This window comes from Henckelia pumila, chromosome 2, assembly GCF_033568475.1.
Source record: "Henckelia pumila isolate YLH828 chromosome 2, ASM3356847v2, whole genome shotgun sequence".
Classification (NCBI taxonomy): domain Eukaryota; kingdom Viridiplantae; phylum Streptophyta; class Magnoliopsida; order Lamiales; family Gesneriaceae; genus Henckelia; species Henckelia pumila.
In genome coordinates, this window is record NC_133121.1 from 124,371,984 (window position 1) to 124,444,072 (window position 72,089).

The following is a 72,089-nucleotide window of genomic DNA, read 5'->3' on the forward strand; positions in this document are numbered from 1 at the left end:
ATAGTTGTACTGACATTAGATACAGTCAATACAAGTACAATAAACATCATAATTCATTGTATTTGATGTGTTGACGAAATTTTACTTAGTGAACAGAGAAAAAAGACTTGAAAACACAGTTAATCTGATAATTTGTAAAAAAAACTAATAGAATGGTATATATAAAGTGTATTATAATGAGCTAAAAACAATTATAATATATTATATAAGATATGATGAGTCAGATAATTTATGACATCTGTTGTGTTGTATTTTACACATTTGATGATAAGTTGATTGAGTCAACCATGATTATTGACAAATGTTACATTATAACTTTTCAATCATAAGTTTGAAACATGAGTCATCATGTAAGTATGTTGATTTGTGTCATATGTAACAATATAAAAATTAGAAAACTTGTATTTCATGCTGTAAAAAATACATAAAAAAACCTGGAAATATTATAAAAATAAATTTAGTATTTAAAAACATGCATGGAAATTTAGTATTTAAAAACATGCATGGAAAACTTTTAATTGTGACAAATATTTGTTATACATATAATTTATATGTTTTATTTTCTTTTGTCTATGTATTTTTAATATTCTAATATAATATAAATTTTTTAATAATATATTAATATTATTTAAGCAAAGAATATATTATTGTCATCGAAAAATAGTATATTAATTTTTTTGCAAAATACACAAATGCATATAGTAAAATTATATAGCATTTTGACAAATTTTCAAAAAAAATTTAAAGTAATAGATAGAAAGAAATTTAAAATTCCAAAATGATAAATGCTTATAGTAACAATATATAGCATTTTGATTGATTCTCAAATATTTAAAGTAAATAGACAAAAATTCAAAAATCTAAGATTTGTTTCAATTATTTATTATGATAATTTATTTCAAAGATCTATTATAAAGATAATTTAAATATTATATTAATAAAAAGTCTTCAAAAATAAATAAATTATTTTAGTAAAAATTATATGATGTTTTCAAAAATTTCAAATATTTAAAGTAAATAGACAAAAATGTAGAGGTAAAGTTATTTTATTGTGTATGTACATGCTTATCCTTTTATTCTATATAAATGATAAAATAATGAGGGTTATATTTGTAAATTTACAAAAAAAAAAAGACAGATGAAAAATACACAACACAATAATTTCACAAATAACTTTCATTTTAGTGCACTCTATTTAATTCTGTAACTTCTACTTTAGCTCTATCATAATATTTAATTATGTCAAATATTTGTCATACATAAAATTTATGTGCTCTTCCGATCCACTTTACTTCATTCTTACTATTAATTGTGTCAAATTTTTATACATAAATTTTATATGTTTGATGATGGTTTATCAAACCGGGGCCCGGGTTGTCAGGGTAGTGAAGTGGGCCTGACGTGATGACCGGACTAGTAGGTGTAAAATGTGGTTTGTCCCTCCTGGATCGGGATGATCTGCACACAAGGGAAAAGAATGAAAGCACGTTAGTGGGGCGCCGGAAGGTTTTTCGGCGGGGCCACTTCGATTCTTAAGTCAGACTTAGAAATAGAGTGGGCTTTTAGGAAAAATGAGTATAGTGCTTTGGGATTTTAGATGAACATACCTCTACAAATGCCTGTGGCCAGGTATTTATAGGCCTTGGAGTGAGAGAGTCACTCCGCATTTCTAGGGTAGTGGCCACGATCTGGATCGTGGGTGCAGGAGATACCCACGTTTACCTGTGACGCACGATGGAGCCGGAAGGCTCGGGATTATGGCAGTCGTGGGGATCATGCCCTTGAGACATGGGCTTTGTCTAAGTCATGCAGATCTGGTCTCCCGGGATCCTGAAGCTCCTAGCCTGCTTTAATACAGCCCTGACACCCCTGGCCTTTCCTGGCCCTGCCACTCCTGGCTTACCAGGGTATCACTACTCCTCCCAAAAATAGTCAGGCTAGAGTCTTACTCGCTGTCCTGACTAACAGCCCTGCTACCCTTGCTTTAATACAGCCCTGACACCCCTGACTCGGTATAGCTCTGTTCACTGCCCTGACTAGCATCCCTGATGTTTCTGCTTCTTTTTAGCCCTGATACCCCTGACTTCCAGGGATATCACCACCCCTCCCTAAAAATAGTCGGGCTAGAACCATGTTCGCTGCCCTGACTAGCATACCTGATGCTTCTGCTTCTCCTTAGCCCTGATACCCCTGACTTCCCGGGATATCACCACTCCTCCCTAAAAATAGTCGGGCTAGAACCCTGTTCGCTGTCATGACTAGCATCCTTGATGCTTCTGCTTCTTCTTAGCCCTGATACCCCTGACTTCCCGGGGTATCACCATTCCGTGGCGCTTTAAACAAATTGTGAAATTTTGTTAAATGTTGTAGGGCTGACGTCAGCCCTAGAATTTGAAGTGACGGGCAGGTGTCAGTGGACGTTACTTGTCCTTTCAACTGCCCGCATGATCATTACGCTGCCCGGTTCAACTTCCCAAGCTCATCCTTACCCTCCGATCATCTTTAAATCTACGGCCTGGATGTAAGTTCTTCACCTATAAATACTAAACCCCTTCCTTCATTTTTTACTTTCTCTGTTCACGCATTCCTTCCCTGCTTCTAAGTTTCTCCGGGTCCGGCGATTCTGCATTTCAAGATTATTTCTTACAGCCCTTGTTCGTGCTTCGTCCTTCTTCTGTAAGTTTTTACTCTACCTTATACTCAGTGTCCCCTTCTTTTACCTTGTCGTCTTCCCAAAAAATGTCGGAATCTGCCTCTTCTACATCTGGTGCCAATGCTCGTGGCTCTGCTAGTGTAGAGTCCACGGCCCTACGCCATGATTCTCCACCCCCTGTCACTTCCGGTGTCCAACCGAGATTAGCCCCTTCCTCCTCTCGTCCAAAGAAGGCCCAAACTGGGACTTCTAAGGATAAAGGCAAAGCTAAAGCTTCTACTTCTAACCCTCTTCTTCCTTTACCCAAACCAAACCCTGAAGGTCCCTGGTTCTCCCAATTTACCAGTACCCTACGCCCAGAATCCATAGAGGAGCTTCGAGTTATGGGTAACATCCCTTCTGCGTATTCTATTCTCATTCCCAGGCCCCTGGGCTGGGCTGACCAGCCGCCCGAGGGGTTTTATACCTTTTTCAGGGAACAGCTCAAGAACGGGCTTCGTTTTCCTGTTCATCCTTTCTACTATAAAATTGCTGCTTTTTACAAGGTTCCTCTGAACCAATTTCATCCAAATGCTTTTCGCATGATGGCTGCCACTTACGTCCTTTTCAAAGCAAACAATTTGGTCATCACCCCTCTCGTCTTTCACTATTATTATGCCTGCCGTTTGACTGAAATGGCCTTCTCTTTGAATGCCCGGCAAAATGCCCGCTTTCTAGATGACACCCCTTCCTCTTGGAAGGGATGGAAATAAAGGTTCTTTTATGTTCAGCTTCCTGGCGCCCGAACCAGACCTACCCAATTCTTGACAGCCATTCCTCTTCAGCCCGAACTCCCTAAGAATTATAAACTGGAAGAACCCTATCTCCGATCTCAAGAGCTAGTGGAAAACCAAAAGTTTCCTTCAGCCCCTTTTCCTGGAGGAGAAACGTTTGAATGATTACGGGTTGGGTCCCCGGGTAGGTGATCCGGTAGACCGGATTATTGATGAGTATGATGACTCGGCCCCGGTCTCTGGTATGCTTTACCGTTATCATGTACTTGCTTCTCTTACATGCTGTTTCTAATATTACAACTTTCTCCCTTGATGTTTTGTACAGCCGAACCAGCCCCGAAGAAGAAAAAATCCCGACTAATGAAGCAGGCTTTCGCTCAAAAACGGGCAGCCGAGAAGGCAGCTGCCCAAGAGAAAGAAGGGGCCCGGGCTGCGGATGCGGGTAGGAAAGCCAGAGTCCTTCAATTGGCGGAGGAACGCAGGGCCCAGCAAGCTCAGGGTCAGGAGATTTCTACTGCTGCTACCATCCCCGTAGCCTCCGCTACTTCACCCTCTGTTGATCCCTTTCTGGTCCCACCTGTGGAGACTGGGGTGGCGAATGATCAGGCCCTTTTTACTGCGGGTCCTTCCCGGATTTGGACAAGGCCATTGACTCTCTTCCTAGTGCCAAAGGAGCTGAAGATGCAGAGACGGCCCCGGCTAAAGGAGCTCTGACAACGGAAGAAGGGAGCCCTTCTGATAACCCCGCAGTTTGAAATATTTTTTGTAATTGGGCCGTAAGAGCCCCACCTCTTGTAATCCTTTATTATTAATGCTATTCACAACTTCTTCATTGTGTGATGTATTGAATATTTGAATCCTTCCCCACCATAACAGAACAAAGCTTGTCTTTCTTTGGGTTCCACTGGGTGCCAGGACCTGAAACCTCCCAGGCTTATATATGCCTTGGGCTAAAAATGGGTGCAGGGGCCTGGAACCTACCGGTCTTATATAATGTCAAGGGCTTATATATGCTTTGGGCTTAAGATGGGTGTGGGGCCCTGGAACCTCCCGAGCTTATATAATGCCAAGGGCTTATATATGCCTTGGGCTTAAGATGGGTGCCGGAGCCTGGAACTTCCCGGGCTTATATAATGCCAAGGGCTTATATATGCCTTGGGCTTAAGATGGGTGTCGGGGCCTGGAACCTCCCGGGCTTATATAATGCCAAGGGCTTAAGATGGGTGCCGGGGCCTGAAACCTCCCGGACTTATATAATGCCAAGGGGTTATATATGCCTTGGGCTTAAGATGGGTGCCGGGGTCTGGAACCTCCCGGGCTTAGATAATGCCAAGGGCCTATATATGCCTTGGGCGTTAAGATGGGTGCCGGGGTCTGGAACCTCCCGGGCTTATATAATGCCAAGGGCTTATATATGCCTTGGGCCTAAGATGGGTGTCGGGGTCTGGAACCTTCCGGGCTTAGATAATGCCAAGGGCTTATATATGCCTTGGGCTTTAAGATGGGTGTCGGGGTCTGGAACCTCCCGGGCTTATATAATGCCAAGAGCTTATATATTCCTTGGGCTTTAAGATGGGTGTCGGAGTCTGGAACCTCCCGGGCTTATATAATGCCAAGGGCTTATATATGCCTTGGGCTTAAGATGGGTGTCGGGGCCTGTGGTAGCGCTTATCGCGTACGCCCAAATTACCCGACTCAATCAGATAAACAAATAATGCAGTAGCGTGAGTAGGGATCGTTTCCACGAGAAAAGGTAAATTTAAAAGTGTTCTTTAAAATAAAAGGGGATTTTGGTTTGAGATTAACCACTATCAATTCAAAACTAATTTATAATAAAATTCTATAACTATCATGCAAGATTAAAAATTAACTGAGGAAATAAATAAGAAATAAGACTTGGTATCGGTCGACTACACCCTTGATATTTATTCATTCAATCATCGATTCACTAAAATAAAAATTAATCTCATCAAATATTCGTCATTGAAAATTTAATTTCAGTCTCATCTTAATTTTAGTTAACTAGACAACAGCAGTCTAAGTTAACCCTTACCCCATAAACTAACCCAATACCAGCGATCAGATTTAAATTCACGGTAGCATTCAAACTAGTAAAACTGACGAAACTAGACAACACAAACACCAGCGGTTGTATTTAGCCTAGTTAATTATTATCCCTACGAAATAAAAAATTCAACAGCAGAAAATATTACACGCAGTTGCTTCGCAAATTAGAGGTTTCAAACAATTACGGATTTGAATTCTAATTTAGCTTTTGTTTGTATAATGAAATCCTAAGATGGCCAATCTAAAAATCTCATACACAAGCATATCAATCAATTCAGAATAATTCTTGATACTTGATAAAAATCAAACATTGAAAATCAAAATCTCATGAATAAGTAAAATCAAGGGTTTTGTCTTCCTCAACCAAGTACTAAAGTTTAGCCAACAATACTCATGAATTTTCTACAAAAATTCATGAGAGAAAATAAAAATAAGAAAAGAAAGATGAAAACCTAGCCGTCCACAGAGAGTTCTTCCCGTTCTAAGCGTGTAGAATCATCTGATAATCTCCCTATAACCGACTTAAAAATCAAATAAAAGTCTAGAGCCTTAATTAAAAGAGTTTCCAAAATTACAACTTTTTCCCGCAATAGACTCGCACGCTCGATCCGAGAAAATGCTAGGATCGAGCGCACAAAACTAGGCAACCTTCTGCCTCGAAAATTCCTTCAGCTCGCTCGATCCGGGACTTCCACCCGATCGAGCGCGCGACCTTGAGCATCCTACTGCCTTCAGACTTCCTTGGTCGCGCTCAATCCTACAACTTTCCCGGATCGAGTGCATCACTTGTTGATGAAAATTTTGACTTCTCCTATTTCCTTCGACGCATGGACGCGTTCCAATTTCTTTAACCAACAAAATATCAATTCCTACACAATAAACCAATAAAACATTAGGAAGCTAAATGCACGACATAAAATAAAACTAGACTAAAACATAAATAATGACACAAAATGCATGCAAAACACTAATCAAAACGACACTAAAAATGCAAACAAAACACTACTATCAAATACTCCCACACTTAAACCTTGCTCGCCCTCGAGCAAGTTATGCTAAAACAAAATGAAACAGAACAAAAACATAAGCAAGGATGAATCACGCAAATCATAGCCTCAGAGAAAACCACTTTCATCTAAAAAAAATAATTTCATAGCGACTTTCAATCATCAATGATACACCTTCAGTCGAATGCGAACGTGTGTGTGTGTCATGTTACCCCAGTTACATGCAACTTCAAAATAACAAGGTTTCAAGACTGTTCGCCGACCTATAACAATTCGGTGCAAGCTACACCATCAAGAACTCTCCTCCCAACAATCATTGAACACAACACAACTTCCTTGAGAATAATTACGCACCTCCGGATTTGCACCCGGTATTGCTTTAGCCCCAATAATTACCCGCATACTTAGCTACAACTAAGACATGATTAGAATTTCAATCCCCTCGTCTATAGCCCGGATGGAGCATCAACCCCATTTTATCCGCATACTTAGCCTTGAATTTGATTTTTTTAGGATTAGGATTTCAATCCTTTTCAGGCCCGGATGGAGTTGTAAAATTTATTTATTTTTTTCTAGGTGCGCCCAAGATCATTTATGTCATATCAAAGAAATCATCAAGATTCAAACACTATCAAGTTTCACAAACACCTATTGTCGTGCAATGGTCCAACAGACATCCACGATATCTAATACATCGCTACACTTCACTGGTTAAAGATGCGTGCTTAAGAATATTTAACAAACAACCTACGGTTTCTCATATCCAATCAAGAGTTAATTTTTTTCAAAAATCCATTTTTCAACTATCTCATCATAGGCTAACAATTTCATCCTCAACTCATGCACACAAAACACTCATGAAATAATTTACGAACTATATGCAAGTACGCAACAAACACAATGCAAAACAAACAACAAAACATTGAATGCACCCCCCCACACTTAAACGAAGCATTGCCCTCAATGCTCGAGAACTAAACTAAACAACTAACAACAAAAAAAAAAATGAATGCAATGCAAAGAAATGAAAAGATAAAAAGAAAACTCCCCAGGTTTATGGATTGGCGTCCGCCCCGTCCTCATCATGCTCTGGCGGTGGTTTAAATTTTGTTCTTTTGTCCACCTTCACCCATTTAAAACATTTTCCAGAAAATTTGTTCCCAAGCATTTGTTGCGTCAATTTCTTGGAGGTGCTAGCTCCTTGACCCCGTTTCTCTTTTCTCATGGGCATCCTTTTCGCGTTATCAGGAGGATATTTTGTCGCAGTTTTTGGTGCCTGCATATCAGAGACAAAAATTTTAGCAGTGGAAATTTCAGCAGGCGTTGCAAGTATATTAACAACACTTTCACAAACAGGATTTTTCAGGGCATCAAAAATATTAAATTTGGCAATTTTCCCATCGAATTCCATAGTGAGAGTACCGTTATCAACATCTATTACAGACTTAGAAGTTTTCAAGAATGGTCTTCCTAATAAAATAGGATTATTCAATTCATTGTTTTTCATGTCAAGAATATAAAAATCAGCCGGGAAGACCAATTCGCCAACTTGCACTAGGACATCTTCTAATAAACCCCTCGGGAAAATAGTAGATCGATCAGCCATTTGGATAACAATATCAGTTTCATTCAAAGACCCAAGATTTAAGGAAGCATAAACAAAGTATTGCATGACATTAATCGACGCTCCTAAATCTAGCATGGCTGTATCAAGCTGAACATCTCCTATTTTACATGGAATCGAGAACATACCTGGGTCCTTACATTTTGTAGGTACCTTTCTTTGAATAACGGCAGAGACCTGTTCTCCCAATTCAACTTTCTTACAACCCTTCAATTTTTGTTCTCTTTTCGCAGTACATAATTCTTTCAAAAATTTAGCATAGCGAGGTACTTGCTTAATAGCATCTAACAGTGGAATGTTTACCTCGCATCTACGAAAAGTTTCATAGAGCTCCTTAATCCCCTCATTTTTCCTAGAGTCCTTTAAAGCTAAGGGAAAAGGGGCTACAGGTTTATACTCAGAAAAAGGAGGGAACTTACCTCTCGGTGCTTCTTTAGGAATGGGCTCATTCTCCTCCACCTTAGCTTCTTTGTCCCCTTCAATCTCTGCCGGTTCTTTGACCAATCCATCTTGAATCTGCAGCTCCTTTCCACTCCTCAAAGTAATAGCACTCACGTTCTCCTTCGGATTCACCACTGTTTGTGAAGGCAAACGGCTGGAATTTTGTGCTTCCAACTTGCTAATTGCTGCAGCGAGCTGGCCCATTTGGGTATTTAAGTTTTGGATGCTCGTCCGGGTGTCCTGTTGAAAAGCCAAAGTATTAGTGGCAAGATTCTGAACTATGTTTTCAAGAGACTCACCTGGCGTAGGAATCTGAGGGCGCTGTGGTGGAGGGTACGACGGCCTATAAGATTGATTGTGCTGTGGTGCTTGAGGTCCAGGTGGATTCGCTTGTGGATTTCCGTATCTGAGGTTCGGATGATCCCTCCAACCTGGATTGTACATGTTGGAGTAAGGATCATACTTCTGTTGAGGTGGTCCTGGAAATCCTCCAACTGCATTGACTTGTTCTGCATATCCCTCTTGAAGAGTGGGACACATGTCAGTTGCATGTCCCACTTGAGTACAAATTCCACATACCTTAGCAATTTGTCCATTCCCTACAGCCATATGACGCACAAGAGACGTCAGTTCGCTCAATTGTTGTTCAAGGGAAGAAACATTTACCTCGTTACTTTTCCTGGGTGCAGGATCACTTCTGTTGGTGCCAAATCGCTGAGAATTGGCAGCCATATTCTCTATTAAATTTCTTGCTTGAACCGGAGTTTTGTCCACAAAAACTCCTCCACTAGCCGCATCCAGCATACTCCTGTCATGAGACAACAATCCTTCATAACAGTATTGAATTAGTAAATTTTCACTTATCTGGTGCTGCGGACAGCTGGCGCAAAGTTTCTTGAAGCGCTCCCAATACTCGTGCAGTGACTCTCCCATCTGCTGTTTGCACCCATAAATTTCTTTCTGGATGTTTGCTGCTCTAGAAGCTGGAAAGTACTTCTCTAAAAATATCCTCTTTATCTCAGTCCAGGTGGTGATGGATCCAGAAGGTAGGTAGTACAGCCAATCCTTAGCAGAACTCTTTAAAGAGAAAGGAAAGGCTCTGAGCTGAATCTGCTCCTCTGTCACTCCATGCGGTTTCATGCTTGAACACACCACGTGGAATTCCATCAGATGCTTGTGTGGATCCTCACCTGCAAGATCATTAAAAGCAGGCAGTAAGTGTATCAGTCCAGATTTCAATTCAAAATTAGCATTATTTTCTAGAGTGGGAAAAGTAATGCATAAGGGTTGTTGGTTAGGATCAGGAGTGCCCAATTGTCTCAAACTCAGATTGGCGTTAGCAGCCATCTCTTCTTCTGGGAATGCAACTCGAGCAGCTTCCTCTTGTTGTTTCCCACGAACTTCTCTCCTTCGCGTATGCAAGGTCCTTTCTATTTCCGAGTCGTAGAGAAAATCTTCTTCAGCAGAATCACTTGGAAGCATGAACAAACCCGAGAAGCATTGGGGAAAGAATAGAATAAAATAATAAAAATAAATAAAAGAAAAATAAGAACACAAAAAAAATTTAAACACCGTTCCCCGGCAACGGCGCCAAAATTTGGTAGCGCTTATCGCGTACGCCCAAATTACCCGACTCAATCAGATAAACAAATAATGCAGTAGCGTGAGTAGGGATCGTTCCCACTAGGAAAGGTAAATTTAAAAGTGTTCTTTAAAATAAAAGGGGATTTTGGTTTGAGATTAACCACTATCAATTCAAAACTAATTTATAATAAAATTCTATAACTATCATGCAAGATTAAAAATTAACTGAGGAAATCAATAAGAAATAAGACTTGGTATCGGTCGACTACACCCTTGATATTCATTCATTCAATCATCGATTCACTAAAATAAAAATTAATCTCATCAAATATTCGTCATTGAAAATTTAATTCCAGTCTCTTCTTAATTTTAGTTAACTAGACAACAGCAGTCTAAGTTAACCCTTACCCCATAAACTAACCCAATACCAGCGATCAGATTTAAATTCACGGTAGCATTCAAACTAGTAAAACTGACAAAACTAGACAACACAAACACCAGCGGTTGTATTTAGCCTAGTCAATTATTATCCCTACGAAATAATAAATTCAACAGCAGAAAATATTACACGCAGTTGCTTCGCAAATTAGAGGTTTCAAACAATTACGGATTTGAATTCTAATTTAGCTTTTGTTTGTATAATGAAATCCTAAGATGGCCAATCTAAAAATCTCATACACAAGCATATCAATCAATTCAGAATAATTCTTGATACTTGATAAAAATCAAACATTGAAAATCAAAATCTCATGAATAAGTAAAATCAAGGGTTTTGTCTTCCTCAACCAAGTACTAAAGTTTAGCCAACAATACTCATGAATTTTCTACAAAAATTCATGAGAGAAAATAAAAATAAGAAAAGAAAGATGAAAACCTAGCCGTCCACAGAGAGTTCTTCCCGTTCTAAGCGTGTAGAATCATCTGATAATCTCCCTATAACCGACTTAAAAATCAAATAAAAGTCTAGAGCCTTAATTAAAAGAGTTTCCAAAATTACAACTTTTTTCCGCAATAGACTCGCACGCTCGATACGAGAAAATGCTAGGATCGAGCGCGCAAAACTGGGCAACCTTCTGCCTCGAAAATTCCTTCAGTTCGCTCGATCCGGGACTTCCACCCGATCGAGCGCGCGACCTTGAGCATCCTACTGCCTTCAGACTTCCTTGGCCGCGCTCGATCCTACAACTTTCCCGGATCGAGCGCATCACTTGTTGATGAAAATTTTGACTTCTCCTATTTCCTTCGACGCATGGACGCGTTCCAATTTCTTTAACCAACAAAATATCAATTCCTACACAATAAACCAATAAAACATTAGGAAGCTAAATGCACAACATAAAATAAAACTAGACTAAAACATAAATAATGACACAAAATGCATGCAAAAAACTAATCAAAACGACACTAAAAATGCAAACAAAACACTACTATCAGCCTGGAACCTTCCGGGCTTATATAATGCCAATGGCTTATATATGCCTTGGGCTTAAGATGGGTGCCGGGGCCTGAAACCTCCCGGGCTTATATAATGCCAAGGGCTTATATATGCCTTGGGCTTAATATGGGTGCCGGGGCTTGGAACCTCCCGGACTTATATAATGTCAGGGGCTTATATATGCCTTGGGCTTTTAGGGTGCCGGGGCGTGGAACCTCCCGGGCTTATATAATGCCAAGGGCTTATATATGCCTTGGGCTTGAATGGATGCCGGGGCCGAGAACCTCCTGGGCTTATATAATGCCAAGGGCTTATATATGCATTGGGCTTGAATGGATGCCGGGGCCGAGAACCTCCCGGGCTTATATAATGCCAAGGGCTTATATATGCCTTGGGCTTGAATGGATGCCGGGGCCTGGAACCTCCCGGGCTTATATAATGCCAAGGGCTTATATATGCCTTGGGCTTGAATGAGTGCCGGGGCCTGGAACCTCCCGGGCTTATATATTCCTTGGGCTTGAATGAGTGTCGGGGCCTGGAACCTCCCGGGCTTATATAATGCCAAGGGCTTATATATGCTTGGGCTTGAATGGATGCCGGGGCCGAGAACCTCCCGGGCTTATATAATGCCAAGGGCTTATATATGCCTTGGGCTTGAATGGATGTCGGGGCCGAGAACCTCCCGGGCTTATATAATGCCAAGGGCTTATATATGCCTTGGGCTTGAATGAGTGCCGAGGCCTGGAACCTTCCGGGCTTATATAATGTCAAGGGCTTATATATGCCTTGGGCTTGAATGGATGCCGAGGCCTGGAACCTCCCGGGCTTATATAATGCCAAGGGCTTATATATGCCTTGGGCTTGAATGGATGTCGGGACCTGGAACCTCCCGGACTTATAAATAAAAATCTCAAGGCCTTACTGCTAGATTGCATGCCCGATAAATAAATCCTGGCGGGGCTTACTGCTAGATTGCATGCCCGATAAATAAATCCTGGCGGGGCTTACTGCTAGATTGCATGCCCGATAAATAAATCTGGCGGGGCTTACTGCGAGATTGCACGCTCGATAAATAAATCTGGCGGGGCTTACTGCTAGATTGCACGCCCGAGCTGTAGATTATGGCGGGGCTTACTGCTAGGTTGCATGCCCAATATCCGAAAATAGGGCCTTACTGCGAGATTGCATGCCCGAGCCCGGTATGCCTGCAAGAAAACATGAGACCCAAGAAGAAAGAATCTAAGATAATAGCATCTTTAATCTTGAATGCATAATGTAGGATGAGAAATCTTGCAAATACTCCCGAGTCCATGGAATTCGGCTTATAAATGAGAAATATAACAAATAAAATATCCACAGCTCGTGAGACTCATCACAATCACATCAATAAACTTTTGCAAAGTACTGCCTCTCCTTTCCATATTCGGACTAATTAAATTAGTGGACAAAGATGAGGCCATTATTAATTTATTCATGCATTCTTTATAAGAATCCATTATGGTTTTGTTACCGACAACAAATACCAATGTTTATGGTCTTTACTTGGCACAAATGAATGGTTGCCAATTAATGCACATATTAGTATGTCAATTTCTGATTGGGAAATTGAAAGTGCATATCATGATGACACACGGTGGCACACCAATTCACAAGGAATTCCACTAACATGAGCAAATCCAATCACATTGGTTTCTGATATGAAAAAATTAACAAGCTTTCATTCTTAGGCTAATTAAAGAAACCAATCGGCCACTAGATTTCGAAAGCTCGACCTTGCTAAATTTGCAAAAATACAGATCACATGCTTGATGTAGTATGTATTCCTCTACAAATCACATAATAGCCATAACACAATTAAGCAGTATAAAATCAATACTTATCTGTTGTAGCAACCAAGGATGAGCTGTTGAGAACAAAGATTATGACCTGAAAGTGATAACAACAAATAACAGATATCCACTTGTCGATGCTTGAAAACCGACCAAGATGTGATGGTCATCCATGGAATTTTGGTTTTGAGTTGAGCAGTCCATATAATCCATTTTAACAAACAGTTCATGTACATGCAAAAGTCGGTGAAAAAACGAGGAGTATTCAGCCGAGATCTCTGCCCGTGATATAACCCTTGAGGTGTAGCACCAAGCCCGCATATAAATTTTATTATGAGATGTCCTACATCCGATATTAATAAACTCCCAAGCATGTGAAGCATGTCACAATATGAGGCTATTTGGAGTCCAATATTTCGAGTTTGAGAAACTCAATTTCATGTATAGACAATAAAATAACATAAAAATCCTTGATAAAATTCGGACAAGCCATATTAAGCACCATAATCATTAACTACCCTCCATGAATATTCAAGCATGCTCGAAAAGGTGTTATAACAACTAACAAGAAGAGTTAGTGGAACTCCAATGACATGTGTACTCTGTACATTCAAATTCAATTTGCATGCATTTAATAATATCTTGTTTCAAATGTGAATATTTAAAGCCAATCGGCCACTAGCTTCAAAGAGCTTAATCTTGCTTATTAATATGCCAAACACACCGATCACATGCTTGATGTTCAAAATAAAATGAACACGAGTGGACCTTCGTGGCTATGTATTGACTTTCCTGAATTTTCCAGGTGTATTCACCTCGTGTTGGCTCGAGCTCTTTGCCAATGAGATCATGCTTCAGGTACAGTCCCTGCACTCTGAAGAAAATATTAAGCCAGAGATCACCATTATATTACTATATTCCTCGGGACAATGACGCACGCTGATTCCATGGATGCGCAATATAGCAGCCATGTAGAACCGTTGTTTACTGGGCAATTAAGGGAGCCCAAAGAAGCACTAGCTGCAATGTCCAGCTTATGTGGGTGCTGAGAGGCGTGAATATGCTGTGAAGAGACAACCAGCAACAGAGATTAAAGAAAATCCATATTAAGCAATACCTCAAACACGTAATATCATAAACAAGAGTGTCTTGACGCAAAGCAAGAGGGATGAACTCGCCCAATGTCACACATAATCAATACGGCATATGCATATAAACCAACATCAGAGTCCACCAATAAAAGAATCCTAGCAATAGCTCCAGTCAACCGATAGAATATATAGATAATTGAGAAATTTGTCAAATGCACACTGATCTTGGACAATATAAACGTAAGGATAGTAAATCAAAATTCGGTGCCCAGTGCGATCAATAACTGCTAATCTTGGATGAGATATTCTGTCGGCAAAGGTGAGCAAAGTGGTGGAGATGGTGTCTTGTACGAGCAGAATGGGCTCGGACTCAGCAAACTCAATCTTCTTCGCTCTATGATTTTTGTTCTCCTGTGCTTCTCGAGAAATTCTATTTTTATCGGGCCTAAGCCCACGGTAGAGATGATAGGTGGGATTAATTTTCGTTCCGCTCCAGCGAAAGATAAAGCAAAGAAAATTGATCAAAGTTACTGGTTAAAGAAGCCAAAGTCGAGATACCCAATCGAAGATCTCAAAGCTACATTCTTCTTTTTTTTTTTTTTTTTTTTTTGGGAATGGGGAGAGAAAGAGAGAAATTGAATCTACGTCTCAGACTCAATTTCCCACAAACGGCGCCAATGATGATGGTTTATCAAACCGGGGCCCGGGTTGTCAGGGTAATGAAGTGGGCCTGACGTGATGACGGGGCTAGTAGGTGTAAAATGTGGTTTGTCCCTCCTGGATCGGGATGATCTGCACACAATGGAAAAGAATGAAAGCACGTTAGTGGGGCGCCGGAAGGTTTTTCGGCGGGGCCACTCCGATGCTTAAGTCAGACTTGAAAATAGAGTGGGCTTTTAGAAAAAATGAGTATAGTGCTTTGGGATTTAGATGAACATACCTCTACAAATGCCTGTGGCCAGGTATTTATAGGCCTTGGAGTGAGAGAGTCACTCCGCATTTCCAGGGTAGTGGCCACGATCTGGATCGTGGGTGCAGGAGTTATCCACGTTTACCTGTGACGCACGATGGAGCCGGAAGGCTCGGGATTATGGTAGTCGTGGGGATCATGCCCTTGAGACATGGGCTTTGTCTAAGTCATGCAGATCTGGTCTCCCGGGATCCTGAAGCTCCTAGCCTGCTTTAATACAGCCCTAACACCCCTGGCCTTTCCTGGCCTTGCCACCCCTGGCTTACCAGGGTATCACTAATGTTATTATATAATTTTTTTCTTTTCGTCTATGCGTATTTGTAATATTCCAGTATAAATTTTGTAATAACATATTAATACTATTCAACAAAGAATAAATTATTGTAATCGATAAATAGTATGTTAAAAATTTTAGCAAAATAAAAATATATATAGTAAAATTATATTGAATTTTGACAAATTATCAAGAATTATTTAAAGTAATTAAATAGTAAAAAGTTCAAAATTCCAAAATAATAAATGCTTACAGTAAAAATATATAGCATTTTGACAGATTCTCATAAAATATTTAAAGTAAATAGACAAAAATTTAAAAATCCAAGATTTGTTTCAATTATTTATTATGATGATTTATTCAAAGATCTATGTTTTTAGTAATTCTATACTTATACTATTTGGTTCGATATTATAATATTAGTTTGTTTGATTCTAAAAAAATGGTTGTATCACTTCAAAGAAAAATATTGGGTATGTAAATTTATTATCGTATAACTTATAAATAAATGATTATTAATAATTCTTTACGAAATATACACTTTAATATAAATAAAATATCACGTATTTGAATGATTACTTTGACAACAAAATATTATATATGAATTGATACAAAAACAAAATATTAATAAAAACATAGTAAATTAGAATACTTTAATATATGTAAATTATTATGTATACTAAACTAATTTTTTGCGATGTAATTAACATCGTTATTATTCATTAAATATTATTTTGGTAAGGAGATTAATTTATGTTGAATTTTTTTATATTTTGTATTTTTGAATAAAAAATTATTTTGTCAAATAATTAATAAAATTTTATAATTAAAAAATATTATAAATTATATATCTTTCATTATACTTGATATGTTTAGTTATTAATTGGTGAAAGAGAAGAAAACAAAACGCTAATTAAATATGATAAATTTAGGATGAGAATTAAATTATTAATTAATATGAAATAATACTTAGTGAAATTATCTTTTTATATATAATAATATTTAAGAAAATTTTTATTTAAATAGATTAGATGATGATATAAACTATTAATTAATATAAAATATAAAAGACTAATTTAAATTAATAAATAATCATAATAATAATAAAAAGTGAGTGGATTAGTATTTTTGTTATTAATTCATTATTTTATCATGAAAAACATTTACTTATTTTTAAAAAATGACAACAACAACAATATTGAGTTTAGTGATATTTGTTAATATATCATTAATTTGTCATAAAAAACTTTTGTAGAAGGTGGTTTTTTTTATCATCATAGATATCATATTATTAATATATTGGATTTATTGATAATTATTTTTTAACTATTAGAAAAATGTTCGGTGTTTAGCGACTATTTTTACCCTACTTTTAAATTTGCGACGAATTAGCGATTAATTTTTAATTCGTCCTTATTTTCTTCGTCGTTAGTTGTTAACGACGAAATTTAAAAAACATCGGTATTAGCGAAGATCTTCATACACAATTGTGTCACTAATAGAGACGATCTTCATATAAAATTATGTCGCTAACTGCGATGCTAAGTGTCGCTAGTAACGACAAAATAAATTTTTTATTTCGTCGCTATTAGCGATGTTTTATAATAATTATTGTCGCTAATAATTATGTTTTATAATACTTGTCGTGAACGAATTTTGTTTCTAAATGTCGCTAATAGCGACAAACAAATTAACTTTTCATCGCTATTAGCGACACATTTTGTGCATCAACGTCGCTAAATGCCGAAAAATAATATTAAAAAATATGCTCTTCTTTTGTAATTCATTGTTTTTTTTAAATTTTATAGTCCTGTTGCATTTAGTAACTAGATATACAAAATGTTCGTTTACACATTAAATAATAAGGGATATTAGATACTAAAAGTTTAATTATTTTTCCACATCAGTTATTACAATTAACACACTACAAGTTTTTCCATTGCCATACACCAGGTAGTTTTCGTTGTCCTCGAAGATGGCCGGCCATACACCATCGTCATCCTCATGATTTCCATATGTGTTAAACATGTTAAAACACAACAAATATATTAAGCCATATTATATATATATATATAGTACATACCTACCAGTAGAAGGCGACAACGGAGGCGGCGGTGGTGGCAACAACCGTGGCAGCGACGAGAATTCAACTTAAAACACATTAATTTTTAATTTTCAAAATAAACAAATTTCATTTGCAATTTCATGTATATCTATATATATGATGACATCCCAAAAATTCCTTTGTCATTTTTGTGAATCTTCCGGCTGTTTTTGCCTGAAAATCATGAATAAATCGGTTAGGGGCGCTAGGATTTTTTCCGGCGTGACCCCTCCGATGCCTAAGTCAGGTAGAGAAACATGGGAGAAAAGATGAAAGAAACTGAGAGAAAACATCATGGGGAAGAAAGTTCCTCTTCCCACGTTCCCCTCTAATCAAGAAGAAAACAATATATATATAATAAAAACTTCCCTGTCCTTTAGATAGTTGAGAACGTGTGTTTATGAACGTGTGTCCATGTCAGCCCCCTGATGTCCATCCATAATTAAGAGGGCCAGGCCCATGATCTGATGGGATGCAGCCCATGATCCGATAATATTGTCAAGTCCAAGCTCGAGTGTAGATAGTGAATATTTGCGAGGCCCATATCCAATAATAATTACAAGACATCACTTACCACCAATAACCTGCTTGTTATCACAAATTCCAGTCTAAGTTCATATAAAAAAATAAATATATCCCGAGATATCACACGATATCTCGGGATATATCCCATGACATCACTACACCCCCCTTAAAAAGTCGGGCTAGAGTCACTACTCGCTGTCCCGATTTGTTCACTTCATCCATGAACTTAGACGGAAATGCGCCAATCACACTCCTGAAGTCGAATCGATCAGTCAGGTGAGAAGATTCCATGCATCCAAGGACGAGAGAATGACCATGGATTTGTGTTTGACGAGGGGTCGAATTAATGTAATAACTATTGAAGAACATAAAATCCTCGAGGTTGGATCGATATAGTCGTTGGTGAGTAAATGATAAAATAATCTCCCATGCCAAGTCAGTAGACTTGTAGTGCCGAATGCATCGGGCTTTGGTAGGTGCCGGGGCATGGAACCTCCCGGGCTTTGTAGGTGCCGGGGGCTTATGATGCCTTGGGCTTTAATATGTGCCGGGACGTGGAACCTCCCGGGCTTATATATGTCTTGGGCTTAAATGGGTGCCGGGGCATGGAACCTTCCGGGCTTATATAATGCCAAGGGCTTATATATGCCATGGGCTTAAATGGGTGCCGGGGCATGGAACCTCCCGGGCTTATATAATGTCAAGGGCTTATATATGTCTTGGGCTTAAATGGGTGCCGGGGCATGGAACCTTCCGGGCTTATATAATACCAAGGGCTTATATATGCCTTGGGCTTAAATGAGTTAAGAAATCCAACATATATCATAAGCAAACATCATCCTAGGTGATCGATGCATCTTATCCCTTGCGAAATCTTGCATTCTATGGTTAGATATATGAATGATACTCCTTTCAAATAATATTTGAATGAATTCATTTGATGCATAAAAACTTATCTTTCTGTGAATGCCAGAATTTGAGGCTGACAAGTGAAGCAAATAATCAAACATTTGGTGGGCATGAAATGAAGCCACGTTCAGAAGCAATATGGCATACAAAACCACACCAAAATCACTCCAAACAACTCCAAAACACTGCCCCAAATGATCACCAACTGCTTCCCGATCTTAGCAAATGCAGTAAAGCAGAAAATCACCCAAATGAAGCACTAAGACTTGCGCAGGCAGTGAACTATCCCAGCTCGAGTCGTAACAGTGTTCAAGCCTCAAACCCACATAAGAATCACTCCAAAACCCCCTCACAACCCATCAAGACCAGCGTTCAAGCAAAAGAACCCAACTCAGAGGCCTGCGCAGATCGCGAACAGGTCCCCTGCGCAAATTTAAATCACAGCAGCCACACGACCCCGTGGAAACTTAGCAACTCGAGAAGTCACTCCCCACTAGAAGTAGCAGATTTGAGTGCGTAGCAGCAGCTAAATCCAAGATAAAATCAGAAGAAATCGATCTAATATGCTTGAAAGAAGCAGCAAGAAGTCATGGAAGAAACCCGACATCTCAAAGTTACGCTTTTTCTTTTTAAGCGGAAGAAAAAGAGGAATTCTTTCCGCCCGGATGCTTTTTTAAGAGAGAGATTGAATCAACGCCTCAGACTCAATTTCCAACTCACGGTGCCAATGATGGCGCCAATGATGACATCCCAAAAATTCCTTTGTCATCTTTGTGAATCCTCCGGCTGTTCTTGCCTGAAAATCATGAATAAACCGGTTAGGGGCGCCAGGATTTCTCCCGGCGTGATCCCTCCGATGCCTAAGTCAGGCAGAGGACGGCGGCAGGAGGGGCAGGCGGCCGAAAGGAAGCAAAATTAAACACTACAAACTCATTTAAAACAAAAATTTTCAATAATATTCACATAAATTTGAAGATATATATATACACGCACAATATTTACGTACATAAATATATATATACCTTCTTCTACATCAGCGGCGGCGGTTAGGGGTGTGGGACGGCGACTGGCGGGCTTGGGCGGCGATTGGGGATGGGCGATGGGAGGGCGTGGGGAGAAAACTAAAAAATGGAAGAAGGAAATAGTGCGACGGCTAGGGTTTGAAGTGTTTATTATCTCAAGATTAGCGATGTATTTTTTAAGACCGTCGCTGTTGGGAACGTTTTGGGGAACGTTTTTGTATTAAAATAGTCGCTAATAGCGACACATAAACATTTATCGTCGTTAATAGTGACGGTTGATAATGGTTTAGACACTATTAGAGACGATATTTAAGACGTCGTTATTAGCGGCGCATAACAAATATTTCGTCGTAATTAGCGACGGAAAAAATATTTAGTCACAATTAGCTATGTTTTGTCATTAGTTAGTCTGTAATTTTAACAAGTATTTACGTGTGTCGTTATTAGCGACGAATTTTATGACATAGTCACTAATGTGGTTACGTACATTTTTAACGACGACCTATTTTTTTGAAGTTCGTACTAAATAGCAACGAACATCAATAATTAAATTCCTCGCCTTTTGTTTTAGTCGACTAAAATACAAAATTTGTCGCTGAATTTGAAAAAGTTGGAATTAGCGACGTAGTTTTAAAAATTTGTCGTTAATAGCGACGGTTTGTTAATTTTAGGAACAAATTTTCAAATTTCGTCGCTAATTGCCATGATTTCTTCAATATACATTTATTGTGAAAATTTAATTTGATATAATTTTAAAAGTTTTAGTGCAAATAAATGGAGTGATCGATAAATTAATAGTCAACATATTAAATATTAAAATTTGGGTTTAAGCGTACCTCTCCAACCCTTGGGCGGGAATAGGACCACTTCATTTCGAAATAAATTTGGCAAACAATTGACTGATTAATTAAACAAAGGTTTAAATGACACAAAATCGACAAATGTATATGTGTATATATGCATTTAAAAAAAGCTGAAAATGTTCGTTCTTGGATTTGAAAACTTATTGCGCACTCACCGTCACATGCTGGACTCTGGTTCTCTTGATTTAAGAAAAAGAACAACTTTTGTGTGCTTAAACAAAAAAAAAAAAATCTTTTTCTTCGATGACAGAAATTAATATGAGAGTTACCACCGAAAGTTATTGCAGATAGCCACTGATCTATGCACAGATTCAAATTTTATTCCGAAACTCGAAAGCCCAGAAGATAAATTTCAAACATGCATCTGTATAAGCTTCTCTGAGTAAAGAAAATGAGGATTTTTGCAGATTATTTCAGATGGGTCGCTTCAAGATTGGATCTTTTGAGTTGTTATCTATCGATCTTTTGCCTCGGGTGATATTTATGTTGCTAGTGACTGCTCTATTCATCTTACGTTCTTGTTCCCCCTGAAAGCTCGGTTTTTGTCTGGTCATTTCATTGTTGATTTTCTTCGAATAGTACCGATTTGACTATCAAGAATGATGTGATGTTGAAGGTTGTAATGTTTAGTTGCTGCTTCATTTTTACTTTGATTATCTGCTATTTTCCCTGCTTTTTCTTGAATCTTTAAATTCAACGAGGCCACTTAATTATAATAGAGCGAGGAAGCTTACAATATTATCAATATGACAAGAATATTTATATTTTTCATTCAGACCAATGCAAATAAATTATTTACAAGTATCTCACGCAATCAGCTCTACTCAATAAATCGAAGAGATTTTCTTTTTCGGTTATATGTGCGTTCATCTGTGTGTGGTCAGCTACAAAAATTTATTTTCCTCTTTTTTTCCCCAGTTGTTTTATCTCAAAGCGGTACTGTTTTGCAGTAATACACTTCATTAGGATTGTGAGCTTACTTGATTAACATTTTGGAATGGAAAAGAGGAAGTGGTTGTGGAAGAGTAAATCCTCTGAAAGAAGTTCTGGTGACGGTGAAAGCTCTGGATCAATTTCATCGTACTCTGACAGACACTCCGATGAACAGGTAAATCCAGCAGGGACATTTGCCTCTGTCGAATTTAAAATTTTGAAATTTTATGCATACTTTTCAAAGAATATAAGCTTTTTCCCAAAAATTCATCGAGTCATCCCATCTTCTGAAACTTTGTGCTTCGTCATGTTTATGCTGTGCTATCTCGAGTGCTTTCGATGAAGTTTTATTATTGAATATCTCCGCTTGGTTTTCATGGGGTTATTAATCAATCGTGTTATGCATTTGACACCTCATTTTTTTAATTCTTAATTGCTGTTTATGATTTCATGAAAGTTGTAGACATGTTGTAATAAAAAAAATGGTTGTAGACATGGATAAAATTCCTTTAAATCTCAACATTCTTAATGTTTTAATCTGAATCATTAACCTTGACATTGAATCTTCGTTGTTGAAAGCCTTTGATGAAGTAGTTCCATTAAGGGAAGGCAATCATACATGTTTGTTTTTTGCAGTCGATTGATTTGTGGACTGGGTGTCATTCGTTGTACCTAAAACTTTTACCAATGCTAACATTACAATGCAAGTATTTTAAATTATGCATCTGTCCATCCAAACTCCACATTTTGACCGTTGTGTCACATAAGCAGTCATTCAGGACAGCACGGGAATTATTGCTTTCCCGCAAACTTTGATTTGTCTCATTTTTTTAGCAGGATGCAATGAGAGAATCTCCAAATAATGGCACACAATCATCAGAAGTCACGTCTAATTTGACAATCATTGATGATGAAGTGAAAGAACATTTGAGGAGTTTGACAGAAAGGTTATCAGCTGCTCTAGTGAATGTTGGTGCCAAAGAAGATCTTGTTAAGCAGCACGCAAAAGTTGCTGAAGAAGCTGTTGCTGGTAAGTCTTGCATTTAGCAACACAAATTGTTAATCTTACTCCTGTCTGTGTATTGATTTTTCAGTATGTAGTCTTGGATTAGAGCCACAATAGATGCATGATTGAAACAAATAAAAGATCCTGGATAACTGACCTCCACCCCTCCTTCAGGTCTTCTATGTTACTTTGTCAAATTTTATTGACTATAATTTTCACAATGTATGATCAGATGTTTGTAATATATTTTATAAGTGGGGATGTGGAGAACTTACATGCCCGCTGCCCTTCTTTACTTCTATTGTTCAACAGAAAATGTTTGGGAAAACAGAAAACGACCTCCCGAGAGAAACAGTATTGTATGCAGTAAACTTGATTATCTTGCGACTTGTAAGGAACAATAAATATCAACCTTGTGGTGGAGTGAGAAAAGCTGTCGCCCATCCATGGAACCAAAATAAAAAGAAGGTTGAGTCTTGTATTTTTTTTCTAAATAATATAGGTTCACTTCTCCCAAAATACAGTTGTTAGTCACTCCTTAAATAAAAGTCAAATAACCACGTCGAACAATATATGAACATTGTTGGCAACATAAAAAAATGGAAGTGAACTAGTGCAGGCAGGCTGTTTTTCTGGTACACTGTTTTCTTCTTTTCGTTATTAAACATGATGAATCCACTGTTTTTGAATGCCTATTTTACCTGTTAGGCTGGGAAAAAGCAGAAAATGAGGTGGCTGTATTAAAACAACAGCTTGAGGTTGCAGTGCAGCAGAACTTGAAATTGGAAGTAAGAGTTAGCCATCTTGATGGTGCCCTGAAAGAATGTGTCAGACAGTTGAGACAAGCAAGAGATGAGCAGGAGCAAATAATCTCTGATGCTAGGGTTGAGAAAACTGGTGAGTGGGAGTTGACAAAGGCTGAACTCAATAAGCGAATCGTTGAGCTCCAGGAACAAGTAGAGGCTGCCAGAGCTGAGATTTCTACTTCTACTCTAGAGGTGATGCAGAAAGAAAACTCGTCCCTCAAGCAAGAGCTTGAGTTTCGATGCAAGGATTTGGAAATTATAATGATGGAAAGGGATTTCAGCACCCAAGCAGCCGAAACTGCCAGCAAGCAGCAGCTGGAGAGCATAAAAAAGATTGCTAAGCTCGAGGCCGAGTGCCGGAGACTTCAAGCTGCAGCCAGAAAATCATCTCTGGCCAATGATCACAAGTCTGTCGCAGCTTCTTCTTCTTATGCCGAGTCTGAGATAGATAGCCATTCAGATGGTGGGGAGATAATGATCACATTGGACCTTGATGACTACAACAGGAAGATAAATGGGTGTAAAGCAAGCAGGTCGGAGTCATGGTCATCTGTCTTAGTATCTGAGCTTGATCATTTCAACAATGAAAAGCCCAAGTCTAAAACTCTAGCAACCTGTGGTGTTGAAATTGATGTGATGGATGATTTTCTGGAGATGGAACGTCTTGCAGCTTTAGGTGACACCAAGATTAGCACACTATCTTATGAAACAGGAGCTGCTAATGGAGAATCCATTTCTGTGGATAATCCTCTTCAAGCCGATCTTGAAAGATCAATTGAACTTGCAAATGACATGGAAAAGAAGTTGGAAAAGATTGAAGCAGAGAAATCGAAACTAGAGAGAGCTTTAGATGTTAGTCATGTGGCTCTCAATGCATCGAAAGGAATGATGGTGGAGTCCGAGCTCCGGTTGGAGGAGCTGCAGAAGGAGTTGTCAGCAGTGACTGAAGCAAAAAAATCACTTGAATATCAGCTCATAAGTATTGAAGCTGAAGCAAGAACCATGTCTTCTTGTGTTGATTCATTAAAGGCAGAAAATGAAAAAGAAAGATCCATAGCAGCAGAATTCAAGGTCAAGTGTCAAGAATTGGAGACGGAACTTCAGCAGGCTAAAACCCAGGTCCGGTTGGAGGAGCTGCAGAAGGAGTTGGCAGCAGTGAATGAAACAAAAGAATCACTTGAATATCAGCTCATAACCATGGAAGCTGAAACAAGAACCATGTCTACTTGTGTTGATTCATTAAAGGCAGAAATTGGAAAAGAAAGATCCACAGCAGCTGAATTCAAGGTCAAGTGTCAAGAATTGGAGACGGAACTTCAGCAGGCTAAAACCCAGGTCCGGTTGGAGGAGCTGCATAAGGAATTGGCGGCAGTGAATGAAGCAAAAAAATCACTTGAATGTCAGCTCGTAAGTATGGAAGCTGAAGCAAGAGCCAGGTCTTCTTGTGTTGATTCATTAAAGGCAGAAAATGAAAAAGAAAGATCCATAGCAGCAGAATTCAAGGTCAAGTGTCAAGAATTGGATATGGAACTTCAGCTAACCGTGGTCCGGTTGGAGGAGCTGCAGAAGGAATTGGCAGCAGTGAATGAAGCAAAAGAATCACTAGAACATCAGCTCATAAGGATGGAGGCTGAAGCAAGAACCATGCCTTTTTGTGTTGATTCATTAAAGGCAGAAAATGAAAAAGAAAGATCCATAGCAGCAGAATTCAAGGTCAAGTGTCAAGAATTGGAGATGGAACTTCAGCAGACTACAACTTCTAATGGTGAACCAAAACTAAAAAAGGTCGGTCATTATTTCCATCGCGATTTAATTATTAGTCCTTTCTTGTGATGGCGTCGTTTCAACTTTCAAGTTTGTAGAAGATACGTATAGATATATATCAAATAGCATACCTTTTTGTTGCAGGAGGATTTAGTCGTAGCTGCTGATAAGCTCGCAGAATGTCAGAAAACAATTGCATCCCTTGGAAAACAGCTTCAATCTCTTGCAACATTGGAAAATTTCTTGATAGACACCTCCTACATGCCAGGGCTCTCCTCAAAAGCACTGCTTTCAGGCAATGGAGAGGTCCATTGGTCACCATATAATGATGTGAACGTGCCAAAAGATGGTTTGGATCCATCAAGAATATCGATGGGAAGTAGTAGCCGTCTTAAAAATGGGAAAAACGAGCCGCCATTCCCGTCTTCATCAACATCAGCCAGCACACAAAATCATCTGCCAAAAATTGCAGTGGATTTGGGAAGTTTTTCTTGCAAGGCAAGAGGGATATCGAAATCAACATTCTTCAACACTAATCAATGAGATTATTTATTTATTTTTATTATTATTTTTGCATTTGGTTAAAGAAAATGGAATTCTAAGATATTAAATTGTGTTGAGTTAATAATTTATTAGGATCATACCATCTGAAAATAGATTCGTTCCATACTAAGTACTCATTGAATATCTTGTTTAACGTTTTCATGTAAGAAGTTTAAAATATTAACTACAATTACAAAAACAAATGATATTTAGATGTTTTGTTTGTCCAATAGATAGATATATATATGTGATACTTGAGGTCAAACGTTTTGTATTTTTGTTTGCTCTTTATAAGTTATTTTAGAATATGGAAGTGTTATTTTTATTTTAAAAATATAAATAGTTTATAAGTTAATTTTCATTTCAAGTTCTTATTCTAATATAATCTATTCATGGACTAAATATCCCTATTAATTTCATAATATCTTATTCAAGTTGGATTTTTTTTTTCAAGTTTTTCAGATGTGTAATCCAATACAAGGAAAGAAACTAAAATAGGTTTCTTGTCACGTACTTGTACAAGGAGTAGAATCAATCCGATTTATATAGAGATCATAAAAATAATATTTTTTTTGTTGGTCAAATCGAGTAAAAAAATGTGTTTTACAAAATTAACTCGTTAAATAATCTCATAAAAAAATTATGAAAAAGTTAAATGTAACAGGATTATCTTTTTGCATGTGATATATGTATGTATATTATGTAAATAAATTATAGTAGGTAGTATAGATAATTATTATAGTAAATCATTATTTTTCCTTTTCCTTTATTTGTTTTCTATTTTTATCATCGTTCATTGGATTGTAATTTTCTTTCTTCTTCCTATTTTCCATCGTCCCAGCAAAAGTGATCCCATCCACAAAATACTTTTCTGTATTATCCATGTCAAGAAAATTCTGAATATATTCTCTCACTGAACACACTCCGAAACTAAATTACGTATTGTCTTAAATTTAGATCATGATTATGTGATTAAAATATTAAAATGTATTTGTTTCTTTGATGGTGGCATGGCATTAGCAGCATCATTGGTTTCTTGTTATAATAGTAGTTATAATTGCTTTTGCCATTTCAATATGAGCCGCACAGTTGTGTGGCGACCTTTTGGTTGCGGTTGTGCAAAGATTTCCGGACCCGGATTCGGGGTTTTGTTGCAGAAAACGAAGAAGAAGGCTTGGTTGGAACGGCGTCGTATTAATCTTGTAGTTCGCGCTCAACTCTCCAGCTCCTTGTCTGTGGACATTGGTTTGGACTCTCAGGTCAATTTAAGTAATTTACTATTTTTAAATTTTCTTTTTAGTCGATTACTGATTGCTAAACATAAAAAACCAATCTTTATATATGTGTGTGAGGTTTTGGAATTTTGGGTTCGTAATTTGGATCTTGAGTTGAAAATTTTTTGTTGGCTTACATAGATTGCCCATATCATTTTGCAATCTAAATTTCACAAAATGAATATTGTTGAAATATATCACCACATCCTGTCTCGGCCTATTGGGCAGCAGCTAAGTTTAGTTATATTATTATGTTGATGAGGAGTTGAAATTTGAATCTGTTCTAAGGTGAAGCATCTTGATTTGATTATTCTGTACAATAACTGACTTATCCTTCTTACCAATTTGATGAAGAGTGTTGGTTCGCGTGATCGTGATTCTTCACATCTGCCATGGGTTGGACCACTTCCCGGGGATATTGCAGAAGTCGAGGCTTATTGCCGGATCTTTAGAGCTGCAGAAAGGTTTCATAATGCTTTAATGGATGCCTTGTGCAACCCACTGACTGGGGAATGCAGTGTTTCATATGACATGCCATTGGAGGATAAACCGTTGTTGGAAGATAAAATCGTTTCGGTTCTTGGTTGCATGGTATGTCTTCTAAATAAAGGGAGGGAGGATGTCCTCTTGGGGCGTTCCTCGATAATCAATTCATTTCGGGATGTGGATAAAAGTTTGATGGACGATAGCCTTCCTCCACTCGCCAATTTTCGGTCTGAGATGAAAAGTTATTGTGAGAGTTTGCATGTTGCCCTTGAAAATTATTTGACACCTGGTGATACTCGGGCTTTAAATGTTTGGAGAAAACTACAAAGGCTGAAAAGTGCTTGTTACGATGTGGGATTTTCCCGAGAGGATGATCAACCTTGCCAGACATTGCTTGCGAATTGGGGACCCGTTTATTTGTCCACCTTGAAAGAAGAAAATCAACCAGAAAACTTGGAGGTTGCGTTCTGGAAGGGTAGCCAGGTGACGGAGGAAAGTTTAAAGTGGCTTCTAGATAATGGATTTAGAAAAATCATAGATCTTAGAGCAGAGATTGTGAAGGATAGTTTCTATGAAACAGTTTTGGAGGAAGCTATTTCTTCTGGGAAGATTGAACTGGTTAAACTTCCAGTTGAAGTTGGTACTATACCTTCGGTGGAGCAAGTTGTGAAGTTTGCTGCATTAGTTTCAGATTCAGGCAAAAAGCGCATATATGTCCATAGTAAAGAAGGGAGACGGAGGACCTCGTCTCTGATTTCTAGATGGAGGCAGTACATGGATCGAACCACCTCTTATAATCAACAAGTCATTAGCACCGACGTTCCATTCCAAGATACTCGAGGTGTTGAAGATTCTGAGGTTTCATTGAGCTACAAGGAAGGTGAATCTTCTGACGAGGGAACAGGGTCATATCCCGAAAAATCTGGGGAATCTTTTTTCCCCTCGGAAGTGTTGAACAGTCGAGACCCTCGAGCCTCAGATAATAAATTAAAGAGAAATAAAGGAGTCCATGATACCCCAGAAAATAATCAAGGCACATTAATACGAACTGTGAATGGTGAAACCGAATCATCAGTAAACTTCTATGTGAGCCCACTAGAGTCTCAATTACCTCCTTATGATATATTCTCCAAAACAGAGATGTCCAAATTTTTCAGGAATTGTAAAGTTTCACCTGGAATGTACTTCACTTACGAAAGGAAAAGATTGGATACACTTTCTGCATTACGATATAGATACAATGGGCCATTCTCAAAGACAGAAGCAAACTCTAGAACCAGTCTCAGCGAAGAAAACACCATGAACGGGTCACTTGGAAGCATGAAGTCATCTTTGAACCAACGGATGGTACCTTTTAGTAATGGTTCATATAATGATCTCAGCATCTTCACCTCTGCACCTTCTCCTGAAGGATCCAACGGGGATAAAGTGCATAGCTTGAGTAAAGATTATGATTCTAGAACACCTAGAATGGAACTGAGCAAGAGTGTAAGCTCTATGGTAGATACTGGAGAGCGTAGGGTTGAAAGTTACCTCTCTTCGGATGATGACAACTTGGATATGCTTGAAGGAAATATGTGTGCTTCAGCGACGGGGGTTGTGAGACTGCAGTCAAGAAAGAAAGCAGAGATGTTTTTGGTCCGAACAGATGGATTTTCTTGCACAAGGGAGAAAGTAACAGAATCTTCATTGGCATTCACTCATCCTAGCACACAGCAGCAAATGCTTTTGTGGAAATCTACTCCAAAGACTGTATTATTGTTAAAGAAACTTGGCCAAGAACTCATGGACGAAGCTAAAGAGGTAGCTAATCCTTTTGGCACTGAATTTTGCAATCAGTATAAGAGATTTTCTATTGATTAATTTATAACATGTCTTACATTCCATGAACAGGAGAAACATGTTCTTACGTTGACCTTTAATGATTATCTAAAAGAAAAAAATTTAAGACTGATTCTAATTAAGAATTTTAAATAATTCGTCTACTGAAGAGAAATTTGAGAACTTGCATGTTTATTGGAAAATGGATCACATGTATGCACGATTGATTGTTTTAAGTATGAGTTTGTGATGTGCAGACAGCAGATTAGAAGGAAAATGGGTAGGTGATTCTGATGGAGCAGGTGGGTTTAGAAAGTTGCCTAGTTGTACCTCGAATAATAACCATTTAGCTATAAAGAGAGACCTTGTTATAAGCTTCTGGATTTGATTGCATGTTTTATTGGCTGGACCATACAAATTTTCGTACCACGCTTTTTTGTGTGGACACATTATGTTATAATCTCATATACATTTTATTCTGATCCCATTTACCTGAGTTCTGTCTTTAAAATTTCTGGTAACATCTAATTTTGTGTTGGCTTTTTCTTTTTCATAGAATGCCATCATTTAGAGAATAAAATTTTAGTTTGAACTAATCACAATTTTGTCAAAAAGATTCAACCCATTGTTGATGAAAACAGCTAGCAAGATCTCATTTACTTTGATACAAGCCGAGCAAATGATCTTGTTTATGTTGTTTTATTTCTCAGGGGTTTTTCAATTTTTATGGCTTACATTCTTGGATACTCTTCATGTTCTCTCACTGCTAAGTCGTTAATTCCATTTCCAAAGGTTTCCAAATTTACTTTGTATTGACATGTTTTTACTCCAGGCTGCCTCTTTCTTGTATCACCAAGAGAAGATGAATGTTCTTGTTGAACCTGAAGTCCACGACGTCTTTGCCAGGATACCAGGTTTTGGCTTCGTTCAGACTTTTTACAGTCAAGATACGAGGTGCGCAAACTTTGGGCCGTTTCTTTAATTCTGGTTGGCTCCTTTTTTCATTAAAAAATATTGTTTCTGAAGAAAATTATTCATTTTTTTACTAAAGATATGTGATGATTTTCTCCATATTTCATATTGGCTACTGCAGCGACCTTCATGACAGGGTAGATTTAGTAGCTTGCTTGGGAGGCGATGGGGTCATACTACACGCGTCGAACTTATTTAGAGGTCCTGTTCCTCCAGTTGTTTCATTTAATCTTGGATCCCTGGGGTTTCTAACTTCCCATACTGTATGTCCCTTTCCTCCACCTTTGATTATATGGTGCAAAGCTACTTGCACAACCTTTTCTTGACCGTTTTTGTAATTTGTATCCACAGTTTGATGATTTTAAGAATGATTTGAGACAAGTTATCCATGGGAACAACACAGTTGATGGGGTTTATATAACTCTTAGATTGCGGCTCCACTGTGAAATATTTCGAAATGGGAAAGCAATGCCTGGAAAGGTATTTGATGTCCTCAATGAAATTGTGGTTGATCGTGGGTCTAATCCATACCTCTCAAAAATCGAGTGTTACGAACACGACCACCTCATAACTAAGGTAAAGTGATTAATATTTCCTACTTCCTAAGGTTTTTGGTCCTGCTCACTGTTATGTTATGCTAGCTTTCTGCCAAGGTTGAACTGTGGTGTGATGGACTGATTACAAACGTAAAGTTGGTGAATTAGGTCATTAAGCAGTATCATTGCTACAGATACTATTTATTTAATAAAAAAATACATCAACGGATTGTAAGACATTGATTCTTAGAAGGTACTTTTCAGCCTGACAAACTTTTATCATTTCCTGAACAGGTACAAGGCGATGGAGTTATAGTGGCCACCCCTACCGGAAGTACAGCTTATTCCACAGCTGCTGGAGGTTCTATGGTAAGTTTCCACGGGTGTGATGCAATGATTGAGAGATTCATGTGTGGCCGCTTCAAAATCATAGTAAATTAACGTGGATGGATAATTAAGTTACAATAAAAGCTGGATCCGCCAACTTGCTGCACTTCAAGCTTAAACTAAAATCTGAGACTATTGCTTTGGATTCTTAAATTTTGGTGAAAGAAAGTAAAAGTTCTGAAGCATGAAGTTCCTCTAAGAATTTCTCAGGACTAGGAAAATTACTAGCGTTAAAAAGATTTTATGATCCAAATATTGATGTTCAAGGAAAATCCTCTCTCTGTGTGTTCGCTCTTTAAGAACAGAATCATATAAAATCAAGTGGGTGACTTGGTGTATTTTGGGGCGATGACTTGTTCTTTAGAAAATTGGATATGAATTCAATACTTTGTTATTCCCTTGGTTGAAATTATTGAGGGAAAATAAATAGTGGTCTTAGTGCAGTTGATTTTGTCACATATGCGAGGAAAAATATGGTGGCTATCCCTTCATGCAGGTACATCCAAATGTTCCGTGCATGCTTTTTACACCAATTTGCCCACATTCTCTCTCATTCAGACCCGTCATCCTTCCAGATTCTGCTCGCCTTGAGTTGAAGGTATCCGTTTCTTCAATTACTAGACATTCCTTAGTTTATGTTATTCATGTGTTCTATGAAGGATTCTATATCATTTTCAGCAGTAAGTCCAAAATTTTATCATGTCTTTTATAAGTCGCACACTACATGTTAATCCCGGCTGAACTTAAGTATGTGTTGTTTCTATGAAGAATTATCTGGAAATAATCTGTTCACTGATGTCTGGATGAGGCCTCGGATGTTATGGTTCATAATTATCATTTGTCTTTCGCGGATGCAGATTCCGGAGGATGCACGAAGCAATGCTTGGGTATCGTTTGATGGGAAGAGAAGGCAACAACTATCAAGGGGAGATTCAGTTAGAATATCAATGAGCCAACATCCACTTCCTACCGTAAACAAGTCTGATCAAACAGGCGATTGGTTTCGAAGCTTAATTCGTTGCTTGAACTGGAACGAACGACTGGACCAAAAAGCTCTTTAAACAACATACGACACAATACACTGTACATTTCTGTGTGTTTATATTAGTGTACAGATCATAGTTAAAAAGGTTATAGAGAGCATTATGATTTTTTTTAATAGTTTGCTTAATCATAGTTAAAAAGGTTATATAGATTGCTCTCTTCTGAAAGAGCATTATGAATTTTTTTTTTAAATAGTTTGCCCGCAATGATTGACGCAGTCGTCTAGCCCAAAACATGCTGGCAACCCAAAGCCCTGGGATCAATACTGACAGGTTGAAACCTCGGCTCTTGTATACTTCCCACTCTAGATATATTGTTCCCAAACAGTTGTTCATCTCGCTGATGTGCATATATTATATTTTATTTTTTAAAACTGTTTTGAGTACACACACTGGATAATGTAGCAGTCAGCCACATTTCCATTTTCGAATGAAAAGTATCTCGCACGCTGTAAAAATTAATGTTACTCTCCAATATATATAGAAGTAAGCATAACTAGCATTGAGCCATAAAAACCAACAGCCATGGCAAAAGAATTCCACATAGATAAACCCGCCGTAAAAACTTACATTAGTGGTTGATCACTAAAAATTATCATTTAAGAAAGAGTACAGTACTACCAAAATGAAATCTAAGGTAGGAAAGACGAGCCTCAGTACTACCTCAAAATGCAGTATTCTATTTCAGTCAACCATGTCAATTCGGCTGCTCAAAGTTTGAAGCTGCAGCTAGTTGGAGGTTCGATTTAGCGGCCATTGGTTTGTGGTGTTTGTGTCTTTCCCCCGCCTGAGGCACCTTCTCAGGGTGGAGCTGACCTTCGACCACCTCCGAGTCGGGCTTTCTTTTTACTTTCTTTTTTGGTAATATGTCAGTTGGCCCAGAATCAACAGGATTTCTGCTGGAGTTGCCCTTTGCTTTTTCTTGTCTTGCTTTGTCCACGTCCGGTGGGTTTCCAGAGGAAACTGGTACTGGTGCACATGTAGCAGGGTGAGCTACAGCAGCATTGAGGTTTGATTTGCTTGTCGAAGTTGCAGAGTGGTCACGAGAATCTATTGACAAATTTTCTTGAAGATGAGATATCTTAGTAATGTTGGCACCTTCCCCTCGAGTGGCATCTTCTGTTTTTGGTGTCAAGACCTTTGCCTTCTTGATTTTCTCTGGATCCTAAGCAACGATGAGAGAAAGCACAAGCAAGGTGAGGAAAAAGAAAATAAAACAAGCAATGACATTACAGTAAAAAGTGAGATGATGAAAAGAAATATGGGGGCTGGGGCTCTGAACTCTTGAGACATTATGACATTTTAAACATCTATCAGTCACACCTTCAAGCACCACAAAGCACACTACACTTGCTGACTTGCATTGGCAATGAAAGCAAATTTTCGGAAAGAATAATTTATCAATGCAGTAGCTAGAAATGTGATGCATTTGAATAACGGGAACAAATTCACTCCCCTGGAACATTAGTGATATTCAAAATATGAGGTATGCAAATGTTTAAGTAAAACTATTTACATGAACTGCAATTATTTTGCACAACCTCAAAGTGACGTGAGATATTATAAGTATAGTTGACAATGCATTTAAGATAAACAAGAAAAAGAAACACATTCACTGCAGCAACGTACAAAATAAGTAACTATTGCAAAGGCCATTTCTCAGTAGTGATCTGACACCATATAAAAGGCATACCTTTCTCCTGTTGTTCAGCGCCCTCCTCCTATCCTTTGCTCTAGATATTGCACGTTTAACTCCCTCGGTGTCCATGACTCCACTAGGCCACAAAGCTGCAAGCTACAGTACATATATAAATATATTAGATTTTACAACCTTGGCATTTATGTTGGGAGATGAATGGTATTTGATCAACCAAGGAAACAAGTAACTTGCAAATAAATGGAAGAGAGCTAAAAGGGTACTTACAGGACCCAAAAGTAACTGACAGAAATTATCCATGTCAACTCTATCCAAGAACACTCACGAGCATAAAACAAGGCTGATCCACACACATAACAATGACAGAAATCCACAATTTTTTGTTATATTATATAATTCGTAAACTATCTACATCATGCGAGTACTGTCATCTAAAGTAAATCCTTTACTACAGATCTAAAATAAAATAGTGTGAAACAAAAGAATGAATTCGGTGATAAGGAAATATCAGTATCAAGTCAATACTCTCTCCCTTTCTCCGGAGAAACAAATACAGAGAATGGGTAGTCAATTCTTCCAGGTCATGTCGGCATCCTCATATGCGAACCAAGCATACTCATACACTCTAATTCTCACATGTAAGAAACTAGTACACCAAGGGAACAGATATGAAATCATAGAAAACAGGCCTACAATCATCTAGGGTACATTAATGGACATTTTTTCCCGCATCACATACAAATATTGTTCCAACGTAAGGTCTGCAGTACAAATTATCTCACTAAATAGTAAGATAATATAATGTAACAACTAGATCAATATTGTCCTGTTACCTCTTCATACAGCCTTCTGACTGGTGGACCCGATTCTTCTTCCAGTCTCTGAAATGAGAAAAAAATGGAAAACTAGTAACCCCACACAGAACTCCATTGGATAGGGAAAACGCGCTTCAGTGGAATAAGGGAAATCAGATGCATTACCTCGACATAAAGGTCATAAAGATCACAAATCTTATTTTCCAATGCATTGTCAATGCTGTATTTCCGTTTCAATGTTTCTCTATCTCCCCGACCAGCTTCCTGAAAATCATCTAAAGATGCATTTTGTTGCTCAACCTGTTCACATGAGTAAAATATCAAGTATAGAATAGAAATGAAAATATTCACCCACAAATTTCAGCACAAGCCTCACTGATGCTTGGAGGGTAAGATAAATACACAATGCGTCCCCAAAAGAAGCCATTTTGTAGTAAAAACATACTTTAGGTTTCATACTAATCCGCAGCTTGACCATATCCGCAACTTCTTGTTTTATCTTCTGCAATTGGTCATCCTTCTCTTGCTTCACTGACAATCCCATATTAGCCATAACTTTAAGATTTCTCTACCATAAAGAGACAATTTCTTGATCAGCTATCACTGGCATACGTCATGTTCACATCATGCAAACACATTGCATAAATAATTAAATGCCGAGACCAAAAGATTTTGTCAACCTTTTAAATCAAAGCAAAATGCAAGATCAATAGTACTAAATAAACCCTTGAGAATGACTCACGAAGCTATTTTAGCACCACATTCAATTCCTCGAGTAATCAATCAAAGTTTGACAATAGCTGCTCACTTGATATGCACTTCAAAAATGATAACAAGATCAATAGTATTCTGGATTGTCCATCAATTGATATGCACTTCAAAAATGATAACAATCATTCATTTGTCTGAGACATGAATCGAGCTAATACAATCAAATGCGATAAATTAGTTTTTTAGGGAATTTCGCCACAAAAAATGATCTGCCACTCATTTATGTAAAGTTCTGAGTTAGGTTAATATTTTCTAGTAAGATTTTAAACAGAGATCTGCCAATGGTCAGATCATTGTTAGCTACTCAGCCAATACACTCCTTTACACCCAATGAACCAAAATCTCAAGACATAAAAAATCAGCATGATTTCCGCATCAAAGTGCTAGTGAAATAAACCAGGAGACAAATGGAGTGAGTTTATAGAAGACAAAAGAAAACACAGGTAAAAATTTAATATCACAGGTGATTTCTCAATCAAAAATAGGAAAATACTTTTAGTGTCCGAAGTTGCATCAAGTGGCCGACAATGCTCATCAGTCTATTAATCACATCCTTTGGTATTTTTCCATAGTTGACCTGCTGCAGCCCAGAAACAAAATACAAATTTTAGATTTATCCTGAGCAGAGATTGAAGAAAACAAATAATTATAGGACCAAATTTGAGTAAATAAGCAATAAAAGAAAAATGAAATTAAACTCTTTAATTGCTCTATAAATACCGCCAATCGAGCAACTTTAGCCAGCTTTTGTTTTATTTCCGGCGGCAGTCTCCTTTTGATAGCTTGTGATGAATTATCGGGATCTTGAACTTCTCTAGATGGTGGTCTAGCTGTAGTTTCATCAATGAGAACAGAATAAGGTGCATGTTTAGAGCACAAGCTGTATGATAAGGAAGAAAAACTATAAAGTAGAGTGTAAACTTTATTAGTCATATACATTCTGCAACTATCTTCTCTAACTCTTTAATTGCCTTGTCAAGCATTGTACTTTTCGGTCTAACAGAAGAGCCTTCCTTTCTTTGCATGAGGGGAGCTTTCTGTACAACAGTATTAAAGATTCGTTAATAACATTAAGAATTAATAGACACATTGATTGTAAAAAAAAAGGAGAAAAGATGAAACCATCAGAAATAAGGATGAACTTGAAACAAAACTTTTAATATTTTCGCCAGCTTGAACTAAGAGTACAAGAACCGGGATGAGGTAAACAATGGAAAGTCGGAAATTTAAAGCAGATTCCAACATCAGTTACAATACCTTGGCACTTGTAAAAAAATGGATCAATTAACAGTGCTAACCCCTTTAAATATCAGTACTATGGCATATCCGTACGGAATCCCCCCAATCTCAATGTAGATTGGGAATTTTACGGACCTAACTCTACAAGCCACAAGATTTTATCTACTATCTCAAACTCCAAATCTCTGTGTTGTTGGATTATCCATATAACAATAGTTGGAAGAAAAAGTAAGAAAAATCCACAAGGTCATGGATGAATCCTACAAACACCATGGTCTTAATACTTCAGGCAACTGATTAGAGCTCAACTATGTTGAAAATCACATCACACATTTCAAGCATAACCAACTGTCGAAAATGTAGCAATGCTCACATAAGTTTGCAAGGAATCCTTGCTTGCAGGAACATTCAGGTCAAATCTTTCAGCAAGAGCAGCCTTTTCTTTTTGTTGCGCAGACTGATCTGACTCATCCGCATTACTTATTGCTTTTCCGGAGTGAGATTTGTTCTCATATGAACTTTTATCGATTGACCTCCGAATTGCAGTATCTTGAAGTTCACTACCCTCTTTCTGTTTGTTATTAGAGCTCTTTAATGGGAGAACTCCAGTTCTCTGCTGGTCAGCATCCTTGTCTGGACCCATGGGATCACCATTCGACATTCCTGAAGGATCCAATGTAATTTTGGAACCTGCAATTTAGCCATTCAATGAGACCTCAGGAACATTTTCTGGAGAAGCCAGAAATCATATGTTATTACCTTGTGCATTTGGTGCAACCACTCTATTTGACTGACTAACTAATTTTTTCTCAATTGCCGATGCTTTTCTACCTTTGTCCCCAATCTTCACAAGCTTACTTGGATGAAGTCCATCATCAAGTCCACCTTGTTCTTTAGCTAAATCTCTGCGTCTCCTCTTTTTTGGCTGCTGGTTTGCTGATATAGAAGGTTCTCTGAAATTGAAAATAAAGGTATATTACCATGCCACTAGTGCCTTGCGAGCAATTGATCGGCAAAATAGATAAGAATGAGTTGCCCACTGTACAGAAAAACTCACAAAGGAAGGCAATTGCAAATAGGTTAAATTGGCGTGAATTGAACTAATTTTCAGCACACTAGCGAAAATAAAGAATTGAAGCCTTTCCATATGATCACAAGAACCAACAGCTAGACCAGAGTATAATTCTTCCTATGAGTAAAACAACATCCGCTCAAGGATTTCGGCACAATGCCCTTTGAGAAAGAAAGTGGATTTAATCAAGGGATTAAGAATCGTGATTACATAATTGTTTTCCAGCTAAAATTTAATCAGCAGCACTCTTTAATCGCGTTACTGGCAATTAAACTTGCTCTCACTAGCCCACTATGCATTTGGAAGTTCATCTTTTCTTCAATATCATGTCTTGAATTTGAGCGTATGCAAATGTCTAAATGTCACCAACTACAATATTAAAAAGATATAATTATGTAGGCAGGTTTTTATCTCTAAAAAGTACCAAGTTACAATTTGAGTATATGCAAATGTCTAGAGAGTAACCATATATGATATTAAAATTGATTCCCTTCCAAATGCAGAATGCAAGTTATCCACTGTAATGCTATAAGCAAACAAAGTACAAACCCAAAATAATACTTCCTTAGTTTCAAACCCAAATTCCAAGAAGCCCAAAAAGGGGGTAAACTTCTCATGATGTCTTAACAAGAACAATGCTAACATGATTATTTGGTTACACGAAACACATTGCATCAATTTTCCCATATAAGTGTTTGGCATTCGGAAATGAGCAGAACTCTGCATCTTAAATATTGTTTTTTTCATGCAAAAAAAATCAATCAAATATTATAAAAGAACATCCAGAATAACTCACATGCGCTCCAGCTTTCCACGATTAACAAAAAATCCATCATGTTTTATCGCAGAGTTATCAACCTGGAAATAGTCGTCCTGCATAGAAGTAACCCTCATTTATATCTAACAATGCAAAAGCTGCAAATCAAGACCCTCAACAAACACCGCGACTTAGAAAACATAGAAGAAAAATAAAAAGTAGCACCCACCAATTCAGCATCATCTATGAATGAATCATCTGTATCATATTCATCATCATCAGGCACATCATCTAGGACAACATCCTCCTCATCGCTACTTCCATTACCCTTCAAATTCCACAAAAAGAAATCACGTTACAATCAATAATCACCACATTTAAAAGAGATATGACAATTAGATAGAGTATTCAGATTTAGCAAGAAACAACCATATAAGAGCGACAGAAACATCCTAATGGACGCCTTATGTAGAACACCAGACAATTCACTGCAACACTATCCATAAGTTTCACAATATGGGGAACCTATTCAAATGTTTGCTCCAGAAATTCACGATGAAAAACATAAAAACCAATTTAGATCTATGTGATTAACATTAAAAAAATCAACTTAAATCCATATACACACGGTAACATTAAATAAAACTCAAGCTGAGACGACAACTAACACTAAGAGGATTCAATGCAATTAACCAGCATTAAATATAACAGAACTGCTACATACCGCATACATGCGCTCGATTCTCTCTATCACATTGTTCAAACGATTGGAGCCAGCCTGCGCTTGCGAATCTTTGGCTTCATTATCGGCGACCGTACGCTTCGAAGAAGAAGCCTCTGAAGACGGCGGCAACGGTGCCTGTAAAGTTGGCTGCTGGGCCTCCGAAGACGGGCCCACGACTGGCAGGTTGGTCCCATTGGGCTGATTGGCAGTAGCCTCTTTAAGGAGTTTTTTCCACGAAACTATCGTGGTTTCACCCGGCCTCAATTCCACCCGGAAACGGAGGCGGCCTCCGGCGGATTCGAATGACGAAGCGGGTTTGGACCTGGAACCCGATTCGGATCCGGCCCCACCGCCTTCCACCATTGAAATTAGGTTTTGTAGGTTGTTTGGCGGAGGCTATAACGGGTATATCTATCAGTGAACTAAAGAATTTGGTTTCATGAATTGGGAATTTTGAAAAACCCTAGAGTGGAGCTGATTCTTGAGTGAAGGGAAAGGAAAAAGGGGAATTTTGCTTTATTTTTGCGCTTTCCAGTAACGGTTGTACCTATTATTGGTACGAGGAACTGTTTGGAGGACTGAAATGGATATTATTTATATTCCCTTTTTTATTTGTTTATATTATATATTCATATTTTACTATTATTATTTTATCGAAATTATACCATACCGTCCGTGAAACTAAGCAACAATTCACGTAACTGGTGTAATAAATAATTTATGTTATAAATAAAAATATAATTTTAATTAATCTGAACTGAAAATAAATATAGCATATGATCATTATAACTTGTAAGTAATAAACTTATTGATTAGAAACCGGGGTTGCCCCCAACGGTTTCACCTTTTCACCTAGTATTTCCCATGAAATGGCTAGGATTCGAGCCCTCCCACCCCCTTTTTTGAAAAAAAATAAAAATTAAAAATTATTGATTTAAGATAATAATTATAAAAGTTGGTGCATTATTAGAGCTATCATCTCCTTTGATTCATAACAGCATGCGATTTGATTGAAATAAAGCCTATCAAGATTTGTGGATGTATTCAATTAACATCTTTGTGTTCTTGACCGTCCGTCTTTTATTATTATTCGATAAATAAACGAATTACAGTTTAAACTAAATAATAATAATTATTATTATTATTATAATTATTATATATATATTTGAAATGAGGCAACGGTCAATGCGATTTCTGAAACTAAATTAAAATCAAAGAATAATCGAAACGAATACATCCGCAAACCATGCTGAACTCGTTAAACAGCTAAAAAATGGGGAAATTTTGATACATCTTGAATTTTGTGTGGAAAAAAGGGGAAACAATAAAATATTTATCTTTCTATACGTTGAGATTCCATTAACGAAACCTACAAAAATTGCAATGCGCCTGTAGAAAATACATGCATGCTGCTGCCCTCATGAGCTAAAAAAATCCCGCAACAAAAGTATTCATCTGGCAGGCAAGCTTGTGCTGGAAATCCATGGCAATGTATCAGGTGTATGTATCTATACACAATCCTAGTCGTCGGGGTCCATTTCCTCGTCCTGTTCCGATGTGAGGGTAGTGATGGGTTGGCTATTTTGATCGGATTCCACAAGTTCTAAATCCGTGTCATCTTCTGGCGTTTCAGACTCATCAGCACTGTCGTCTTGTGATTCAATGCTGTCAAGACCTTGATCCAATCCTTTGGGGCACTCGTCCTGCCCCTGATACAGAATTTGGAGATTACTGCCCTTTCTTGAACGAACAATCTCAGTATTCTTGAGAGTTGCACATGAGCATTCGGGGATGGGGTGAGAAAGGAAAGACATTGGTTTTGATAGAAGAAACTCCCGCATGATGCCATCTTCTGCTGTGCTTTTGTTTAGGTGTTCTCTGATGGAGAGTGTCCAATTGAGTCGGGGATGGTAAAGATTATCTCGAGTACTATTGATCAGTTCAGTGAGATACTTCCTGGGCAAATGAACAAAAATATGGAAAATGAAATTAGAGAGAGAGAGAGAAAAAACTGCTTAAAAAAACATGAAACAAAATTCAATTAGCGTGCAAGACTGCAAGTATAGCCCCTTGACAACTAAAAGGCAACTTTACGGTTTACCTGTCAGGTCTGTACGTTCTACTTGAAGCCATCTTATACAGGCGGTGTCCCATTATCAAGCCGGAAAAATCTGGCCTTCCACTGCCATCATTGTCAAAACCGGGAAAGAATGCATCAGCTTCTACGGAAACAATATAATCGATAGCATCCCAGAGCAAACGATGCGCTTGGTTTCTTAAATCGTTTGATGAAGGCTCAGGCTCAGAATCCTTCTCAGCAATCCAACCATACCAGCCTTCTTTTTCGTGCCGATAAATAGGTCGGTCAGGAGGTGGAGGAAGAGGCCTAGGACGAGGGCCAGCATTGTCCCATTCTTTTTTCAATTGTTTTGCACTCTGTGCTGGAGGAAACTCAAAAGGATCCAGAGGTACTGGGGTTTCTGGGCCAATGATTTTGGCCAGCTCTGTTTTACTGCACAAAGAAGTACGATCCACTAAGTTGGTGTACATGGCACGCAAAGGAATCAGAACTCTTTGACCACCAAACGTTTCAGAACCTGCCAAATATATTCTTGTTCTTGGAGGGTAACCCAAAGCTCGAAGGAGAAGTCCAACCTACATTATCATAAATAAAACCCAAGCTTTCACCTCAAATATAATCACAACATATTTTTGGTACAATAAAACATAAAAGGCAAATGCAACAAATTTGATCCCATGGTGAAGCAAATGGAAAGGGTTAGGGCTGACATACCGTACCAAAATACCGAATTATCGGCATACCGTACCGAAATTTTTTCGATATACAAACGTTTTTTCGGTATACCGATTATTTTTTTGGTATCTATAAGGTATCAATATAGATTTTTTCCATACCAAAATTTCGGAATTTCGGTATCGGTATGAATTTTTTTCATACCAATATTTTTGGTACGGTATACCGAAAAACCACCCCTAGGAAAGGCCAAACAGACCAGAAACTGGTGGGACTAGAAAGAACCAAAGCCACCATAAGTATTATGAATTACGACCCCAAAACGTTGTCATACCCGACTCGAGACTGAAATTTTAAGTTGCATAATAGAGTACCAAGATGACAAAAGTTCATAATTAACTACAAACACACATAAAAACTAAAGATGAAGGTAACTGCGGTTCCTAGAAGAAACTTGAATGGAGTAAGCAAAAGCACACCCCAAAGTTGCAAAATTACACAAAACAAACATCTTTCTTCTAATACATTAAAATCATAGCGAGCACAGAATAGGTATAGGTCATTAATTATTTGAATTTTGGTCGACTCCAATTGAATTCTATTAATCTGGAGATCGCCCGCAAAATCAGCATACCACTTTTTCTCTGAACCAGAAAAGGAAATTATTATATGCTAAAAAAAAAGGAAATAATTTCAAAAATAATGATCAGCACTTTGAACGATGGTACCTCTTCAGGCATTAATGGGCATGAACCATTTGCTTTTAGGCTGTGTGAATCCACATTTTCTTCTGTTATTAAGCCTTGTTTGATCATCTGTTTTCGCCGGAATTGTATGAGTTCTGTGTGTACATCCTATATAAAAATTTCGCGTAGGTGGTTAGGGCAAAGCTACAAAATAGACTCAAATAGCACTGTTCACTTCTATGACTAATTACAAATGTCATTAAAAGAAGACCTAGAGGCATGCATGGCAGAAGGGAGAGGAAGGGAGGATGATAGAGTCGAATAATAAAGTGTATTTTCTGCCTTCCTACCATTACAAAGTGTGCCTTGTGGAAGTGTAAGACATCAATACAACTGATGACTCCCATTATTACAACATGAATCACCAACTAAAACAGTTTCATTTGCAAAAAAGATTATTGGGTTCAGGAAAAAAAATTGGGTCAAAGATGTCAAATTCACAACTACTTTTTATCATTTGTAATCTAGAAATCATTTGAGAGTCAGATCTGTAAAGGAGCTGGAGTTTTATATTTTGTTAACAGCTTTTGAGCCTAAGTTAGGCGTGGACCTCTGGTCCACTTTTTGTAATTAATATTAGAAAAAAATAAAAATAAATAAAAATCTAGGAATCAGAAATTAAGAGTATGGCTGATGAAAACTAGAGATGGATGACGAAAACATGATTTAAGATATAAACAGACCTGAAAAAGTTCAGCACAACCTTGATATGCTAGGACATCCCTCTTCAAACCAGGATAATAAGCAAGAAATGGTTGGCCTGACCCTCGTAACCTATGGAAGAAAGAAAAACATCGTAAGAGCATAGCCTTATCAAAATATCGTTCTTAAAAGCATATGGATGACATTTGCATGAAAACCATCCAAATTGAATACACGAATTCCAATCTGAAAAATTAATAGAATTATATACTGAAATCAGTATGTATAACAATGCTTTCTCTACAGCAATAGTTAATCCTAATTCATCATACTAAATATCTTATGGAGCCATATGGATGACATACTGCTTTAACATGCAAGGTGCACTAAAGCACACCATTTCTCATGGAGCCATTGGCGCATGACGAGGCGTGTGCCGTGTGGTTTACACATAATCAGCACCATGCATGATTTTTTTAGAATGTGCATTTATAAATGAATTTTTACCACAATCATTTGCAAACTGCAAAAACTTAGGAACTTGAAAGTTCCAACGTTAGACTTGCTGGATTATAAAATAAAAATAAAAAAAATAAAAACTGAGGCAGCATCTGTAAACGGAGAGGGAATGGCCCCCGTCGCCCGAGGACTTGCGCTGCCGTGATGGAAAAAAGAAAGAAAGAAAGAAAACTGTGGTGTAAATGAATTGCAGTGAGAAGCAAAAGAAAGAAAGATCGTATCAAGCGTCAATCGATTAAGAGTTGGGAGTTGAGGGTCACTGGGCTTGGTTTATGAGGGTGGCAATGTTTTATTTTTTCAAGCAGAAACAACCATTTTGGGATTCTATTTTCCTCATTGGGCATCTTGCATGGCTTAAGCCCATTGACAACATCTCCAAAAATTCCAGCCAACTTCGAAATGACTGCTAGTCTTCGATTTGAAAAATTACTAAGCAAAAAATCTCCGACTCCTTTGACCACGTTTATTGGTGAAAAAAGCTTAAGTCAGCCTCTCTGATAATGAACTAGGATCAGAGAACTATTAAGCACCAAATTGACATTTTCTAATTAAAGTAGTCTTTTCTCGCAGCATCAATGAGCTTCCACATGTACGCTCCAGCTATTTTCATGAGAGATTAATTGTGGTCTTACTGCCTTTTGCCAAGGTTACGAGTAAAACAATGAAGAGTCAGTTCCCAGAACTTTGTTAAGCGCCAGACACGGAATTATCCAGTTTGACGCATTCTGCATAAGTTGTTATAACTTATAAAGTTATCGAAATTCTAACCAGGGTGTTAAATCAAGTGATGTAACCCTCCATTCACTACTAGTAGAAAATGTGTGTGACAACATTCGGCACATCGTAGTTCTTTAATATAACAAAAGAAAACAGATTCCCTTAGTTTCTCATAACTAATAACCTTAATTTATTAAAAAAGACATTTTCCACCATAAATCATGAATACAAAGTAAGGGAAAAAAGCCATAGAAAGCAATCACACAACTCACCTCTGCACAATTTGGTTCCCAACTTCAACAATTTCTTCACGGAACTGAAGTGCATGATATGCAACTCGACATCTTAGCCTTTGATACTCAACCAAGCTTGAGGGAAGGATTGACTAGGGAGAAACAGAGAGAGAAAAAATTCCTATTGTAATCAGAGAGAAGGCAAGGTCATAGTAAAGCATCAAAGAACGGGAAACCACAATTATTGCCTCTATGAAATGCTAACGGTATCCATTAACAGCATAGTTAAATGATTGTACTGCCCTGGATATAGATGACAACATTTTTTAGGTATTTACTATCACCATCTCTTGACATAACGAGTTAATTACCCAAACTAGATAGCATAATGGTTCTGGTTATATCAAACTGACCCTTTATCTAGGGTACTAAAGATAGAATCAGTTTGCCATAACTGTGCCCCTAGCCAGGGTTCGTTGGAAGAGCTTTAATGTATCCAGTATCCATCTTGATATCAGTATCTATAGAAAGTAATCATTGTTTCTAAAACCATATACAACTATAGTTGAAGATAAATAGAGAGGATGTGTACCTGTAGGCATCCTCCATCAGTAAGTATCAATCCAATGACCTTAGCACTCTTTAATTTTGGTAAAACATCCTGCAGATAATAATTGGGAGAAGACAACCTTTTGGGTTTAAATATTGGATATTGCTTGCGCTTCCTGCCCTCCATCAAGTCATGAGGTAGGTTTCTTGCAATAATCACATCATTTGCTAGGACTGATATGAATTGTTCCTCATTGTAAAGATATGAAAAACTCTTGAACTTGGAACTGCCACCAAGGTATTTAATTCCAATTAGAATTCATGTAAACACAATTTAGTATTTTTAATCATCCGCCTTCTTTAAAAGTTAGTAAAAACCTGATTCCTTTTGATTGAGTACTTTCTTGAATCTCCGGGATGACAAGAGTAGCATTTAAAAGCCTGGAAACTGCGACCAGATCACAGATCTAGCAAATTACCAGCCCATCAGGAACTTCACATTTAAAAGGAGATAAAAAAAAATTTACAAGAGAATTCGGAAATTACTGAGGCTTTAATCTTCTCAAAGTCACCATGAACTTTAGCATATATGAAACCATTGTTCTGCTCATGTGGAACTGAAACAAGGAAGAAATCGGTTTCCACCAAGTGTCAGAGTAGGGTGGGATTAAGGCAAGTTCTCATTAAATCAACAAAGTGAAACAAATCCCCTCACTACTTTCATTCTTTTAAAAGGTAATAAATTTTCGTGATGAGCTTACAGCCTTACAAGAGTAAATGTAAACAATGCACCTTCGGATGAATGGTCATAGTATGCAACATTATTATATCCAAAACAGTGATTTCAAGCCCCAAACATTTGAATAATAAGCAAACTATCAAAATGGAAAAAAAAAAAGGATTACATTGAGAAACAAAAGCAGAGTGAAAATGGTTGGCCGTTAGTGGTGACATATTGGATATCAGTTTTTTAATAATACAGCAAGAGAAGTGGTAATTTCCAATAGAAATGTGCATGGGAAATTACCAGGATACGGCATACTTCTCGTATTTGCATAAGGCTGCAAGGCCTCCAGAGCTTTCACCTTGCCCCACAGCTTCCTATATCCAGCACCCTTGAGAAGCATCCAAAGAAATTATTAACACGACTTGTCACACAAATTTTTTATTCTGAATTGGTAAAGAATGCCAATTCACGAATTTTATTTACCTTTCTGCCAGGTTTTTCGGGGTAGTTCAAATCCTCGGTAAAGGCCGCAATGGAGCTATACTGCATCATACTGGTGCTGGACTTGGCAAGAAACAAGTGCACCAACAAGGACATAAAAGATAATACTAGTCCACCCAAGGCCGCCCATTTTATTTTGGATTTCATTCTAACCCTTTAAAGCCAGCCAAAATTGATATTTGCTTCCGCTACCCTACAAATCTGTATTCAGAGGAAAAAACACACAATATAAGGCACTATCCCACGGCGTAAACGTTACCACTGAAGCTCCAAAAGTAATACAACTATTTAATTCACTCAACTCCTTCCACAACCGCACACACAAAACAACAATTCCGCTAGTATCATCATTTAGTGTCGATTTTGAAAACAAATATAGTCAAATATTAGCAGGCATGTTGATAAAGATTAAACTAATAGGAAAAAACGTAAATAAACTAGAGTGACAGGAAAGTGAGATTGTTACTGACAGAATGGATCAAACAACACCATGAGACTGGAGCCTCCCAACGAATTATCCACTGTGGCGCAAGTCAGTGGCGCTGGGTTCATCACCAGATCAGGGATCGGCTAATTCGACTCGGTCATCGACTCACCAGCACATCGATTTTTTTGCTCAAGGTACTGAATAAAAGCAAATTGGGTTTCTCCGAAATCACGAAACCCTTTTCCTGTGTATAATTAACTCTTTTTTCTTGGATCGATGCCAAAAAAATTCGTAAGCAGCAAGGGATGTGTTTAGTTGCTGGGATTGGGGTTGGATGGATAATCATATGTTTACAGTTTATTATTCATGATTTTTTGTGTCATGATTTATCGCACTTTCACTCGAAAAAATAATAAATGAAAATAATCATATTACCCAATAACGTATTTACATAACCTACTTTTTGAAATTACGAAAATTTTCAACATTCATTAATGGAAAAATATATTAGTTTATAATTTAAAAATAACGTTTAATTATATATGATTTTTTTTAACTTTATTATTATATGACAAGAACTCTGTAAATTTTGTTATTATATCGGACATCCGAGGACAAAAAGATGTAATTAACTTGCAGAGGGTTTAAAGAATTATACTTTGCACCACTATTGTTTGCTCACAGCTCACTCCATATTGTTTTGATGCATGCATTAAGAATTCATTGTCTACCATAACAAATTTATGAGTAAGTAATTTTTCATAAGTGATTCAAATAGGAGACCAATCTCACAAAATTGGCACGTGAGATCGTCTCATCATTTTGTTTTGATGCATTCTTCGCATTAAAAATTTATTTATCTAACATAACGACTTAATAAGTAAGTCTCTTGTGAGACCTTCTCACGGATAATTTATCCATGAAACCTACTCATATTTAAAATAAAATAATATTTTTAACATAAAAAATAATAATATTTTTTTCATAGGTGATCATTCGTCGGTCTCACGTGACTTTTTGTGAGAATTTATATAAACATTTTACTTTTTTAAAACAGTATCCAAAATTATATTCAGACCCCAAAATACAAAAAATAAAATTAAATTGATGTTTCAGCACATAATTAGTTGAAAATGATTGTTTTATCATATTTGTGATGAATCATCAAGGTTTCAAGTTTAAATTAGGTAAATATGGATGAGTTTTATGAGTTAATACGGGCCCTCAAAAAGTAAGTAAATATGTAATTGCATAGGATTATTAATATAATCTTATACTTATCATAGCAAGTAAACGCAGTCTAATAGTAATCGGCTACCCGATCGGATATTTCGGATAGCATTTTACTACCCAAACTTGATCCGACTAATCATATATCGAGTTCGATTACTACCCGAACCCAACTGAAAAATTGAACTACCTGATATTTGCACCCGGTCAGGTTGGTTCGGTCGGGACCCAAACTACCCGATCCGATTGCCCACCCGGCCTACTCACCGTATCACAAGAAAGATGCGTATTTATCTAATATGTGCTCAATATATCACTTCACAAACAAATAATATCATTGATATTATACAAATAGAGTTCAAAGAAGTTTAAACCATAAACATTTAAAATTTGAGATGATGCTTTAGGGTTTTCTTTTTTCGAAAACACCTCTCTATAGAGGAGACAATGTCTTGCATTTTTTTTTTCAAGATTCAAAGTGAAGGAGGAGGACTTGAACACGAGCCTACAAGAATTGAAGCACATGTAAGATCAGTTGGACTAATAAGTAATAACCCATATCAATTGCATATCTTGCATATTTTATGTTTATCATTACTTGAAACTAGTATTCCACCTGTGCGATACACAAAGTGTTATTTTTATGTAATTATTGTCAAAATTAGTAAATATGAGTGTTTGAATAAATAATTAAAATATAAATAAATTAAGATTGAATTGGATTAAATGATTTGAAATCTATGAATATAAATGTATCTTCATTGTTCAGATAACTTTAAAGAATAAAATAAAATTCATCTTGATATTTATTACACTATAATTGAGGTCATCACAACGGATTTCAAATTCTTAGAGTATTGGAATCAATTTAAATTCATTGTGGTTGGAGGTATTTGACAGAGTTTATAAGTTTTCTAAATTTGTTTGAAAAACTATTAGAAAACAGTTTTAAACGGTTGAAATAAGCTATTTGACATCTTCTAAAATATTTTTATAAAAAAATTTGTTCCACCCCTATTTTTTTTAGAAATATCTTATTTTAATATTTTACTTATTCATATTATTTTTGTATATTTAAATTTTTTTATTTCCTCAGGGATTTATTTATCCAATAATTATAAATTTGATGCATGCAATATTTGTATTATATACAAAAACAAAATAAAAATTTTTAAAATTTTAAAATTTTTAAAGTTGAAATAGAAAAATAGGAAAAATAAACAATAAAAATAAATATAATAAAATATAGATACATAATATTTTGATAAGATAAGTTACATTAAACTATGTACAATTAGTATAAAATGTTCTTTATATTAACAAAAATTAATATATAAAGTGTATAAAGTTAAATAAACAAAAACAATTATAAGTATGATAATGAAAAAAATTTAAAAAATAAAACGTATATTTATCTATATTTAAAAAAAATTTAGATCAAAAAATATATCACTCAAATCATAACATTATATTTTCTTGAATATCATATATTATATCTATCTATAGTTTTGATTTCAATTATATATCATTTGAATTTTAAAATTTCATGATATATACTATAGTTTCTATTTTAACATTATTTTCAGCTTATATATATATATATATATATATTTAGATAAACTAATATTACTTTTTTGTTGAATATTCAATATTATATTTATATATATATATATATATATATATATAAATTTAGATAAACTAATATTATCTTTTGTTGAATATTCAATATTATATCTATTTAAAATTTAAATTCGATCACATATTATTGTATTTTTAAATTTAATGATAATTGTTTACTATTTTTTGAAAAGATTTTTGGAGAGAAAAGTTTTATGTTTCTATTTTTAGTACACTTTCTGATATATATATATATATATATATATATATATATATATATATAGAGTTTAACTTCAATCGTATTTTTATCTACATTCTAAAATTATTAAATTAAATAATATATCGCTAATAACATCATTGAATATTTATTGTGTATATCTATATATGCATGTATACAAACCAATCATCCTATTAAAATTAAATGTTACATTTTATTTGATAAAAAAAACTATTTTAAATTTTTTACAATTGTATTTTATGTAAATTTAAAATTTCTGAATTAAATAGCATATAACTAATAATATTATGTTTTTTGAATATTTGTTGAGTAGGTCCTGCCTTCAGGTGCTGCACTCCCCATATCCCTTGTTATGTATATGTTGGGATCGGTTCAGAGGGTAGAGGGGGGGTGAATACACTCTGAAACTTTTCTTCTTCTTCTTCAAAATGATCAAGTGAGGTTTAGTTCACTTAATCTGTTTTCTCAACTTCTAAAACGGTTTGAACAACTTAAATAGTGCGGAAATAGTTCAGAGGTTTTAGTGATGCAAAGTTTATAATGCAATGTATGAGCAGAATGTAAGATAAATAGCAGTAAAGACTAAGGCACGATTTATGGAAGTTCGAAGGCTTAATCCTTCTACGTCTCCCCTTCTTCCACTTAGGAAGGAATTCACTAGAAGACTTTGGTTATTACAACGTCTTGTAATACACCCACTTCAGACTTAGGACTTATCCAATGCCTAATCCGAAACTCCTAGATTTACACAGATAAGATTCTCAGTTCTTATCAGACTGGTGGAAGCTTTCAGAGTAGCTTCAATTCTCTTCAACAATGAGTATAGTTGAGTTGAGCTTCTCAAACTGCAGAGCGGTCGAGAGGCTTGAAAACCCTAGGATGATCCTTGACGATCAGATATGTGAACTGTAGGCGAGGGTTTATTTGAGCAGCAAAATGAATGATCTTGTAAGTGTGCTCAAGTATATCAGATGAGGACTTCTGATATTATTCAAGTGATTGAGTTGATTGAGATTTTTCTGAATTGCTTGTCTCTCTTTGTTGTCTACCCCTTTCTCTTCTTTTTTTTCTTGAGCAATCTTCCCTTTATATAGGTCAATCATCAACGTCTTTATTTTGAACGTTCTGATGCTGCATTGAATGCACATTTAATGCTCATAAATGCATTGATGATTCTGCATGAAGATCTTACACTGCAGACACTTTCAGGGTCCAAAACTGGAATAAACGGTCGAATGCTTTATCTGTAGTCATTCTGTGTTTTTGCCATTTTGGTGCAACCTGTTGTCTCGATTGCAGGAGTCAACATATCTTCTGACACGCCGGTTCTGCTTTTAATAAAAGATCTTGCAAAGAACATCTTGTCACAGGTACTTGTCTTGAGATATCCTGATAGGCAGTTGGCATTCTACCTGTAGAGATATTTGTCCTCTGCTGGTTTGAATAACCAGTCGATAAGCTTGTGACTTCAACCGGTCGAGAGACAAAGGCGGTTGACAAGCTTCCGGTAGATAGATTTATCCTCTGCTGGTTTTGATAGCCAGTCGATAGGCTTGTGACTTCAGCCGGTCGAGAGACAAAGGCGGTTGACAAGCTTCCGGTAGAAGTTGTAGTAGATTCCTGAAATACAATGGTTGGCAGCACATTCCTATACAATGAGTTGTTGTTTGTTATCACCAAAATATCGGATTCAACAATTTCCCCCTTTTTGGTGATGACAAAACTTAAGTGCTCCAAGAACAATATGAAAGCATTAAAATGAACTTCATTGAGAGAATGAATTTCATTAAGTACAATAAGCATTTTTATTACACCTACAGAAAAAAAATAAGATGCAGCTGCGATAAGTAAAGAAGAGATAAGTTGTTCATCTTTTGAACCAACTGGCTCCTCCTGACCTATCGCCTTCTCTTCTTCTTCTGTCGGCTTCTTCTTTTCTTCTGGACTCTTCTTCACGTCTTCTTGCCTCTGCTGCTCTACGTTGCTCTTCTTCCCCCTTTTTGGCATCACCTTGGTTGAGTCGAAGGATGACCTCAGTGAGTTGAGTGCCAAGGCAGGCTTGCATAGTGTCTATTTTTGCATCGATTTGAGCAAGTAGAGTGGCTTGCATAGTGTCCATCCGATCATTCAACTGCTTATGAAGGCGGTTTTCGGATCGGATAACTTGTTCGGAGACGGTAGAGAGCGTGTTGATTTGAGTGCGATGATGATTAGTGATCTCTGTGGACAGACGAGCAAGGTCTCGAGACACGGTCTCGAAATGCCGAATCATCGTCTGGCGTGAATTATCGACCGATAAGGATGAGTTTGTTATGTCTTGAGAGAAGGACCTAACCGTTTGCATGAGCTCATGAAGCCGATTTATCAAGGTATGATCTAGAGCTGCGGCCATGGCTTCAATTAAAGAATCATCAGTCTGAAGCATTTGCCCTTCTGGGTCATTTCTTGGTGAAACCGGGCTAGACTCACGATGATGTGGTGCGGGTGAACTGGCTGGAGAGCTACCCGATGGACCTTCCAATAATGGTACAGTTGGAGATGTAATAGTTTCGACTGCAGCCAATATGGTTGGTGGAGTACCAGGATCGGCACTTGGTTCATCCATAATGAGATCTTCCATAAACTTTTCAGTAGATGGAGACGGTTGAAGTGCTGGATCAGCATCAGTCACTTACTGTTCTGGAGATGCAGGTGATACAATAGTGCTTGATATCTCCGTTGGGGGCACTGTTGCTTCACTACTGCAAGGAGCCTCTGTCACAGAGGTGACAGGTATCTCTTGTGCAACCACTTATAAAACATCTTGTGAATGACCGGGAGAAGTGTGAGCGGTCGTCACTGGAGAGGAGTGAGCAATCACAACTGCTTCCGGTTGAGTAACTGCTTGGACTGCGGTTGAGGAGGGGTCGACCGATGAAGATGCTGCCACATTCGATCTTAGAGCAGATGATTGAAAGAGGTCAGCAGTGATGAGATCGGTCAGAATCCCATCTGAAGAAGGGAGAGCATAGACGTCTTCTTCACCCTGATCTTGAGTGAGAAGGGTTTTCATCATCACTTGTGCTTCCAGCACATAAGCTTGTAAACAGGCTGCTGAAGCTGGTGTTTTGACATTGTTGAGAGCTTGGAAGTGCTGAAGTAGTTGAGTGATTTGTCGTAGACTATCCTGTAGTCCAGTCAAAATCACAAAGTCATCGGCAGCGGTAGGACTCTTGGATTTGAAATTCTTGACACGCTCATTAATTAGCAGAGATAGCAGGCTTCCTCGAAGCTTCAAGTCTATGAGATGTCTTCTTCCCAGAGCCTCCACGATGTCTTCAGTATCAGCAAATAGAAGCATCTTCTGCTCAATGACGTTTAGAGATTTCCATTTAGGAAATATTTGAGCGAGTGTCAAGTGAGTGCGGGAGTGATGCCATCTGTCAAAACGTTGTAGATGACGCTTGACAGTACGGAGCACGTGAGAGATGATCATATTGAGTTCTATCGTAGCTGCTGGGTGAGCCTTGGGTGTGTAGATCATCACACCTTTCCCTTTGTCTTTGGGATCAGCTAGAGTGACCTCAGGAGCTGATGAGGCACCTTCCCGGATTATCACACCCTTTGTAGGACGAGGAGCAGTAGAAGCAACAACGGTAGTAGTCTCGTCCGTTGGCAGGGTAGGAGCAAGTCCAGAAAGAGACTTTAGCTTCTTGTGCTGCCTCTTCTTCTCGCCTGCAGGCGTGGATGACACAGCTGCTTTGGAGACCGAAGGGGATGACTTGCTGAAAGCTTGAATCAGTGGAACATTCTCACGTGATTCATCTTCAGAGTCAGATTCGATGATCAGTTGACGCTTGGCAGACTTTTTGGTATGGACTGGTTTGGCCACGACCGGAACCGTTGAAAGCGGTTGAGGGATAGCAATAACCTTTGCGGTTGAGGGCAAGGTGTCGACCGCAGTCTCTTTCTTGTTCAGGAATTTGAGAATCGTAGACTTGTTGAGCCATTTGGTGGGATGCAGAGGCTCAGTCTTGGAAAAGTCCACTCCAAGGACGCCCAAGATGTGGCAGATTTGCAAAGCAAATCCCTCGGATTGCCCTTTGCCCCTGATCATTTCACATAGAATATTGAACAGAATGTCTGACCAGTTTATGTTGATCTTGGAGGCAATACAAGCCATGTATTGAAATTTCTCCAGCGTCACCTTGTCGTAAGATCCAGCCTTGGCCAGAAGATTCTTGGCCACGATATTAGTCAGTAGCCTGAATGGAGCTTTGAGAGATGTCTTCTGGGCCGGCAGTTTGATCGGAGCATCAGTAGTTGAGAACTCCTTCAACCAATAAGAGCAGTTACCATCTGGAAGATCCGTGCATTTTGTCAAACCCCTGGAGGGCAGATCAAATGTGCTGGCGAAGAACTTCTGATTGAAGGAGTAGACCTCTGTCTTGATCAAGCATTTGATAGTCCCATGCTCGATTTGAGCGGTTGCGAAGAACTCCTTCAAAACAGGCAAATCGCAGATGGCGCTGCATTCCAGAAATTTCTTCAGTCCAGAGGCTTCAAGCATGGTGAAGACCTCAGATATTCCTGCGTTGTTTGCCTTAACAACGGAATCAAAGTTGATTGCGAGGCAAGTCTTCTGGATCGACATGATAGCTGTAGATAAGAACTCGAGCAGAGAGTAAGCAAAATCTAGAGAGTAATTCGATGATGCGTTTAATACAATATGAAAGCTTTTAGCAAAGGTGAAAGATTGATATACGAGTATAAAGAAGTATATATAGGAACCTATGGGCCATAGGGTGATGTCATGAAAAGTATTTTTGAAATTCAAAAAGTTTTGAAGAGCATAATCACGGCGCCCAATTAATGTCATTTGGTTCAAAGCACCAAGCTGCTAGTACGAAGCCTGTCAGAGACTAGTTAAAGGCGGATGATATGCCAATATTTATGGCAACGTAACAGCTAATCTATTAATGTCATATTGACAATCATTCCCCCTAAACACATGCATACTAACTTAAATCTACTAAGCCAAGAATATTTCGAAAATATGAAAACTTAGCGTCCGGTAGAGGCTTGGTGAATATGTCTGCTGCTTGCTGATCGGTAGAGATGTATTCCAGCCTGATTTCCTTCTTTAAGACATGATCTCGGATAAAGTGATGCCTGACATCAATGTGCTTTGTCCTAGAGTGCATCACTGGATTGTGAGTGATGGCTATGGCACTTGTATTGTCACAGTAGATTGGAGCTTCACTCGACCGGATTCCATAATCATTAAGCTGCTGTTGAATCCAGAGTATTTGAGCACAACAGCTGCCAGCAGCGAGGTATTCTGCTTCGGCGGTCGAGGTAGCAATTGATGTCTGCTTCTTACTTGACCACGAAATTAGTCTATCTCCAAGGAATTGACATGTGCCACTAGTACTTTTGCGATCAATTCTACAACCTGCATAATCTGCATCTGAATAGCCAATAAGATTAAGATTTGAATCTTTGGGATACCAAAGACCTACATTAGTAGTTCCTTTAATATATTTAAGTATTCGTTTGGTAGCAATGAAATGAGATTGCTTAGGTGCAGCTTGAAATCTAGCACATAAACAAACTGAATACATGATATCCGGTCGACTGGCAGTCAAATAGAGCAGTGAACCAATAAGGCCTCGATACATGGTTACCTCGACCGGAATTCCCCCTTCATCTTTATCAAGCTTAATTGATGTACTCATGGGGGTAGATACAGTTGAGCATTGTTCCATTCCAAACTTCTTTACCAATTCCTTGGCATACTTGGACTGATTGATGAATATTCCAGTTTCAAGTTGCTTCACTTGAAGTCCAAGAAAGAAGTTTAGCTCGCCCATCATGCTCATTTCAAACTTCTCCTTCATCAGTTTAGAGAACTTTGAGCACAACTTGGGGTTAGTTGACCCAAATATAATGTCATCAACATAAATTTGTACTAGTAACACATGATCACCTTTTACAAATTTAAACAGGGTCTTATCAACCGTTCCAATTTGGAAATCATGTTCCAGTAAAAATTTTAGTAATGTGTCATACCAAGCACGCGGTGCTTGTTTTAATCCATAGAGAGCTTTGTCAAGTTTATAGATATATTGAGGATGAGTAGGATTGACAAAACCTGGTGGTTGTTCAACGTACACCTCTTCTTGAAGTAGACCATTGAGGAATGCAGACTTCACATCCATTTGATAAACTTTAAAATTCTTGAAGGCTGCATAAGCAAGAAAGATGCGGATTGCTTCTAGTCTTGCAACTGGCGCGAAGGATTCCTCAAAGTCTATGCCTTCTTCTTGTCTGAATCTTTGAGCAACAAGTCGAGCTTTGTTACGCACAACAGTGCCATGTTCATCGAGCTTGTTACGAAACACCCATCTAGTTCCAATCACATTTTGATTTTTCGGTCGAGGAACTAGATGCCAAACATTGTTGCGGGTGAATTGATTCAACTCTTCTTGCATAGCTTCAATCCAGCTGGCATCTGATAGAGCTTCATCTATTTTCTTGGGCTCTACCTGAGATATGAAAGCTGCATGCAAGAATTCATTAATCATTTGACCACGTGTTTTTCGAGGAGCAGAAGGGTCACCTATGACCAACCCAGGTGGATGATCTTTGTTCCACCTAAAATAATTCCCTAAAGGGTTGTCATCAATTGGTTGATGAACGTCCTCGTTTACTGGATCATCATTGGCTGGAGGATTGTTATCAACCGGTGGATCCTCTTCTAGCCTTGTTTGATCACACCCGGTAGAGGGAACTGGATCATCCTTCTTTGGAGGATATAGATCACTGTCACTCTCTTCCTGTAGATTTGTGTTTTCCAGTCTATGACTCAGATCATTTATGCTCCCTTGAGTTTGTTCTGTACAAAGAGTAGATTCATCAAAAACAACATGAATGGTTTCCTCGACCATTAGTGATCTTTGATTGAACACTCGATAAGCTCTGCTAACGGCTGAGTAACCAATAAAAGTTCCTTCGTCTGCTTTGGCATCGAAGGCTGTCAAATGGTTTTTGCCATTGTTGTGGATAAAGCAATTGCACCCAAAAATTTTGAAGTATGAAATATCAGGTTTTGTGCCATTCCAGATCTCATATGGAGTTTTGTTAAATCGTTTATTAATCATAGATCTGTTTTGAGTATAGCAAGCTGTGTTAACTGCTTCTGCCCAAAGCCTTTGAGAAACATTTGAATCAGCAATCATAGTTCTGGCTGCTTCTTTTAAAGTACGGTTCCTTCTTTCAGCCACCCCATTTTGCTGTGGGGATCTAGCAGCTGACAACTCATGCTTGATTCCCTGATCATCTAGATAAGTCATAAGAGTGGTGTTTAAAAATTCAGTCCCTCTATCACTCCTGATTCTATCTATCACAGTAGATTGTTCATTTTGCAAGCGTTTAAAAAGCTTAATCAGGTGAGGTGCAGTTTGATCTTTTGAAGAGAGAAAGATGACCCAAGTAAATCGAGAAAAGTCATCAATAACAACAAGAGCATATCTCATTCCCCCTATGCTTCTTACTGGTATAGGACCAAATAGGTCCATGTGAAGTAAGTCTAAACATTTGGAAGAAGACATACACCCTTTATTTTTAAAGGTTGCTCTCACCTGCTTTCCTAGTTGACAAGCAGGACAAACTTTGTCTTTTATAAAATCTCCTTCGGGCAGACCAGAAACCAAATCATGCTTCCTCAAGTTAAAAATGGACTTAAAATTTAGATGATTTAACCGCTTATGCCACAACCAATGTTTATCATGATGAGCAGTAAGACAAGTAGGTGAAGAAATATGTGAGCAAGACCAGTTTACCTTGTAGGTGTTTAGGTCTCGTACACCGGTCATAAGAGTCTCACCTTTGTCATTTTTTATGAGGCAAGTGTGTTTGTGAAACTCGACCGAATGATCATTGTCACATAGTTGACTAATACTTATCAAATTATAGCATAGTTTGTCAACAAGTAACACATCTTTAATAATGATGTTACCATGGATAATCTTACCCTTACCCACGGTTTTACCTTTGGAGTTGTCTCCAAAGCTGATCTTTGGTCCTTTGCACAACACCACTTCTGTTAGAAGTTCTGGATTCCCTGTCATGTGTCGTGAGCAACCGCTATCTAAATACCAGGTAGTGTCCTTGATAGAAGTGGTTTTCTCGCCCGTTTGGACTTTTAGTACCTGCAAAGAGTGAAGAACTTTTGGTACCCATATCTAGTAGGGTCCAGGTCGGATTAGCCCTTTCGGGACCCATACCTGGAACACCCTTACAGGTTTGCCCGTGTGTGTGTCCAGAAATCTGTGCGGTCGATAGGCAGTAAATGTGTGTGCTTGTGAGGTTGCTGTGTGCTGCTTGCCTTTTTGATTTTCATCAGTTAGCCTGTACCTCTTTTGAACTGGCCTGCAATTAAAGTACTGGTAAGGCTTCTCCTTTGACCATCTTTTCTTAGAGTAGTTAGACTCATTCCATGGCCTTTTGAAATTAGATTGGTTTCCCTTTCTTCTTTCATTAGGTTTTGGTTTGATCCAAGTTCCTCTTTGATTAGAGGTCTGGGGATCCACATATCCCAGCCCTCTATGCTTAGAGCTTCGTTCGTTAGATACTTTCTGATTTTTGTCAAAGCTGCACTTATCGTGTTCATATATCGTGCTGGACCTGACAAATCTTATTTTGTTAAGATTGCCTTTGTCCAGGCTTGACTGAATACAGGATTCCATAGACTGTTCATTTGTTCCAAACCCTAGACCGGTTTTATCATGTACCGGTCTTTGGATTTCTTGAATCTTGTCAATGGTTACAGAAGATTTATTCCAAGCCTTAATGGTTTCAAGTAGTTTTTTATTCTCAATCAAGGTAGCTTGGAATACTCTTTTCAAGGTGTCGTTCTCAGTAGCCAGCAAACTTAGCTTGACCTTAAGACCATCAAGCTCTTTTTGCTGCATGCAGCTTGATTTGCTTGACTTATCTTTTAGGTCAGCTCTTTCTGCCTTTACTTCCTCGAATTCCTTGGATAATGCTTTGTATTCATTAGCCATTTCGTGTAAAGCAGTAACTAAATCACTGTGAGTAAATTCAGGTGAGCCAAAGTCAAATACCTCCTCAGCTTCTTCTTCGATGTCGGCCATAAGGCATTCCACTTTTTCATCATCGCTGTCATCTGAAGAGCTTCCGGTATTGGAGTTGTCAGAGTCAGACTCAGCCCACTTGCTTTTGCTTTCGTCTGCTACTAGAACCCTTTGGTCTCTTCCTTTTCTAAACGTCCTTTTATCCTCCTTACCCCTTCTTCTTTCGGAGAATTGCTTCTTATCATTGTTCTTAGGCTTGGTGCAGTCTGCAATGAAGTGGCCTGACTTGCCACAGTTAAAACAAGTAGGACCATCCTTTGTATGGTCCGATTTATGATAATTTTTAAATTTAGAATTGTTTTTACGCATAAATCTACCAAATTTCTTGACAAAGAGTGTCATGGCTTCATTGCTGATTTGCTCAGCTGATCTCTTTGGAGCTTCCTCGACCGGTGGACATATCACGGTTGAGGTTAAGGCCTTGGTTGGTTGAGAAGTAGATGGTTCATCTTCTGTTCTCATGTTGAGCTCGAACTCGTAGGCTTTGAGATCTGCAAAGAGATCATGCAGTTCAACCTTGCTTAAGTCTTTTGACTCTCTCATGGCCACTGTCTTGATCTCCCATTCTTTGGGTAAAGCTCTCATAACCTTCACAGCAATTTCACGGTTAGTATAAGTTTTACCTAAAGCAATAAGATCACAGATGATACTACTGAACCGTTCATCAAATTCAGCCATGGTTTCCCCTGGCTTCATTTTGGCGTTGTCATATTTTTGAATGGCCAAAGTGAGCTTGTTTTCCTTTGTCTGGTCATTCCCTTCACATAGCTGAGTGAGCTTCTCCCAAATCTCCTTTGCTGTGGAACATGACTTGATTTTGCTGAACATATTCTTATCCAGTGTTTTGTATAGGATGTCCCGGGCCACATTGTCAAGATTGGCCTTCTTTTTGTCCTCAGTGGTCCACTCAGCTCTTGGTTTCTCAATCATTTGTCCTGCACCATCGGCTAGAGCTGGGTTGACCTTCATAATTTTGATAGGACCGTCTGTTATGACATATAGCATGTCATCATCCTGTGCTGCAAGATGTGCCTGCATGCGAATTTTCCAATCATCATACTCTTCTTTAGAAAACATAGGAATTCTGTTGAAAGAAGTCATGATTTTAAAACTTCAGATCAGCAGTTGAGAAAGGAACCCGCTCTGATACCACTTGTTGGGATCGGTTCAGAGGGTAGAGGGGGGGTGAATACACTCTGAAACTTTTCTTCTTCTTCTTCAAAATGATCAAGTGAGGTTTAGTTCACTTAATCTGTTTTCTCAACTTCTAAAACGGTTTGAACAACTTAAATAGTGCGGAAATAGTTCAGAGGTTTTAGTGATGCAAAGTTTATAATGCAATGTATGAGCAGAATGTAAGATAAATAGCAGTAAAGACTAAGGCACGATTTATGGAAGTTCGAAGGCTTAATCCTTCTACGTCTCCCCTTCTTCCACTTAGGAAGGAATTCACTAGAAGACTTTGGTTATTACAACGTCTTGTAATACACCCACTTCAGACTTAGGACTTATCCAATGCCTAATCCGAAACTCCTAGATTTACACAGATAAGATTCTCAGTTCTTATCAGACTGGTGGAAGCTTTCAGAGTAGCTTCAATTCTCTTCAACAATGAGTATAGTTGAGTTGAGCTTCTCAAACTGCAGAGCGGTCGAGAGGCTTGAAAACCCTAGGATGATCCTTGACGATCAGATATGTGAACTGTAGGCGAGGGTTTATTTGAGCAGCAAAATGAATGATCTTGTAAGTGTGCTCAAGTATATCAGATGAGAACTTCTGATATTATTCAAGTGATTGAGTTGATTGAGATTTTTCTGAATTGCTTGTCTCTCTTTGTTGTCTACCCCTTTCTCTTCTTTTTTTTCTTGAGCAATCTTCCCTTTATATAGGTCAATCATCAACGTCTTTATTTTGAACGTTCTGATGCTGCATTGAATGCACATTTAATGCTCATAAATGCATTGATGATTCTGCATGAAGATCGTACACTGCAGACACTTTCAGGGTCCAAAACTGGAATAAACGGTCGAATGCTTTATCTGTAGTCATTCTGTGTTTTTGCCATTTTGGTGCAACCTGTTGTCTCGATTGCAGGAGTCAACATATCTTCTGACATGCCGGTTCTGCTTTTAATAAAAGATCTTGCAAAGAACATCTTGTCACAGGTACTTGTCTTGAGATATCCTGATAGGCAGTTGGCATTCTACCTGTAGAGATATTTGTCCTCTGCTGGTTTGAATAACCAGTCGATAAGCTTGTGACTTCAACCGGTCGAGAGACAAAGGCGGTTGACAAGCTTCCGGTAGATAGATTTATCCTCTGCTGGTTTTGATAGCCAGTCGATAGGCTTGTGACTTCAGCCGGTCGAGAGACAAAGGCGGTTGACAAGCTTCCGGTAGAAGTTGTAGTAGATTCCTGAAATACAATGGTTGGCAGCACATTCCTATACAATGAGTTGTTGTTTGTTATCACCAAAATATCGGATTCAACAGTATATATATATACTAGCAAAAAAACACACACGTTTGTGTGTGAAAACTACATAAAATACAATAATTGAAAGAAAAATTTGAGTGAAAAAAAGATGAAAAGACATGAAATGTTTTATGTTTTTATAATAGTGGTGATAAACGTGAGAGAGAGGCTGAGAAAGTGGATAGTGAGAATGAAATATTATTTTTTTATCCTTCTTGTTTTTTTTTTTTTTTACATTTTAATTAATATAATTAGGGGCATTTTAGGATGTTTACATTAAAATACCAAATACAGTTACTATGAGTCCCTCTTCTTTTATTAAATAGTAAGATATATATATATAAAAGAAACAAAACACTTTATTAAGAACAAAATTAAATTTTGTTTCATAATGAAAAATATTTTTTTTAAAAAAAAACTCTATCGTATTTTTATAAAAAAAATCAAAATATTAAATTTTGTAAAAGTAATATTTTGATTTTTGTTTTTAATTCAATCATAATTTTTATTTAACAAATATCATGTACAATGACATTTACAATAATAATATAATGAGATTTTGTTATTTTATCGTGATATTTTGTATTTAATATATCATGATATTTTAATATATTAAATTCTTGTATTGAATTTTTTGTGTTGTAAACTTTTTTGTACAAATTTCGTTTTATTTTTCAAATCAACCAACGCTAATAGCCAAAATTAAATTTTGTTTGATCACGATAAAATATATCTTAATTTTTAAAATTAAATCGTATTTTTATAATTTATCTATATTTTAAAATTTTTAGATCAAATGTTTTATCATTTATAATATCATTTTATTTTTTGAATATTCAATATTATCTCTATCTATTATTTTAAATTAAATAATATATTATTTGTATTTTTAAATTTTATGATATCTTTACTATTTTCGAAAATGTTTTTTGGGCGGGAAAAATTGTTTTATTTATATTTAGGTGAATTTTTTGTTTTTATATATACTAGTATTCCCACCTGTGCTATGCATATAATGTTATTTTTATGTAATTGTTGACATAATATGTGTGCTTGAATAAATAATTAAAAAATAAATAAATTAAGGTTGAATTGGATTAAAGGATTGAAATCTACGTATATAAATATATTTTATTGCTTAGATAAATTTTAAAAAAAATTCAACTTGATATTTATTACACCACAATTGAGGTCATCACAACAAATTTCAAATCTTTAGATTATTGAAATCAATTTAAATTCATTGTGGTTGGAGTGGTGTTTGACAGAGTTTACATTAAACCTTTTACAATTAGTATAAAATGTTTTTTATATTAACCAAAAATTAATATATAAATTATATAAAATTAAATAAACAAAAAAATTATAAGTATTATAATGAAAACAATTTAAAATTAAATCGTATATTTATCTATATATTAAAAAACTTTAATCAAATAATATATCACTCAAATCAAAATAATATTTTCTTGAATATCATATATAATCTCTACCTATAGTTTTAAATTCAATCACATCTTATTTGAATTTTTAAATTTGATGATAATGTATTCACTATTTTCGAAAATAATTTTTTCGGTTGAAAATACTATAGTTTCTATTTTAAAAATCTTTTCATTTTATATATATAAACAAAAATTATTTTTTTTATCACAAAAAAATTTATTTGTAATTTAGTTTAACTTCAGGAATATTTTTATCTATATTCTAAAATTTTATATTAAATAATATATCGCTTATAACATCATATTTTTTTGAATATTTTTGTTGTGTATATCTACATATGCATATAAAAAACCAATCATCCTATTAAAAATAATATTAAATTTTATTTGATAAAAAAATATTTTAAATTTTTTCAATCGTATTTTTATGTATATTTATAATTTCTAGATTAAATAGAATATCACTAATTTTTATTAAATTTTGTTTAATAATGAAAATTTTTTATCAAACTTTTATTAAATTTTGTTTAATAATGAAAAATATTTTTTTATAAAAAGAGGAAAAAGTTAAATTTTGTAGAAATACTATTTTAATTTTTGTTTTTAATTCAATCATATTTTTTATTTATATTTTCAAAATTTTAGTTCAAATATTTGCATATGAGTTTTATGTTTTTATATATAAAAATTGCTAAAGGTATAACAAATATCATTTACAATGATATCTAAAATATTAATATCTTGAAAGTTTGCTATTTTATCGCGATATTTTGTATCTAATTTTTCATGATATTTTTATATATTAAATTCATGTATAATTTTTTTTGTTGTAAAATTTGGTATACAAATTTTGTTTTATTGGGCAAAACAAGATAATATATATTTTAATTTTTTAAAATTAAATTGTATATTTATCTATATTTTAAAAATTTTAGATCAAATATTTTATCATTTATAATATCATCTTATTTTTTAAATATTCAATATTTTCTCATTCTATAATTTTTTTAAATTAAATAAATATTATTTTTATTTTTTAATTTTATGATATCTTACTATTTTTGAAAATATCTTTTGGGCGTGAAAATTTGTTTTATTTTTATTTATGTGACTTTTTTGTTTATATATATATATATATATATATATATATATATATATTTATAAAACAACACATTAATAAAAACAAAAATTAAATTTTTTTGATCACTATAAATTGTACTTTTATTTTAAAAAATTAAATCAGATTTTTATATATTTTTTAAATTTTTAAATCAAATATTTTATCACTCATAATATTTTTTGTTGAATCAAGAAAGATAATATTTTAATGTTTTTTTAAAAAATCACTCGTATTTTAAATATATTTTAAAATTTTTGGATAACATATTTTATCACTTATAATATAATATTTGTTTTATTTTAAATATTATCTTTACCTAGTTTAAATTCAACAATATCTTTATTTTTATTTATGCAATATTTTAACTAATTTTAGTATAAACTTTAGGCGGGAAAATGGTTTTTTTTTTTTTAGCACATTTTCTTGTTTTTATATAGATATAGATATAGATTAACAAGAAATTTTCGAGTCTATACAAATTGAAGGACAAGTGAGATCAATTGGACTACAAACTCATCTCAATATCTTGCATATATATTTATGCTTATCATACTTAAATTGACGGACAAGTGAAATCAATCGAAATCCAAATTTAAATTGACGAACAAGTGAGATCAATCGAAATCCAAACTCGTCTCACGTGAATTTTTGTGAGAATTTATATACACATTTCACTTTTTCAAACACAGTATCCAAAATTATTTCCAGACCCCAAAATACAAAAAGTAAAAATCAAGCAACTTAAATTGATGTTTGAGCACAAGTATAGCAACTCAAAATAATTATTGATTATTAAAAAATTTTAAAAGTATATATATACATAATAATATAAAAAAATAATTTTGACACATATCATTGAGAAAGTTTATTAAAATTTTGAAAAAATTGAATTTCTTATAAAAAAATTTAAAATAAAAATTAAATATGTGTTCATATTAAATTATGTAAAAGTTAAAAACAACTATTTCAATGTTTTTCAATATTTAAAATACTAAAATTAAAATTTTAATAACTGCAAAGAAAATATTTAACATGCAGATTAAAAATTAAAATAATATGTAATTTTTTTATTTACATGTATATTATATTTAGATATATTAGTATACTCGATTTTTTTATATACAATTTCAAAATAAGTAATGATTAAATTTATTATGAAATTTTGAACAAAATATGTATAAGTGTAATATCAATGAATAAATGTTAAAACATAAATCTTCCATATTTAATTACAAATTTTACACCTAAAACTCCACGCTCTATGAAATTAAAATTGAAATAGTTAAATTAATCTAATTAATATATCTATGACATACTAACATTTATATTATTTTTCAGTTTTTTAGAAAATTGATTATAATTTTAGTAGTTTGATACATTCAAAAATAGATGATTGTACAAGAAATCATTTTAAAAAATATAAATATTTATTTAAAGGTAACTGTTTTTTATTTGTTAAACCGTTGAATACATTTGTTTCAAATCTTTGCAATTAAATTTGATTCATATTATTTGAATTTTTGTATTAGAGTTTATTCTTGCGGGATTAATCAAAAATATATATTGATCTCACAAATATAAAAAGAGTTTTAAATTTTTTTATTTAATTAACTATATATATGATATATATAATATATATACAAAAAAGCAACCCCCAACTCCGTCTCTGCAAGTGAGATCAATCAAAATCCAAATTCGTATAACGTGAGTTTTTGTAATAATTTATATACACATTTCACTTCTATAAACACAGTATCCAAAATTATTTCCAGACCCCAAAATACAAAAGGTAAAAATCAAGCAACTTAAATTGAAGTTTGAGCACAAGGAGAGCTATTGGTGCTGCTCAAAAGCCGGAGCAAAGCCTTGATAGAAGCTTTGGAAGTGGATGGGAAGCCAGCAGCCTGGAACACACAACTCAAACTCTTTGCTCTTTCATGTGCTTCTTTATCATCCATAATCCTATCTATTCCATCCAATATATCACTCTCCTTCACCGGGGCTGATAAATTATCCCCACTAGTAACCATCACTCCTATCTTCAGGTAATCCACTACCAATCTTGCTACATTGGGTTGGTCGCCCCTGATCGGCCAAGCCAACACTACAAGAAAAATGCACATCAACAACACTCAATAGACAACGGTTTTATGTAAAAACCGTTGTCTTGCACTTTATAACAACGGTTTTAGTTATAACCGTTGTGTTTTACTGTTGTGTCAATAAAAAAGACAACATTTTATTTAAAACTGTTGTCGTTTAATGGTATAAGACAACAGTTTTAAAGAACTGTTGTCTATGAGCGTGTATTTTGGGCCTACGACAATAGTTTTAAAGGTCTGTTGTCTATAAGCGTGTATTTTGGGCCTACGACAACAGTTTTAAAGGACTGTTGTCTATGAGCGTTTTTTATTGACAAAAGACAATAGTTTAAAACACTGTTGTCTTTGTGCTTCTTTCTAATTTATTATGTCATTTTTTATTAAATTTTAAAATTAAAATAATACCTAAAATCGGCTTTGCAACTCACGCCTTTGGAAAGTGATATATTTTTTACATAGAATTTGAAATTGGATTTGGATTTGGAATTGAAATTCATGGAATTCAAATTCCGTTTTGGTGTTTGGAAAAAAGTTAAATTACATATTGAAATTTGTTGGCATAAATATTTGAAAAGTGATATTTTTTTTAAAAATGTTTGTGCAACTTAAATTTATAAATAAAGTTTATAAATTTATTATTAGAAATAATTTTATTATTTTTATAAACTCAAATCCCATGAAATCTCATGAAATAATCCGACCAATTTTATAACGATTTCACTTAGTTAATTAATGAAATCCCATGAAGTTTCATTAAATACCAATCCCGTTTTAAAATTCAATTTTTCCAAACACGAAAACAGTATTTGCAAATTCAAATCCCATCCAAATCCTGTCTACCAAACACACTTTAATTTTCTTACTTTGGATTTTATTTCTAATTTATTATGTCATTTTTAATTTTTATTTTTTTAAAAAAAAAAACCTGTAAACGTGTTTGCAACTCACGCCTTTAATTTTCTCACTCCCACACTTAACCTTTTCATTCACCCAAGGCCTCACTCACGCTCAGCTCTCGATCTCAAGGCCGATGGCAAAATCTGGGCTTTCACTGAGCCGCAACTCCAATCTCTTCCTTCTCCGATGATTTTTCTCCATTGTTTGCGTGGATTCATCTCGTTTCTGGCCATCTGCTCCACCGTACGTTCAACTCTGCCGTGACAATAAGCCCTAAATCAAAAATTGTAAGTTTTCAGAAGTCACCCAAATCGGTTCGTGAAATTTCAAGATTGTGAGCTTTTCGTGAATCTTGATGAATGTAATCATTTTTACGGCAAGAGCTTTATTACCTCTTCTCCCATTCTTCTCTTCTCATTTCCTGCTACAATTCCCCTGATTCGTTTTTTTTTTTCTTCCGGCTCTGCTTCCCTCCCTTTGCTTCGATTTTTTATGTGTTGTTTTATTGTTTAGGTTAATATATCTGCTGTTTTATTGTTTAGGTTACAGCACATCATTGCTTCAGACTTTCTCCACCTTTCGATCTGCGTATTGCTGGATTTTAGGCTCTTCAAATCGCTAGGTTTGTTGTTGTTATTTTGTTCTGCTATTCTTTATGTTTTAAATTTACTGTGTTTTTCGGGCATTCTTTGTTTTATTCCCTTCGTGTTTAGACATTTTCTTGACGTAATCTTGCTCGTGTATGGATATGCTGATTGTTTCCGTTTTGATCCTTCTGCATATTCTCTCTCGTGCTTAAAAAGTGCTTATTGACGTGCCAAGGCTAAGAACTAAGACCTCTAAGCTAGATAGGCGTTAGAGGATGTCCTTGTGTAGTCTGGATACATTATATACGGTCTTTCGGAAGCATTAAACAATAAATAAGAGTAAAATCGGTTCTCTAACTTCAGCAATGTTCAGTTGTAATTCACATCAAACTCTAATCGACAGTGGTTAGGTGGAAAAATTTGTATAACATTCTTAAACCAAATAATTACAGCATGTTATGCTTATCAAGGATCTGAATACTATCTTTATTTAAATAAATGCAATCCAAGATTATGAAGAAGTCCATTATGATAATGACCAAAGGGAAGGTTTTCATGGTGTAGAAAGATGCACTAGTTTCAAACTCGCATTTTCTGCTTTATTTCAGTTGATTGCAGCAATCTCTCAATGTGGAAAAAAATCTCTTTGATAAAAAATGCAGACCAAACAAACCACATGAAACTTGTGCTGCTTCATCTGAAGATTGATTGTCAAGGAATTTGTTTTTATTTTTTTTTAGTAGAAAATATGTATGGTTGAGTTGTATGGAAAAAACCAACTTTAGTGCTTGTCTTACATTTACCGAAAATCACATTCAAACTGGAATGACTATCTAATTTTCCCATTCATCTACTGCTGCTGCCTAATAGGTTGTTATTTGAGAGATCGAGTGATGTATTGGTCTGACAATAGCTAGGCCACAATTTTTGAGATATGAAAAAGTTAGAAATTTAAAATTTATCTTATGTATTGTTACCATTTTCTCGTTTACAGAAATCTTTGCTTATTGCCTTGCGAGTTTGATCTGCCGCTCCATTATTCTCTCCTACTCTTGCAAAGCAAAGCCCGCTGCTTCTGGATTTCTAAGGTAATTGATTTCTGGATTTCTAAGCTAATTGATTTCTGATCTATATTTATGTAATATGAGAGACTTGTTTTTTGGTTTTTAATGGGAATAATATGGGAAGAGGGCCAGCCAACTAGTGTCAATTTCTTCTTATTTTTTAATTCGATGAATAATATATTATCGTCATTGGAAATTTCTGTTCAAAGTTACTGAAATTTTCTCTCGAACGAATATCCCACACCTCCACACATTTTGGAGCTGCTACTGTGTGTATAAATTTCCTGGCATACCAGAATGGTCCTTTTTGTCGTGTTGGTTTTGCATTTGCATCTGCCTGTTCTTTTCCAATAGCAGTGGCTTCTTATTTGTTGTGCTGTCATTCTTACCTTGACATAAAATGATAGCTAATAACAAAATCATAATGCATACAAGGAAAAACAATCAATTTAATATGTCAGGTTGTCATGTTTAATTTTTTTTGTCTTCTAATTTGTCAAAGTTGTGTTGTTTCTATTAACTTTGTTTATTGTTGATTTTTTATAATAATTAACTAGAGTGTTGACGTAACACTAAATTGTAATCAATTTTTCGATATCATGTCAATATTTTATAATAATAAATCTGCAGATGATTATAAAATAATAATAACACAGTTATTGGACCGAAACAGTTTTAAAAGGCTAAAATGCAAAAAAGGGGAAAAGAAAAAGAAAAAGAAATTTTAAAGTGTAGTAGGTTTTGATGTTCACTAAAATTGTCAATTCATTTGGATGAGGGGGTATTTGGAGATAACTATGAACTAAACTTGCACCTTGAGGACATCAGTCCTTTGTATCTGTTGGAGCCAATTTCAGCAAATTGTATGGTTGCTTACATATGGTAAGTCTTAAAATTGCCTTACACTTTGTTTGTTGTTTTATTAAATATAATAATCACATGCTTTATTAGTAAGCTATGTATTATTTAATTTAATTCTGATTTTATTCTCTTCAAAATTGTAGGCATCTTTATAAGAAGTTGGTCAAGGAAAACAATATTGGTAAATTCAAATTTGTAAATCCACACAACATCCCGAATTTTCAAAGAACCACAAATGACAAAATAGGTAAAACTGAACGTTTGAACCAGAGGGCAAGCTTTTTATCAGACCAAATGATCGGTGCATTAGTTAATCAATTGGTTTTGGTGCCAAGTAGCAGCGGGTAACTAACATCCATAGTATCATTTTCAATTTATTTTCTTAGACATTTTTATGTTTCGATTTCATGTTTGTGTGTAATTATGATCTTGTGTTTGTGTAGTTTCCATTGGAGAATGTTTGTCTCTTTTGTGGAGAATGTTTGTCTCTTTCTCGAGAATATCCTGTTCCTTATCAAATTTTCTTGCAAATATTTATTTAACTCATTGCAGACTTGGTATTTTGTGGAGTTGTTTGGAGATTTTTTTTGAGATGTTTTGGGACTATTGTGACTTCATTAACTTTATTTATTCTTCTCTACAGGAATGCATGGAATCATATCTTAGAAGATGCACAAGTGGAGAAAGTTTATCAACAAAGCAAGATATTTTGGGTTTGATATGCACGATATATTATCTATTTTTTGGGGTGTTTTTTCGTTTTGTAAACTTGGTTCAAAACTTTTTGGCATATTTTATGTTTCGTTTAGTTATTGGTAGATTGTGAATCTTTTGATAAATCGTCTATTGTAAGTATTTTCTTAATTAATGCTATTTTGGTGATGTTTGGTTTTATTTTATATAAACTGGTTTAATTACTTCAAAGTTTTGTTTGTTAATTATAAAATAATTTAAGTATTAAATATAAATCAAAAGTATGTATAATTCCATTATTATTCAAAAAATACAATATTTTTGCCTAAAAGACGACGGTTATTTCAAGTTGCCAAAGTGTTGTCAATCTCAAGTAATAACAACGGTTTTTATTTGTTGTCAAACTGTTGTTTATTGAACCCAAAGACAACGGTTAAAAATGTTGTTAAACTGTTGTCAAATATAGAAAACCACAACAGTGACAAACCGTTGCACAACTGTTGTCGTATATCAAACGACAACAGTTTTTAACTGTTGTCTATGAGCGGCCCTTTCAACAACAGTGCTTTTAACAACAGTTCAATGGGGCCTACGACAACAATTAATAACTGTTGTTAATGAACGTTTTTCTTGTAGTGCAAGATAGAAATCCGCCGGTTTCCGGATGACTTAGTATGAGTAGCTGAGGAGCCCAACCTATTATAACCATCCCAAAACTGTGGGGTTGTTTAGGGACGTGATCAAATCTTATTATTACAAGGCATGTAACAATTTATAAACCAAGATATATCCTTTTCAACTTATAAATTCTAACCTATCGAAAATTTCCTTTATATAAGGATCATTTTTCCAAAAATATAGAATATCAAAATACTTTGATATTTATTTGTTGAGAAATGGTAAAAGTACAAGTGTACAACGATATTTACAACAATAATATCGTGAGATTTTGTTATTTTATCGTGAGATTTTGATAAACTAAATTTTTGTAATGCATTTTTTATGTTGTAAATTTTGTTGTACAAAAATT

The 72,089-nt window shown here is 36.2% G+C and overlaps 4 protein-coding genes, 1 long non-coding RNA gene and 1 pseudogene across 8 annotated transcripts; 3 read left to right on the forward strand and 3 right to left on the reverse strand.

The window, feature by feature from the left end:
- Positions 1-7,554: 7,554 nt before the first annotated feature.
- On the reverse strand, positions 7,555-9,174 carry LOC140878340 (uncharacterized). The gene is made up of 3 exons (XM_073281942.1): positions 8,544-9,174; positions 8,428-8,492; positions 7,555-8,331 (listed from the first exon to the last, which is right to left on the reverse strand). Exons 1-3 carry the CDS (start codon positions 9,172-9,174, stop codon positions 7,555-7,557), a joined length of 1,473 nt encoding a protein of 490 aa, XP_073138043.1.
- A 12,195-nt stretch (positions 9,175-21,369) lies between these two features.
- On the forward strand, positions 21,370-26,328 carry LOC140883204 (filament-like plant protein 1; annotated as a pseudogene).
- A 714-nt stretch (positions 26,329-27,042) lies between these two features.
- On the forward strand, positions 27,043-33,062 carry LOC140879922 (NAD kinase 2, chloroplastic). The gene is made up of 8 exons (XM_073283897.1): positions 27,043-27,482; positions 27,852-29,786; positions 30,637-30,758; positions 30,898-31,039; positions 31,128-31,352; positions 31,607-31,681; positions 32,196-32,297; positions 32,557-33,062. Exons 1-8 carry the CDS (start codon positions 27,234-27,236, stop codon positions 32,758-32,760), a joined length of 3,054 nt encoding a protein of 1,017 aa, XP_073139998.1. The 5' UTR covers positions 27,043-27,233; the 3' UTR covers positions 32,761-33,062.
- Positions 33,063-33,249: 187 nt separating this feature from the next.
- On the reverse strand, positions 33,250-40,323 carry LOC140880251 (ubinuclein-1). 2 transcript variants are annotated; one of them, XM_073284540.1, is made up of 13 exons: positions 39,778-40,323; positions 39,283-39,381; positions 39,093-39,169; positions 37,984-38,177; positions 37,598-37,914; positions 36,923-37,022; positions 36,706-36,815; positions 36,479-36,562; positions 35,660-35,782; positions 35,380-35,514; positions 35,233-35,280; positions 34,436-34,537; positions 33,250-33,907 (listed from the first exon to the last, which is right to left on the reverse strand). In XM_073284540.1, the coding sequence occupies exons 1-13, from the start codon at positions 40,138-40,140 to the stop codon at positions 33,440-33,442; spliced, it is 2,220 nt and encodes a 739-aa protein (XP_073140641.1). In that variant the 5' UTR covers positions 40,141-40,323; the 3' UTR covers positions 33,250-33,439. The 2 variants fall into 2 exon arrangements, with proteins under 2 accessions (XP_073140641.1, XP_073140640.1); XM_073284539.1 differs by having other exon boundaries at positions 36,479-36,565.
- Positions 40,324-40,992: 669 nt separating this feature from the next.
- LOC140880767 (protein EMBRYO SAC DEVELOPMENT ARREST 30) lies at positions 40,993-47,986 on the reverse strand. Of its 2 annotated transcripts, none has more exons than XM_073285505.1 (11): positions 47,637-47,986; positions 47,149-47,367; positions 46,966-47,053; positions 46,485-46,555; positions 46,317-46,405; positions 45,982-46,225; positions 45,429-45,541; positions 43,962-44,052; positions 43,261-43,386; positions 41,879-42,432; positions 40,993-41,733 (listed from the first exon to the last, which is right to left on the reverse strand). In XM_073285505.1, exons 2-11 carry the CDS (start codon positions 47,311-47,313, stop codon positions 41,298-41,300), a joined length of 1,977 nt encoding a protein of 658 aa, XP_073141606.1. In that variant the 5' UTR covers positions 47,314-47,367; positions 47,637-47,986; the 3' UTR covers positions 40,993-41,297. The 2 variants fall into 2 exon arrangements, with proteins under 2 accessions (XP_073141606.1, XP_073141607.1); XM_073285506.1 differs by having other exon boundaries at positions 47,633-47,986.
- Positions 47,987-67,971: 19,985 nt separating this feature from the next.
- On the forward strand, positions 67,972-71,229 carry LOC140877061 (uncharacterized). 2 transcript variants are annotated; one of them, XR_012149223.1, is made up of 5 exons: positions 67,972-68,141; positions 68,397-68,476; positions 69,436-69,529; positions 70,510-70,710; positions 71,010-71,229. It is a non-coding gene; the product is annotated as an uncharacterized lncRNA (long non-coding RNA). The 2 variants fall into 2 exon arrangements; XR_012149224.1 differs by lacking the exon at positions 70,510-70,710.
- The last annotated feature ends 860 nt before the right edge of the window (positions 71,230-72,089 follow it).

Coding starts and splice junctions, on each gene's coding strand:
- LOC140878340 (XM_073281942.1), bottom strand. CDS start 9,174: ATGGCTGTAGGGAATGGACAAATTGCTAAGGTATGTGGAATTTGTACT. Junction 8,493..8,543: donor TCCTAAAGAAGCACCGAGAG/GTAAGTTCCCTC, acceptor CTTTTCCCTTAG/CTTTAAAGGACTCTAGGAAA. Junction 8,332..8,427: donor AAACTTTTCGTAGATGCGAG/GTAAACATTCCA, acceptor CAAAAATTGAAG/GGTTGTAAGAAAGTTGAATT.
- LOC140879922 (XM_073283897.1), top strand. CDS start 27,234: ATGGCATTAGCAGCATCATTGGTTTCTTGTTATAATAGTAGTTATAAT. Junction 27,483..27,851: donor ACATTGGTTTGGACTCTCAG/GTCAATTTAAGT, acceptor AATTTGATGAAG/AGTGTTGGTTCGCGTGATCG. Junction 32,298..32,556: donor CTGCTCGCCTTGAGTTGAAG/GTATCCGTTTCT, acceptor TCGCGGATGCAG/ATTCCGGAGGATGCACGAAG.
- LOC140880251 (XM_073284539.1), bottom strand. CDS start 40,140: ATGGTGGAAGGCGGTGGGGCCGGATCCGAATCGGGTTCCAGGTCCAAA. Junction 35,515..35,659: donor GGATTAGTATGAAACCTAAA/GTATGTTTTTAC, acceptor TCATGTGAACAG/GTTGAGCAACAAAATGCATC. Junction 35,281..35,379: donor TTTATGACCTTTATGTCGAG/GTAATGCATCTG, acceptor TTCTCATTTCAG/AGACTGGAAGAAGAATCGGG.
- LOC140880767 (XM_073285505.1), bottom strand. CDS start 47,313: ATGAAATCCAAAATAAAATGGGCGGCCTTGGGTGGACTAGTATTATCT. Junction 46,406..46,484: donor TTGAGAAGATTAAAGCCTCA/GTAATTTCCGAA, acceptor GTAATTTGCTAG/ATCTGTGATCTGGTCGCAGT. Junction 42,433..43,260: donor GCCCATTAATGCCTGAAGAG/GTACCATCGTTC, acceptor ATGATAATGTAG/GTTGGACTTCTCCTTCGAGC.